The 72,089-nt window shown below is 30.9% G+C and overlaps 1 protein-coding gene and 1 long non-coding RNA gene across 2 annotated transcripts; both read right to left on the reverse strand.

The window, feature by feature from the left end:
- Positions 1 to 20,780: 20,780 nt before the first annotated feature.
- On the reverse strand, positions 20,781 to 23,648 carry LOC127251037 (uncharacterized). The gene is made up of 3 exons (XR_007838828.1): positions 23,288 to 23,648; positions 22,936 to 23,031; positions 20,781 to 22,847 (listed from the first exon to the last, which is right to left on the reverse strand). It is a non-coding gene; the product is annotated as an uncharacterized LOC127251037 (long non-coding RNA).
- Positions 23,649 to 28,286: 4,638 nt separating this feature from the next.
- On the reverse strand, positions 28,287 to 32,409 carry LOC127250804 (purple acid phosphatase 22-like). Its single transcript, XM_051274228.1, has 5 exons — positions 32,115 to 32,409; positions 31,755 to 32,046; positions 31,061 to 31,629; positions 29,409 to 29,497; positions 28,287 to 28,731 (listed from the first exon to the last, which is right to left on the reverse strand). Exons 1-5 carry the CDS (start codon positions 32,238 to 32,240, stop codon positions 28,518 to 28,520), a joined length of 1,290 nt encoding a protein of 429 aa, XP_051130185.1. The 5' UTR covers positions 32,241 to 32,409; the 3' UTR covers positions 28,287 to 28,517.
- Between the last annotated feature and the right edge of the window lie 39,680 nt (positions 32,410 to 72,089).

The following is a 72,089-nucleotide window of genomic DNA, read 5'->3' on the forward strand; positions in this document are numbered from 1 at the left end:
GACACATCAGGATTGGTCGCTTGTGGTTTTGAACATTTCTTAATCAATATTATTATATGCACTGGTGGCCTAGTTGACATGATCATTGAACTATTCCACCTTGGTGTGGATCTTAGTCAATAATATTGATATATTGCTATCACAACCTCATTTTGTTTTCACATTTTGATATGTTTTGGCCATGAATCACATCTTTGGATTCATAAGTGTTTCATTTAAAGTGGCATTAACTTCATACTTATATATGTAATCCTATCTTAAAGTATCCGGCTCTATTTTTAGGATTATTAAGAGTCAATGATTCAACCTTACCATTTTGCACACTGTAACACTCGTAGCCTTTTCAAGAATGGTGATCGAGTGTTCCTATGAGTGTTCGTGCCAAACGATTACAACTTAGTTTTCCCATTGAACCAAAACTTGGGATCTCTGAGTGATTTTGGTTGGGTTATTTCTGTAATTGTCTCTTAACTTGTAGATTTCAAACTCATTCCCTTTAGCAGTTTAAACATTTGATCACTTTGTAACCCTTTGGTTAGCGGATCTGCAAGGTTTTCTATTGACCTTACAAAGTCAACAGTTATAATCTCACTAGTGATCAATTGTCTCACATTATTGTTCTGCGTTGGATATGTCTGGATTTACCATTGTAAATTTTATTCTTAGCATTTTTTATAGTAGTTTGGCTATCGCAATGTATCAAAACTAGAGGCACTGATTTTGTCCAAAGTGGAATATAATCCAGAAAATTTCTAAGCCATTTGGCTTCTTTATCGGCTTTATCCAAAGCAATGAATTCTGATTCCATGGTGGACCAAGTTATACAAGTTTATTTCGTAGACTTCCACGAAATTGCTTCTTCTTTAATCGTAAAAACATATCCGCTCATCGACAACAAGTCTTTTGTGTCAGATATCCAATTGGCATCATAATACCCTTCAAGTACTGAAGGATATCTTGTGTAATGTATGCCAAAGTCAAGAGTATATTTTAAGTAACTCAAGACTCTTAGTAACGCTTTCCAATGTTCATGATTTGGATTGCTAGTGTAGCGGCTCAGCTTATTTATTGGACAAGCTAAATCGGGCCTTGTAAAATTAGTTAGGTACTTAAGGCTCGCAAGTATTTTGTGCATACTTTTCTTGAGAAGTAAGATCACCTTGGTTTTTGCTCAGATGAACACTTAGGTCCATAGGAGTTTTAGTAGGAGTATTGTCGAAAGCATTAAAATTTCTCATTACTTTTTCAACATAGTGAGACTCAATTAGCGCAGTTCCTTTGTCGTTTCTCAGAATTCACATTCCAAAAATCACATCAGCGACTCTCATATCTTTCATGTTAAAGTTCCTATGTAACATGTGTTTAACTTCTACAATTAAACGAATTTCTTTCAAATTTCATATAACAGAATTACATGTCTGCATGTTTTCAAATTTCAAATGAAATTTTATTTATATTTAAAATATACATATACAAACATGCTTTTGCATTTCCAAATTAATTTCTAAATGCATTAAATACATAACACATTTAAGCCATGCATGCACGCATGCAAAGTTCATGCACAAAAAATTTATGCACTCCATATTTAATTTCATACATCATAACATATTTATTATCTACATTGGGCTATATTTTGGTCAAATTAACTCTTGGGTTTTGGTTCGAAAAAATATATTTGTCATTTTGATTAAGCTGCGGAGAAAAATGGATTACATTAATCCAACTATTTATAAAATCCAAGTCCAATGCCACAACCATTTATCTAGTGAGGGCAAGCGGCGCGCGCCTGTAGTTTTCCGGCATTTAAATGCCTAAACGATATATTTTTAACCATTATATAGTCCATATGTATTTCAATTCACAAACAATTGGTTTCGAAAATTATAAATTTATTTATAAATTAAATTTCATCGATTAAATAAATAATCGATTAATCAATTATCCAACAGTTTCGAATCTCACCGGAAAGTCTCTCTACCTCACCGGAACACTCCATTTCCTCACTCGGATGGTCTCTCACACACAAAAATGAGACTCACACCCTAGAAAAACTAACTCACTAACTCTTTTTAACTTTATCTCTTAAAAAATATTACCCTAAGACTACTAACACATGGTTATAACAAATGGGTATAGGGTTAAAAGGTTTGAATTTGGACTTTGGGTTTGGATTAAAGGGTTAGGGCCTAGTTTAGTGAGTCGGGCTAAGAAGTGAATCAACTGTTGTGAAATTATATACGAATCGAACACTTGTAATTCACTCAAAGACATTCAACAATTAAACGAACCTAAAGAATCTTTTATTATATCAAAATCAAAGAAGCTCGAACTCAGTTATACCCAAATATATCAATCGAACTAACGCAAACACTCAACCTCGACCCAAACCACAAACGACATCCACGAAAACGTACAATTATGTTAACCAAACCACAATCTATGGAAACACTAACATTCTAGGTCTAATTTCATCACGGACAATCAATATACACCGCGAACAACCAAAACAGACCCAAATCAAGAAAGCAAACCGATGGAAAGGTTTAGAACACGTCAAACATTAAAGTGCACTATCGAAGCTCACGATTCGCCGGTCAGATCACCGGAAAGCACACCAGGAAGATCGATCGAAGAGCGCCGTCGCGAGGGTAGGGTTTTTAGAGAGAGACAGATCGCGAGGAGAGGAACAAACCAAACCCGGTTCAAGAGAAGAGCCAATATATATAAGGCTTAAGATTAGATCCAACGGCCCAGATCAATTCCCTCAATCCAACGGCTGCCTTCACATCTCAACATAATCGGGTTGGGTCACGGGTATTGGATCCGGGTTTCAGATGGGCGGGTCGGGTTGGAGTGTTCCGGGCCTCCAATTGTCAAAGGCCTAAAATCATCACAAATCTCCACCTTTTTGGGCTGGAGACTGTACCAAACACGGGTGTTATCACAGTCCGAGCATTCAATGATTTCAGTCTTTTAACCTGCAGACTCATTAACGTGATTAGTATTCACAAATTTTAATCACCGAAAAAAAAGAAGTTTATAGCAGTAACAGAAAAGAAAAATAAAAAGAAAAACAGTGTGTTTGGCAACTTAAAACACAGAATTTTAAGTTCTACAATTTTTACAAAATTCTAATCAAAAGTATCGATATACACTGTTTTCTTACACAAATTGAATTTTGTTACCGACAAAACCTTTGTTCCCATGTCCGCAGGGTTGTATTCAGAAGGAATTTTTTCAAGTTTTAAAAGACCTTTAGACACAACATCTCGAATAAAATGAAATCTAACATTTATGTGTTTGGTGCAATCATGAAAAACTGGATTTTTACAAAGTTGAATCCCCGATTGACTATCCGAAAACATTGTTACTTCATTGTTCAAGTATTTTAGTTCATTTAAAAGTCCTTTTAGCCACAGTGCTTCTTTTAAAGCTTCGGTAATTGCAACATATTCCGACTCCGTCGTAGAAAGAGCCACAATATGTTGTAATTGCAACTTCCAACTAATGCAAGAACCACATAAAGTAAACAAGTAAGATGTAGTAGACCTCCTAGTGTCCCTATCGTTCGCATAATTTGAATCAACACAGCCAATCAAGTTAATATCAATCACATGTCTACCAAACACCAAACCTATGTCTAAAGTACCCACAAAATACCCAAAAACACACTTAAGAGCATTCCAATGTTCTACACCCGGGTTAGCCATGTATCGACTCAAACAACTAATAGCATATGCTAAATCAGGTCTAGTACACACCATCAAATACATGATAGAGCCTATGACATTAAAGGAACATTTTTTATATAAACCACATCATTTTCAGATTTAGGGCATTGCTCTTTTGAAAAAATGAAGTTAGATGTGAGAGGGACATATGAGGGTTTTGCATCACACATAGAAAACTTTTTCAGAATTTTTCTAATATAAGTGGACTGATTTAAAAACAGTAAGTTTTCTTTCCTATTCATCATTATATTCATGCCAAGAATTACTTTTGCATCTCCTAAATATTTCATATCAAATTTCTTGCTTAAGCAATCTTTCACATAATTTATTATTTCCAAAATATGACCCATTAACAACATATATCAACATATAACAGCAAGAAAACCGGATGCTTACATGCTATTTTAAAATACAAATAATGGTCAAATTTACTTATATTGAATTCCAAAGATTTCATACATTCATCAAATTTAAGATTCTATTGTCTAGGAGATTGTTTTAACCCATAAAGTGATTTCTTTAAAAGACAAATATGATTTATTTTATTTTTATCAAGATAACCCTCCGGTTGTCTCATATATATTTTTTCAAACAAATCACCATGTAAAAATGCTATTTTTATATCTAATTTTTTCAACTCCCAATTAAAATAAGCAACCAAAGCAAGCATGACACGTATAGTGGTATATTTAACAACATGAGCAAAAATCACATTGTAATCTATCCCCTCCTTTTGAGTATAACCTTTTGCAACTAATCTTGCCTTAAACCTAACTCCATTTTCATCTTGTTTTACCTTGTAAAGCCATTTACAATCAACTATAGACCCGTTAGGCAACCTAGGAACTAACTCCCACGTGTTATTGTCCCTTAGAGACTTAATCTCTTCATTCATTGCATTAACCCATTCCTCTTTATGTTTTGATTTTATTGCCTCATTATATGACTTTGGTTCATTTCCATCTAATGAATCAAACACATTATAAGAAAATTGATCAATATCAAAATCATTAAACCTAGGGGCTGTCTAATATTCCTTATACTTCTATCCTTAGCAAGCTGATAATTTTCCAGATTTTGATTATCAATTTCAGCATTTTCATAATCAATTTCAACATTTTCAGAATCTGAATTACCATCCAGATTCTGCCTTTCAGGATTAGTCCCCATGGACTTATCTGAAAATTCAGAAACAGCTGAATCTACCGGTTCAACTCCGGCAAAAACAGTCTACTCACCCACTCCAGTTTCATTACTATTTAGTTCATAGCGATGATGTTCCACCTCATTTTGAATGTTGCTAGGAGGACTGTTAATAGCAACTTCCTCATTTAAGGAGTGTTTTGTTGTTAAACAAGGCATGTCATGTTCATTGAATATGACATCCCTACTTACAAAAGTTTTAAAACCTGGTTTAGAAGTTACACATAGCCTATATCCCTTACCTCCATCAGGATAACCTAAAAATACATATTTCTCAGCTCTAGGCTCTAACTTGTCATTGAAAACAAGCAAAAAGCTGAACAGCCAAACACTTTTAAGTTTGATAAATCCACCCTCTTCCCACTCCACCTAAACACGGGAAAATCACTCTTTAAAGGTACCGATGGAGACCTATTTATCAAATAAGCAGTTGTTTTAATGGCCTCATCCCAAAAGCATTTTGATAAACCCGAGGAAGCTAACAAGCTTTGAACTCTTTCCAATAGAGTTTGGTTCAACCGCTCGGCCACCCCATTTTGTTGGGGTGTGTAAGGGGCTGTTTTATGACCCCTAAAATCCATTTTCAACACAAAAGCTATCAAACAAAGTATTACAATATTCTAAACCATTATCCGTCCTTAAACATTTTATCTTTTTGCCCATTTGATTTTTAATCAAAATCTTCCAATTTTTAAAGGTTTCAAAAACATCAGATTTTTGTTTTAACAAAAATACCCAAACTTTCCTTGAAAAATCATCAATTATTGACAAGAAATATTTACTCCCACCATGTGTGGGTTCACTAGAAGGGCCCCACACATCGGAGTGTAAATATTCCAAGACATCTCTTGAAAGAATTTTATTTTCAGCGGTAATCCTAGGAAAGGAAACTCTATGATGTTTTCCATAAATGCAATTTTCACAAAAAGGCATAGCTGAAACTTTTTCATCACCAAAATAACCGGATTTTTGCAAAATCTCTAATCCTCTATTACTCAAGTGACCTAGTCTTTTATGCCACAACTCAGTTTTGTCAAGGACAACATTTACCACATGCTTAGATTTTAAAACAGGTACAACAGTCACTATGTAAAGGTTATTTCTCATTTCAACTTTAAAAACAACCAAATAGCCCTTTATAATTTTCATATAATTCCCTCCCCACTTCCTCTCTAATCCTAGGGGAGATAAACCCGCACAAGAAAGCAAATTACTTGACAAATCAGGCATATGACGCACATTTGACAGTTTTACTACAAATCCGGAACTGAATTTTAAAGAAACAATCCCTATTCCCTCAACTCTACAAATTCTATTATCCACCATAGAAACATTGCAATTTGTAATAGTTTTATAATCCGAAAATAATTCTTTAAAAGGTGTCATGTGATAAGTGCATGCTGAATCTAATAACCATTCAATTTTGTTAAAAACAGTCATTTTATAACATTCAACAGTAATGACAAAGACATCACCCAAATAATTCTCTTGTAAAATCAAATTTGCTTGTTCATTTGAATTATTATTTGGGGCTGCTGAAACATTGCTTACATTGTTACTATTGTTATTGGAGTTTCTATTCTTTCTAGGGCAATTCCTAATGAAGTGTGAAGGATCCCCATAATTAAAGCAACGTTTAATATACTTAGAAAGGGTTTGTGACCTATTTTTAGACTTACTTCTAGACTTCTTCTTATGTTGACTATTATAGGAGTTACTCCATTGCTTATTGTTATTGGAAGAAGAGCCATTCTTATTTTGTCTAAAGGGAGACCTACCCCTAATATGCATGAATTCACAATGTGACTGTTTGTTAGCTTTATAAAGTTGCAAATCCACTTCTTTACTTTTTAGAATATTTATGACCACATCAAGAATGATAACATATCCTACCATATTTTATTGCTGATTTTACATCTGAATATGAACTAGGAATGACATTTAACAAGACAATAGAGTTGTAATCATCTATGTTTTTATCTCCTGTGAGTTTTATATCTTGTATTAATTTGGTAAAAACATCTAAATTTTCATCTATTGTCTTAGAAATGTCTAATTTAAAGTTAAAGAACTTTTCCAAAAGGTGTATTCTATTTGGAAGAGAAGTTTCAGTAAACATATTATTTAGTTTGTCCCACAAATTCTTAGTCGATTCATAAACCCCTATTTTTCTAATCACATGATCAGCTAGGTTGAAAATAATGCACGATGACGCAAGTTCATCCAACTCATTCCTCTTTGCAGCAGGAATTTCAGCTTCAGGATCAAGTTCAACGGCTCTTATTAATCTTTGAGTTACAAGGACACTTCTCATTTTTTGTTTCCAAATAGCAAAATCAAATTTTCCATCAAAAGTTTGTATATTAAAATATGCTTGGCTTACCATTTTGACAAGAAAAATGACCCAACTAGCACAAAAATTACTCAATTTCAAACAGGCATATTTGTTTTTTTTTTTTTAAAAAAATAAAAAACAGATATTGTTTTCTAATACAAAAATGACACCAATCAAATATGCAAAAAACACACAACAGGTTTGCAACTTATCCACCACAAAATTTTCAGAATTCCCAACAGGCCACACAAACAGATTTATTTAGGAATAACAATATAGCAGTTTGCTAACCCAATTAATCACCAACAAATACAATTTTAAGTAAACACTTCACAATGCCTAACTGACTGTGAGTTAGTTTCTTTAGAAACAAACTTACAGGCAGTTACTTAACAAAAGCAGATTTACAGTTACTGTAAATCACTCACAACCTCAATCAATTCACAGAAAAATCCCACAAAGTAAGCACAACACACTGGTTTGAACAATAAACCGAAATTTTATCCAACTTCAAGCTCCGCAACAATTCTTTGGCTTTCTTTTTGTAATCCAACGAACTCCTGTTAAAACTTGTTCACTGCACACTCAAAACACAGATTAGTAATGTTTGGATGCTTCAATTAAGAAACTTATACAAATTCAGCCGCTATGGTTGAATTCCAATATCAAACTCCTTTGAAACCAACTATGTCTCTTTTCAAGGAGTTACTCACGATCCAGTATAAGAGAGAAACCAATAAAAGAAGGATATCTTCTTCAACTAGATCAAACACTAATCTAGGGCATATACCAGGCAGCGAGAACAAGGAGTTCCCAAGATATCAAAGGTTTCAAAAAATCCAGTGAATGGAAAAACAAGCCCTACGGCTCTGATACCACTTATTGTGAAATTATATACGAATCGAACACTTGTAATTCACTAAAAGACATTCAGCAATTAAACGAACCTAAAGAATCTTTTATTATATCGAAATCAAAGAAGCTCGGACTCAATTATACCCAAATATATCAACCGAACCAACGCAAACACTCAACCTCGACCCAAACCACAAACGACATCCACGGAAACGCACAATCACACTAACCAAACCACAATCTATGGAAACGCTAACATTCTAGGTCTAATTTCATCACGGAAAATCAATATACACCGCGAACAACCAAAACAGACCCGAATCAAGAAAGCAAACCGATGGAAAGCTTTAGAACACGTCGAACGTCAAAGCGCACTATCGAAGCTCAAGATTCGCCGGTCAAATCACCGGAAAGCACACCAGGAAGATCGATCGATGAGCGCCATCGTGAGGGTAGGGTTTTTAGAGAGAGACAGATCGCGATGAGAGGAACAGACCTAACCCGGTTCAAGAGAAGAGCCAATATATATAAGGCTTAAGATCAGATCCAACGGCCCAGATCAATTCTCTCAATCCAACGGGTGCCTTCACATCTCAACATAATCGGGTCGGGTCACGGGTACTGGATCCAGGTTTCGGATAGACGGGTTGGGTTGGAGTGTTCCGGGCCTCCAATTGTCACAGGCCCAAAATCATCATATCAACTATTATAATATCGAGGGACGACCAAAATTTCAAACATTAAATAAAAGAAGCAAATTAAAGATGAAATCATGACGTGAATCGCAAATGAATTGCTCGTGGTAATTAAAATATGGGTAAACTGTTTTTTTAGTCCAGTAACTAGACCCCCTTATCATTTTAGTCCCGTAAGTGGAGCCTGTTGCAAACTAGTCCCATAAGTGAAAAATTTTCCCTGTTTTAGTCCTCCGGCGCCGGAGATGCCCGCGTGGCTCGCCGGATGTGACGTGTCCGCCAGGTGTCGCTGACCTGGCGGACACGTGGATTTTTTATTTATTTTTTCATTTTTTAAAATTGTTTTTAAAACTTATTTTTAATTTATTTTAAATTTTATTTGTATTTTTTTATTTTTTTTATTTGATCCAATTTAAAAATAAAAATAAAAATAAAAATAAATAAATAAATCCACGAGTCCGCCAGGTGTCGCTGACCTGGCGGGACACCTGGCGGACATGTCACCTCCGGCGAGCTACGCGGGCATCTCCGGCGCCGGAGGACTAAAACAACGAAAATTTTTCACTTATAGAACTAGTTTGCGACAGGCTCTATTTACAGGACTAAAATGATAAAGGGATCCAGTTACGGGACTAAAAAACCAGTTTACCCTTAAAATATAATGTGGTTGCGAAGGAACGTTTACGATTCGTGAGGGATCCAGTTACGGGACTAAAAAACCAGTTTACCCTTAAAATATAATGTGGTGGCGAAGGAACGTTTACGATTCGTGAGTGAGGTGAAAATGGTAAGTAGTTGAAGTCATATTTTACTATGGCAAAAACTGGGAAGACATGCGAAGCAGGTAAAACACATGATGTATGTATATCTTCGTTGTAGACAAAAAAAAAATGTGTTATATTTTTTTATAAACACAAAATCGTACAAATTACATTTAATTTAATATATGCGGGTCCTATTCTCTATTTGGATCCTTTGATTCTCTCTCCGGGTTGATCCATTTTTTAATTTGGATTTGGGTGGCTTCTTTGATCCGAAGGGACTTTGGTCTTCGGTTTGACTTCGTCGGTTTTTAGGAAACTTTGGTATCCGTGTTGGCGATTTTGATCGTCGACTTTGGATCGATGCCTCCTTTGGATGATCCGACGGAATTTGATCTTTGAGGGAGGGATTTGGTGCTCCATAACGCTTTTGGCGCTGTGTCCCTTTGACTTTTGGATCGAAGAGGGCCTGGTTTGCGCCTTTTATAAAGAACGCGACGAACATCTTCAAGCTTTGGGAGCGACTTTGGAGGCTCTTCCTTGGCTTTGATGGATTCCTCGATAGCTTTGAGAGATTTGATCCTTCATCCGGCTCGGACATACGACGAAGAACGTTAACTTCATCAATTCGTCAACCAATATTGGATCATTTGTCCAAATCGGTGACTTTTCGACGAAGAACGCTTCGAAGGACACGAAGAACAATGAAGAACATTGCAGAGAGTCTAGAGAGACTTACCCTTGCGCGAGTCTTCAAATGAACTTCGGTGTGTAAATGAATTGGCCAAGGCTCCTATTTATAGGGGAGGGTGGCCTTGGCTTCCTTTTCGGATAGTGCCACGTGGATGAAAAGATTTTATAATCTTTCCTTTTTCATCGGATGCCGTTTTCCATTTTTTTACGGATTTGATTATGCACCTTCCTTTTTCGCCAAAATCTTTATATCATTGCCTTTTTTGGAAGATATTAATTTATATACTTCCTTTATTGACAAGATCTTTTTATCATTGCCTTGTTTAGAAGATATTAATTTATATACTTCCTTTATTGACAAGATTAATTTATTTTGCCGCCAAATTTATTATGACTCTATTTATGCATGTAATATTTGTACGATATCTTCCATTTTAAGCAGATTTTGCATTAATGGTTGATATTTATTGTACAAAAATTAACATATGTACATAATTAAATACCATATATTTATTTTATTGGAATTTTATTTTCTTCCAAAATACATGATATTTAATTGATTTTAGACATATATTTTTAGTGTCTACATTCGTATATAAAAATATTGTGTGAAAGTAATCACTTATAATTTCTATTTTAAGGACTGCCTCGTCATTATTATTATTATTATTATTATTATTATTATTATGCCTAAAGATTTACTCCGAGTGGCAACGAATACTCAGGTATTGACCTAACATGTTATTTTTGTCAATATTATTAGGTGTTCACCGAGTGATTAGTCCAGTTTATATCTTTATACTTAATATTATAAGTTTATTGGATATTAACAACATCTCTAATCTCCAATATATATATATATATATATATATTTTTGCATTAGTTATAGTATATTTTTCTAATTTTGCACGATTTGCTACAATAACTCATCTCCGATCATACATTTTATTTTTACGGAATTAAAAAATATTCTCAATATATTTTATTTTATATAACTTCTTACATTTATAAATAACACCCAATATTTTACTATTCTTACACATAATAATACTTTTCATTAACATTTTAAATATTATATTGGTAAACTATATTTGTTATTTATATTGTTTGATCATAAAAATTAATATTCCATACGTCCCACTCGAATGTACCATTTTAAAGTTTTGTAGTAAATTAAGAAATAATAATATTTTATTTGTTAGTGAAAGTGTATAAAAAAGTTTTGATATTTTTGGCTTTTGATTTTATGCACAAAGTAATTGTATGTGTTTTAAATAAAAATAAAGAGTATTTTGATATTAATTTATGATTATATTTTTTCTAAAAAAATAGGAAATGAATATTTTTGAGTGGGACAAATAAAAATGATAAAATTAATACTTTGAGTTGGGACGGAGAGAATATATATTTAAATTAAATAAATTAAAATTTTAATATTGTTAAAAATATTTATATGAATATTGATAATATTATTTGATTAAACATAATTGGTATAGAATAACTAATCGGTAGATAATGTCATTTTTTATTTATAATACTACCCTCGTCCCATAAGAAGAGTACAATGAGCGTTTTGAGTATTGATATTTGAATATTAATTATTATATCAATATATAGTACAAATAAAAAAAATGACAAAAATACCTCAAATTATTCACTTATAATACAAATACAATGACATTTTTAGAGTATATTATACAAATATAAAAATATTTTTAACGTTAAATGCAATAATGAAAAAAACAAATGATGCTCCTCTTATGAGACGAAAATAGTAGTACTATTTATAAATATTATAAAAATTGAAATTTAATACTATAAGTAATTTATAATTATTTTATCATGATTAATTAACTATAAGCATTAAATAAATATGTCTTTGGGTTAATCAACAGCCTTATAAATTACATAAATATATATGAAACTATTTATTGCTAATTAAATTCACCTTAAAGAAAATATGTCCAAACAATACTAAATGCAACGGAATTACACAAAGAAAAATATGTCACCCAAAGAGACTATAAATTTGATATGCTAAATAATTGTAGTCGAATTTGCACAAATACATACTGTAAATATATATATATGTATATATACATGCTAATGAATCCCAAAATTAATTGGACTATCAAACAAATAATAATGAATATTCGTATATTCACAAACTCATATATGAAAATACATAAGAAATATGGCATGACAAGTTATCAATTAATTGAGTATGACCATTCCATAAATTATTCCAATAAGAATAAACAAATAATAGTCAATTAGTTCGCAATTGCCCATCAATGCAATCGACTGCAGTCAAATATATAAATAAATAAGCACCCGATTTATCTTGGTGTCAACAAAATTCACATGCATCTAATTTCAATTGCAAAATAAACGCATGATCAACTCAAATTAGTGCAGCAACATGCTTCAATTAAAATAAATAAATAAAATAATTGCATAAGGCAACATTATCCATAATTCAAATTCTATCCAAAATATCAATACAAGGGAGTGGGAACTGATTTGAAGCATACAACTGCAAATAATAATAATTGAATTCCACGAAGAAAGCAGAATCAGTACAAGTGTCATTTTTTTTAATCGAGATACACTTCTTATATATTCCAACGCACGGGCATCGAGGTATAAGATTCGCTCAGACGCGAAGACGTGATCATACAATCAATTGAACATATGCATTAAACATGGATAGTCACATATGTTCTACTAATGGGCGACTTAATTTCGATTAAACATAAATGGATTTAATAAAATATCTCAATAATTCAACACGGAAAATTTTCCTCAAGGTAATTAATTGCGCATATAAGTTAACACAGATATTAAGTGCACAAAAGACATTACAGAAGAATTTGGACACTCCATCGAAATACAACATAGGAAAAATTCAGATATTTAATATTTTGCATAAATTAATTTCAAAATAAAATTCACAATTTTCCTCAAAAACATTATAGAATTTTCTCAAATTGTAGGATCAGATCTTGATCAAAAAATATCGCAAAGCAATTGTTGAAAATAAAAAAAAACCAAAATATTTCCAAATAAGAAATTAAAGTTGATCAATAATTTGACGAGAAGAAAATTCAAAGCAATGCAGAGGCAAAAACCTGCTCTGATACCAAATGTTAGAAAATAAACATCTAATCAAATATGTTAGTGGAAGCGAATAGCGAAATTTAAACAAACCTACAGCCATTGATAAAAATTAAATTTGTTCTTAAGATCTTCTTCTTCAAGAACAGTAAATTCGAACCGTGTGAAGATGGTGTTGCCAAACTCTGGAACCCTTGGGAGGATGTTGTCAAACTTTGGAACCCTACGAAGATGTTGCGAGATCCTGTAACCCTAGTATGACGTTGCCAAACCCTAGCTCTCAAACAGCGATGGTGTATTCTAATTTTTTGAGAGTAGGTTTAGTAACCCGTATGTGAGAGTATTTATAATTAAAAAGAAAAATCGTCCATCACTATTTTTTTGCAACTTCTCACGTATATTTTGAATGTGATGGATTTAATGGGAAAAAAGTGAGCCACAATTTAAAGTTAATTTGATTATATAAGATAATTAAAAAATAATCAAAATTTAAAAATAAATAAATAATTAATTAATTAAACTAACAAGTTTGTGAGAATGAATCAAGGGGACGGGGTGGGGTGTTAGAATGACTCATCTAACAAATTAATTGAGCATTTACGATGGTTTTTAAAAATTAATTTTTCTTTATTCTTTTATTTTATTTTAAATTATATTTAGCCCATAATTGAATTAAAAGTCTAAGAAAGTGAGCATTCCATGAATGAAGAAGAAGTTTGAACTTCGAACGGCTAAGTCTCCACTTGAGCATTTTCGAAAAGTTAAAGAAGTTCATTGAGGTTTGCTTTTGATTTTGAAGGCAAATTATTTTTCCTTACGATACATTTTATTTTTATGTAGTTTATTGTGTTTATTAAAAGTTATTTTACATATTCATAGTTTTGTGAAAGTTATTGATCGAGAAACATGTATGGGTTAAAAATAGAAGGGTTAAAAAATATTACTCATTTTGTCCCATTTATCAGTATCCATCTTTCTATCTTCGGCTGTCTCACTTATTCTGTCATTTTCGAAAAAATATTATACACTTTAGTCTCATTTTTAATATTTTAATTTTTAATTTTTAATTTAAATTATATTGATTACTTATCTTAATTTTAATTTAAAATTATTTTTATTAAATAATAATTATTTTTACCAATATATTTTTAATTATTTATTAATTATATCCCTTTTAAATTTCCGTGTCTACGTATGAGACACTATATCCAATTCGGAGGAAGTATAACGTAGAAACAGTGTATGCGTTGCAATGTATTTCCTACATTAAAGGGGGAAAAAATACTTACCTGAAACTAGAACATATATAATGAATACATTTTAGATGCTATTTATTCATGTGCATGCCCTTGTTCTTTTAAAAAAAATTCATTCACACACGTCACATACATTCGGAGGCCAAACTATGGAGACTTCTTAGATAAAGGAAGTATCCTACTAGATTCAGTTAGTTGTTTGTACTAAAGTGTTTGATAAAATAATAATTTTGTATTAATTGTTTATATATAAAAGGACAATATGATATTTTTTATTTTATTTTAAAAATATCTAGTTGAGTTTTTTCGATGGCTAAGCTTTTCTGGAATTTTATTATTAATTTTAAAATTTTAAAAAAATTTCAAGATATTTATTTTTATTATTTTTTAAAATATTTTGTAAAAAATTAATGCAAATTTATCGAAAAATATATATATTTTCATTATAAATAGTATAAATATATTAAAAAAAAAACAAAAATCATTAGTATACGTATTTCTATTAAATTAATTTTTAATTAATATATATTTACGTTAAATTTATAATTTTGAATCAATACATTCATTTTTAATAAAAATATTTTATGTAATAAAAAATACTATATAAATAAATTAATAATAGTAATATTTTTATATTATTTTTATTTAAAAAAAATTACAAATTTTATAAATAAAATAATCAACATATAAAAAAATAATTATATTAAATTTATAAACATGAATTTATAAGTTATTAGAAGGTAATATATTCAAATAATTAATAAATAGTGTAATAAAAATGTATTAATATATGTAAAAGAATTAATTAATTTTAAGGGCAAATAAGGAATAAGAAAAATTAAAATGAAAAAGCTAATTTGAAATGTTGGGATATACAGTTTTTTCAAAATTATCTTTTTGAACCCCATAAATTAATTGAAAACGCTAATTTATCAAACATAAAAAATTAACTGATTTACTGGTCAAACAAATAAAAATTCTTTAATAAACTAAAAGCTTTTGAAAAAGTTGTTTACCGAACACTCTCATAAACCTGGTGCAAACGAGGCAATGTCGAGGTTGGTGGAAGGATTTTTATGAGGCCATTGAATGACTTTTTTCTATACTTTTTAAATTTAAATGTGTTAGAAGATATGTCATATATATATTGTGGACAAAATATTGTGCTATTTTTCATAAATACAAAAATTATACAAATTATATTTAATTTAGATTTAAAGCGGGTCATATTCTCTATTTGGGTTTCTTGATTCTTTTTTCTGGTCGATTTGTATTTCAACTTGGATTTGGATGGCTTCTTTGATCCAAAGGGATTTGGTCTTCGGTTTGACTTTGTCGGACTTTATAGGGTTTTGGTCTTCATGCGAGCGATTTTGATCTTTGACTTTGGCTTTGAAGAATCCTTTCGATGGATATGGGGCCTTGATATTTGTGGAGGTGGATTTGGTACTCTAGTTTGGCTTTGCCGAACTTTGAAGGGCTTTGTTCTCTGTACGGAAAATTTAATAATTGGCTTTGACTTTGATGTCTTCTTTGGACGATACGAAGAAATTTGGTCTTCGGTTTGGTTTTTCTGGTTTTCTGAGGGCTTTGGTCTTCGTGTACGAGATTTGATCATCAACTTTGGCTTTGATGTATTCTTTGGACGATCCGAAGCTTTAATCTTTGGTTTGGCTTTTCCGGCTTTTGGAGGGCTTTAGTCTCCGTGTGGGCAATTTGATCGTCTGCTTTGGGTTTGATGTCCTCGTTCGATGATCCGAGGCTTTGATCTTTGATTTGGCTTTGCCGGCTTTTGAAGGGCTTTGGTCTCCGTATGGGTGATTTGATTGTCAGCTTTGGATTTGATATCTTCTTTGAACGAACCGAGGTTTTAATCTTTGGTTTGGCTTTGCCGGGTTTTGGAGGGCTTTGGTCTCCGTGTGGACAATTTGATCATCAGCTTTGGATTTGATGTCATCTTTGGACGATCCGAGACTTTGAACCTTGGTTTGGCTTTGCTGGCTTTTGGAGGACTTTGGTCTCCGTATGGGTGATTTGATCGTCGGTTTTGGATTTGATGTCTTCTTTGGATGATCCGAGGCTTTAATCTTTGGTTTGGCTTTGCCGGCTTTTGGAGGGCTTTGGTTTTCCGTGTGGTCGGTTTGATCGTCGGCTTTGGCTTTGAAGAATCCTTTTAATAGATTTGGGGCTTTGATATTTGTGGAGATGGATTTGGTACTCCAGTTAAGTTTTTTGAACTTTTAAGGGTTTTGGTCTCCGTGGGGGCAATTTGATCACCAGATTTGACTTTGTTGTCTTCTTTGGACAATCCGAAGGAATTTGGTCTTCGGTTTGACTTTTCCGGCTTTTGGAGGGCTTTGGTTTCCGTGTTGGAAATTTGATCGTCGGCTTTGACTTTGGTGTCTTCTTTGGACGATCCAAAGGAATTTGGTCTTCGGTTTGACTTTGCCAACTTTTGGAGGGATTTGGTCTCTGTGTCAGCGATTTGATCGTCTGTTTTGGATTTGATATCTTCTTTGGACAATTCAAAACTTTGATATTTGGTTTGGCTTTGCCGGCTTTTAGAGGGCTTTGGTCTCCATGTTGACAATTTGATCATCGGCTTTTGGATTTGATGTCTTTTATGGACGATCCGAGGCTTTGATTTTTGGTTTGGCTTGCCAGCTTTTGGAGAGTTTTGGTCTCCATGTGGGCGATTTGATCGTCAACTGATAGCTAGAAATCACATGCGTTTTTATGTTCATATCATATGCGATATTTGAGTGATTTTGATTGGATTCTACCTAATTTATATACGTATTGTTTATTTGTTGTGTGCAAAGGGTAAATATCAAATTTGGCGTAATTGGCAGAAAAAGTAAATAAAAATTTAGATTTGCACCACCTAGTTAATCATGACCATGACCAACAATACCCTCTTGACATAGGAATTTAATTAAAGGCCCAAAAGCCCATGTACAAAATAATTAGGGCAAAAATTAAATAAAATGAGAGGATCACACGCAGAAAGAGATGAGAGAACGGCCAGAGCAGATACGCACAGGAGCAGGAGACTGATAGACTCATAGATCGCATAGGAGCAAATCGACATAGAAGATTTGCCCTCCCGCTATGACTTTATCTTTCTCTATTGTTCTTTATTATTTGATTATGGAGTAGATACTTTTCTGGTTTGAGGGATGATAATGTTTTGGTTCCTTTGTTTTGGAGATTCTTAATTTTCTTTATAAAAGTTCTTTTTGATTATCAATATTTGTCTAATTTTGAGAATAACGTTTGTGATTGTTAGATTGATTGAATATTTTGGTGCCGATATTTGAATTAATCTGATAATCTAAAGTCAATTCAGGTAGGATATCCGTAATTGTATTCGCACTTGATATGTGACAACCGGGTTGAATAGTTCCTTCTTGGGGGTTAGAAAATCAAACCTAATTGCTCCTCTTAGGTAGTAATTGTTTTGAATTGGGTTTTTCTAGATTAGAATGCGATTAGGCAATATTTCTTATTGGCGCACCTAGGTTTATTTGCTTAATCAGGGGTAGTTAACGGTCGTACCTTAATTACCTACACTGTAAGGAAAAATTGGTTGTCAGAGCTTGTTAATAACTATAACCAATTTATTGATATTTTAATAAGAATTAACTTTATTGAATTAATGATAAAATACAAGTGTCGTAACTGCATCATCCCTTGAGACAAGCATCCCCTTGATAGCTAGTTCCCTGTCGATTTAATTGTTTTGTTATTTTGTCTTCATTAGATAATAAAAGAAAATTCTCCCCTTTTATTTACTGCATTAGAACGCGAAAGAGTAAATCACGCAATCCCTGTGGAGACTATCTCTTCCCATGTATTACATTGAATTGTAATAACGGAATAGGTGAATTATTTGATTGACCGCGCGATAGGTCAATTTTTGGCGCCATTGCCGGGGATTGGCGTTTTGTTATACTCTTTCGTGTTATTTTAATTTATCATCTTGTTTATGCCCCGTTCTTCTCGTACAGGTGAACTGATATTTAATTTTGAGATCGAGAAGGTTGAGCGAAAGCTGCGAAAGGAAGCCAAGCAATGAAAACTGCTCAGGTTGCGAAGCTGGAAGAATCTTTAAACCACCTCAAAATCTCTAGCTCTAAAGACTCTAAAAGTGATCAAGAAACTGTCATGGCTGAGGATACCCGCATTCTAAGGGAGTGGGCTGCTCCCGACTTGGCGCAGCAGCCCTTATGCATTAACTTTCCAACATTCAATAACGCCGTTGCTTTTGAACTGAAATCTGGTTTAATTCATTTATTGTCTTCTTTTCATGGACATGCAGGTGAAGAACCTCACAAACACTTGCAAGAGTTCGACGTTGTGTGCTCCAGGAATTAAATATGGGAGTTGAGAGAGTGCAGAAATAAATGCAGAGCTGAGGGAGTCTGACATTAAATGCAGCCGCTGATCCAACGGCAATAAATGCAGTGAGAATTAATGCAGCCGCCGCTCATGGAGTCCGCACCAGCCGCCGATCAAATTCCGCACCAGCTGCCGCTTCGCTCACTTCCACGCATGGCCTTCCGCTCCGCTCACATTTCCGTGTCAGCCGCCGCTTGCCTTCCGTGCTAGCCGCCATCGCTTCGCTCACTTCAACGCCAAAGTTTCCGTGCAGCCGTCGCTTGTTTCCGTGCAGCCGTCGCTTACCTTCCGCGTCAGCGGCTGCTTGCCTTCCACGCTCATAAATACAGCCGCCGCTCGCCTTCCGCGCTCGCTTGCCTTCCGCGTTCGCGCTAGCCGCCGCTTACTTTCCGCAGAAGCCACCGCTTGAATTCCGTGCAACGGTTAACTTTGACTTTTGCGCATTGACTTTTCTGCGTTGACCGTTGACTTTTGTTGATTTTCGCACCGGTGACTATTTTTTCGCTTCTAAAGCTATTTTTTCGCTTTTTAAGGCCATTTTTGGACTCCCATATCAGTTTTCAAGTATTATTTCACCTATATAAATAATAAACACTTATAAATATTTATTTAAATAAATAATACTTATTATATAAAATTAATTTAGCCAAAACTAAATACTTAAATAGCACATAAATAATGCCTAAAAATATAATTTAAGAAACACATCAATTAATTTAATTTATACACCAAATAATTATAAATTACACTTAAAAACTAATAAATTAACATTGTACAAACAAGATGAAATATATACAATTGTTAGAGTAAATTAACATAAATAATACCAAAATTCGACATAAATAAATAATTAATTGAATAAATATAAGCTATAAAATATGACAAAATCAAAAGTTATCAAACTTCTTACACTTAACCTTTATTCGTCCTCGAATATTTTCTAAATAAGGACTCAATATTGTCGGCAATATCAACGGTGGTGTGTAAACGAAACTTAGCTAAAATTCAGGTCCTTAAGCCATTTACGCGATATTGCTCATCTGCAAAGATTCGAAATTATGTCTCCCGAAATATTTTCAAACTTAAGTGTTCGGAGTAGCTTCTAAAAATGATGCGACGACTCAAAGCTTTAAATAAACCGCCATAATAAACCATAAATTAATAAACAAGGCGGCCCGGTAGACATTGCTACCGATAAATTAATTTCGACATTTTTCGCATCGATTTTTTTTTTTGCCAAGTCAAGTCGCATATAAAGATAATCGGCATCTTCCTCACACTATTCGTTCGTCAATCTCATTTTTAAGGAAACTTAATTCATCATCTCCGCTAACAAGCGCAGCTAAATAGACGAAAGTTCTAAAAATTAGACTATGTATGGAATAAATGAAACGAATGAGATATCAACCAATTTTATCAAAACCCCAATTTATACTCATACTCAAAAGAATTTCAATTATTGAATAGATTCAATTTCAAACTCAAATTAAGCACAATGAAAATCGATTGACTCGAGAAAATAACATATTTCACGGCTAATTTTATTTTAAATAAAAATAAATATATAAAATAATTTAATTCAACATAAATTAGACAACAATAAATTAAACAAAATAAATTCAAAATAGATATGAATAATTTAAGCCAAAATAAATTAATTAGCTCATATTATTTATTACGGCTGAGAATACACATTATTATAAAATTAAAACTAGAATTAAACTACGGCTAAACAAAAGCATACAAATAATCAACATCCTAAACTAATGCTCTGAAGAAAGATAGACTACAACCTAGTCTCTTAAAATTAAGTCAAACAAGTACTCAAATAAATATCCATTGAACAACCCTATTACTAAGACTAAGTTACGTAGACTATGAACAGAACTTAGAACTAACCGATCTGTCTACACAACAAGCTAAATTATGCTATCATTACTTCTAAACCAATCTGAAAATTAAACTGCTGCAATTATATTACGATTATTAATTTATCTACGTAACACATATTCTACTATCTAACAAGTTAGCAGTCAAAAAATTAGCAAGCTAAAATATTCTATCAATAAGGCAAACAAACTTCCTTGATTTTGCAGGTCTTGCACCCTTAACTTTTTCAAAATTTTTGGTGTTGCCGATCCAAATTCCCGCAACTCCTCACATTTGAATTGTTATTCGCTCTTGAACAACTTGATTAGCTCGTGAGAGGGACTGCAATCAAACCAAATAACAATTCAAAAATAGCACGGTTCATATAGATGTAATCAATTAAAACATGATGTTATGAAACTCCCTTTTCGATTTCTTCGCTGCTCGGAAATCTTCAAAACAGACGCCTCACACTTATTTCAAAATAAATGTCAAATCAGTATGGAATAAATCTGAAACTTTCAGATTATGGAACCAGCAGCAGCATGTTCGGAGGGTTTTTATTGAATATTCATCTAAACAGCAAGACCTCTTTCCTTCGATCAAAAACACGATCAATCAAGCAACCAGCCGAGCCTAGACGAGGTTTTGAGACAATCAATCCAATGTTTACATAATTAATCAATAAGCTAGTAAAATGAATTGAATAGCATCATACCAGCCAAAAGCTAATGAAGGGTACATTTAGCAAACACACACTTTCTAATACGAGACTAAAGAATGCCCTATCTGAACTACTTCCAATTAATTAATTATGTGCTAACTTCTAATCACACCACTAATCCTTAAACTAAAGAAGAAGAAAAGTATAACTTAACAATTATCCCATCAATAATACTCAGCAGCAGAAGATTTCTAAGACTATCTAGTAAGCTAGCCTAATGCAATCAACAAGTATGCATCAACTAAACTAAACATGCAGCACTAAATCTAACAAAACTTAAAGTGAGCAACATATTGTATAAGGCTAAAAACTATAGCAGAACACCCAACTAAAAATACAAAAGAGAAAATATATAACTAGTTAAGCTAACTAATTCTACGCTACCGCAACTAAAGCCAACTAAACTAGCCTAAAATGGTACAGTTAGGATCAAGGATGAACCAAAACAACTAAGTAACAGTAAGCTAAAAAATGTACAACTGCTCTCAAAATTAATCTAATCAACTATATTACAACTATTAATTTATCTAAGAAGCAATTATTCTACAAAACAACAAATTAGCAATCAATAAATAAGCCGGCATAAATAATCGATAAGGGAATCAAGAACTTCCCTGATTCATGTCTTGTGCAACTAGATTCTTTCAAAATTTTTGGTGGTGCTGATGACTTCTCTCCTCACACTTGAATTGTTGTTCGTCCTCGAACAACCTTGAGTAAGCTCGGTAGGGATTTTTCAACATCATGGAAGTATCTTCGTGGTTTAGGAACTTTCCAAACATCGACATCCTTACACTTATTGCAAACTAAGTGTCAAATCTATTTCTCAACATTCTGAAAATTCCAGAATACGCGCACAGCAACAGCTTGTTATATGCAGATTTTCCATCGAATGCCTTAAATTACTCAAATCGAATCAATTCAACACAATCTGCAATCAGCCCTTGGAGGCTGTTCGTGCCTTGTCTAAATTATCGATTAATCCTAAAATCATCATAAGAAAATAAAAAAAAATCTCCTAGACAGTCTGCAATTCACCAATCATATACCAACTATGTATATAAATTCGACAACTAAATCCAATCTAAACCAAATCCATATTCCAACATAATTTAATTCTAATCAAAACTAAATCCTAAATTAAATATCATAAGGAGTATAATTAACATAATTACAAGAGGTACAATCCATCCCATAGCAGCCCCTGCAAATTTTCAGATTATTAGTATTATGTTCGAAATTAAGAAATTCGATGAAAATAGGCAAGAGAAGGTGAAATTGAATAATACAACCTTTCTTCCGATGTTTACCGGTGGATTCGTAGGCAGCTAGAATTGGAGCAAGTGGTGTGGTTGGCTTCATCGTCGTCGGTGGGAGAAAAGAGGTTACTGTAAAGAAATTGGGGGAATTGCGGTAAGAGAATTAGGGCTTGACGAAATTGAAAGAAAATTGGGTGTGAAATTCAGATTTTTTTCTCAAAATTAGGTGATGAAGATGACGGAAGCAAGGAAGAGATTGAAGGCGTAAGTAGCTAGGGCTTACTGAAACGGCGAAAATTTTAGGGAAGAAAGTACTGGGTGAACGATGGAAAATGGAGAGAAATAATTTGGGGAAGAAAGAATATACAAATGAAAATCTTCTTACCTGGAATTACCGACTATTGATTCGAAATCTGAAATTTCTCTAGCCCAAGACTATGATTTGGGAATTTTTTTAGTAGGCGCCGTCGAACAAAATGAACTTTTGCCCAAAATAAAGAAGAATAAATTCATCGCTTCGCTTGCAGGAGGGGCTGGTCTGCGCCGCTTCGCTGCACTTGCCTGAAATTGGCTTCGCTTGCAGACCCGCTCACATCTCCCGCATGTTTTCGCCGCTTGGCTGATGAAAGAATCGGGAGAACTCGCGCAACCGGCGCTCCCATGACTTCAGCGGTGGCTTCCAACGGCAAGGAGAAGACATCGGCCTTCACATCTTTAGCAGCAACGGTGTAGAGAGCGCTTCGAGTCACCGCTTGCGCACGGAGTTCACAAGGACAGACATCCGCTTAAATTTATATCACACAAGAGGGACGAGCGGATCATCTGTCCTGAATGAACAAAAAAAAAAAAAAAAAAAAAAAAAATTATTATTAATATTATTTATTATTACCGTTATTATTATTATACTAATATTATTTATTTATTTTTTATTATTATATATAGAAACGAAATAACACAGGGCAGTGGCAAAGGTCCAGGCGCTGCTGCAGATTTTTTTTTTTCGAAAGATAAATGCCGTGCAAGTTTGATCCTCAAGCATTCTTGAAACCTACAAAGCATACCGCCAATGGATTAAATGTTCAAAATAAAATAGAATTCAATATTAAAATTAAATTAGCAAGAAACTCAATATTTTTCAATTAAAACAAAGATACTAGGCATATTCCCCGGCAACGGCGCCAAAATTTGATCGAAGATTTTTGGAGAAAAAATGGAGTATATGGAATGTATATAATTGTGTATATATGGTGTGTATATATGTATGTATGGTACAATTAGAGGGGATATTTATAGGGAAAAAAGAAGCTTCGCGATTACAACCATCCATGAATAACTACTTCTAAAAATAACTACTAACTACCTCTAAAAATAGCTACTAACTACCTCTAAAAATAACCATAAATAACTATCTCTAAAAATAGCTACTAACTACCTCTAAAAATAACCATAAATATCTACCTATTTTCTAGAAGGTTCTAGAATAAATATTACACAAAAATAGCCAAAAATTGGCTAAAAAGTAGTGCAAGAATTAAATATGGGAGCTGAGAGAGTGCAGAAATAAATACAGAGCTGAGGGAGTCTGGGCATTAAATGCAGCCGCTGACCCAGCGGCAATAAATGTAGCCGCAGCTCATAGAGTCCACGCTAGCCGCCTCTTCGCTCAAATTCCGCACCAGCTGCCTCTTCGCTCACATTTCCGTGTCAGCTGCCGCTTGCCTTCCGTGCCATCCGCCATCGCTTCGCTCACTTCAACGCCAAAGTTTCCGTGCAGCCGTCGCTTGTTTCCGTGCAGCCGTCGCTTGCCTTCCGCGTCAGCCGCCGCTTGCCTTCCGCGCTCATAAATACAGCCGCCGCTTGAATTCCGCGCAGCGATTGACTTTGACTTTCGCGCGTAGACTTTTCTGTGTTGACCGTTGAGTTTTGTTGATTTGTACACCGGTGACTGATTTTTCGCTTCTGAAGCCATTTTTTCACTTTTTAAGGCTAGTTTTGGACTCCCATATCAGTTTTCAAGTATTATTTCACCTATATAAATAATAAACACCTTATAAATATTTATTTAAATAAATAATACTTATTAAATAAAATTAATTTAGCTAAAACTAAATACTTAAATAGCACATAAATAATGCCTAAAAATATAATTTAAGAAACACATCAATTAATTTAATTTATACACCAAAATAATTATAAATTACACGTAAAAACTAATAAATTAATAGTATACAAACAAGATGAAATAAATACAATTATTAGAGTAAATTAACATAAATAATACCTAAATTCGACATAAATAAATAATTAATTAAATAAATATAAGCTATAAAATATGACAAAATCAAGAGTTATCAGCCACCCTATGGATGCATGCCCGACCCTCCAAGAAGGCTATGCAGCGGATGTAAACGCTACAAACTATGGTGTGAATGGACCTCCAGTGTACAACCCGTACTCCAACAACTACAATCCAGGCTGGAGAGATCATTCGAACCTACACTATAGAAACGCACGGCAGAGTAATATTCTTCACCCATTCGGAGCTACGTAGCAGATACAACAACCTCGATTCTATGAGAAACAGCCGCCCCAAGCACCCACAAGCAACTTCAGTCCGTCTTTGGAAGACTTCGTGAAGTCTATGGCTACCACTACCTTGCAGTTCCAACAAGAGATGAAAATGTTCCAACAAGAGATGAGATCAACATTTGACAAATTACAAGGTCAGATCAATCAAGTGTCAGATGAGGTAAGACAACTACGTGAAAGAGAAAAGTGGCCCGCTCAGCCTGAGCCAAATCCAACAAATGTCAGCGCCATCACTATCTGCAGTGATACGATGGTTGAATGTCCTTCCCGACCTAATCAAAAGAATACGAGTGCTATAACCCTTCGTAGCGGAAAGGAATTGGAAGGTCTACCTCCTATCTCAAAGGAACAGAATGAGGATCAGATTGAGATGGAGATTGAAAAAGAAGCTAAAATTCACAAAAAGCTACCTCCTAACTCTGTTCCTCCTACTGAAGCTAAATCAGCTCATTTTCCTGACAGGTTGAAGAAACTACAAAAGGCAAACAAACGAAAAGAGATGATGGAAATATTCAAGAAGGTGAAACTTAATATCTCGCTCCTGGAAGCTATCAACCAAATCCCCAAGTATACAAAATTTTTGAAAGAACTGTGCACCAACAAGAGAAAATTTCGAGGGGATAAGTAAATTATAGCGGGTGAGAACGTTTCTGTTGTTTTCAAAATAAAGGTACCGCCTAAAACAGGTGATCCAGGTATGTTTTCTATCCCTTATAAGATTGAAAAAACTGAGCTAACTGAGGCTATGCTAGATCTAGGAGCTGCTATAAATGTCACGCCTCGATCAATATACGACTCTTTAAATCTTGGGCCTCTAAAAGAAACAGGAATTATTATTCAACTTGCTAATCGAACTAATGTTTATCTTGATGGTATGATAGAAGATGTACTAGTTCAAGTTAATGACTTAATTTTTCCTGTTGATTTTTATATTCTTGATATGCATGATGCACACTGCTTTAATCCACCACCTCTTTTGTTAGGAAGACCTTTTATGTGCACTGCAGGAACAAAAATAGATGTTAAAAAGGGCACAGTCAACTTGGAGTTTGATGGGAAAGAATTTCATTTCAATATTTTTAATCCCATCGAATTTCCTGTTGAATCTGAATCGTTATATGCAATTAATGTTCTTAATTTTGTGGTGCAGGAAACTTATGAAGTTGGTAATGAGAATAAACAAAGAACTGTGTTGACGAAACAGTTAGAGAAAAGACCAACTGACGAGATGACAAAGAGTAAGAGAAAAAAAAAGGATTGTCGAAAAGTGTAGATGGATTCCCAAGGGATCACCATTGCTAGCAGCGAGAAAGTGTCATAAGGAGAATCAAAATTTTAAGCCGAAGAAAAAGTGTGGCCAATAGACATCGCTTCAAATTACACCACGAGGACCCTCACTTGAACCTTGAGGAAGTGGACTTGAAACTCCATAACACTTTTGGCGTCGTGTCCTTTTTTGACTTTTGGATCGAAGAGGGCCTGGTTTATACTTTTGACGAAGAAGACGACGAAAGCCTTGAAGTTTTGGGATGAACTTTGGAGGTTCTTTCTTGGCTTTGACAGATCCTTCAACAGCTATTGAAACTTTAATCCTCCCTCCAATTTGGGCATACGACAAAGAACGTTAACTTCATCGATTCGTCAACCAATATTGGATCATTTGTCCAAATCAATGACTTTCAACGAAGAACATTTCGAAGGATACAAAGAACATGAAGAACAATACATAGAGAGTCGAAAGACTTACCCCTTTGCTTGAATCCTCGATGTAACTTCGGTGTCAAATGAATTGGCTATGACTCCTATTTATAAAAGATGGGTGGTTTCAGCTTCATTTTTAATGATGTCACGTGGCGTATTTTGACTGACTAACAGAAAAATTTTATAATCTTTCTTTTTTTATCGGATGTTGTTTTCCACATTTAAAAGATTTGATCGTGCGTCTTCCTATCTTGTCAAGATCTTTATATCTTTATTATTTATAACTGCTCCCTTATCATGTTAATCCCGTAATTAAAACTTGTATTGAAATAGTTCCGTAAATAAAATTTGTTGGTACATTTAAGGGTGTGTTTGTTTGGGGGTTTGGATTTTGGATTGGGATTTGAATAGTAAAAATTTTGAATTTGAATAGTTGTATGATGTGATATAAATAGGGTTTGATGTGATGTTTTGAATGTAAAATTGATTTTTAGTATAATATAAAAAATGAAAAATAGGTGTTTGATTTGATATTTTTTGGGGGAAAAAATTGGATTAATAGTGGAAATCCTCCAAAATCCTTCAAACAAACACACCCTATTCAACACCGGAGATATCTGCATGACACCCGCGTGGCATGTCGTAAAACACGTGTCCGTCAGGTAAGTAGTAGTACCTACCGGACACGTAGAAAACTATTTTTTAAAAAAATATATATATACAAAAATATCAAAATACATCAATTTAAAAAATATAAATAATTTTTTCACATGTCCTTCGGCTTATTATGTGAGTGCGACACAGGCATCTCCGGCATTGAAGACCAAATGTGTCAAAAATTGTTACTTACGGGACAATTTCAATACAAGCGCTAGTAACGGAACTAAAATGAAAATGGACAGTTTATCCATTTTTTTTATACAAAATAATGGATTTGATAGGAATTTTTCTAGAGCACACTCAAAAAAATTGCATCTACATGTTCCTACGTAAGAAAATAAATAAATTAAAAATACATCCACATAATATATTTTCAGTATTTAAATAAATTTGAGAAATATTTTTGATATTTTAAAAATAATTATAAGATTGAATAGAAAATAATGTCTCTAATTTGAAGAAATAAGTTTAATACAGCACAAGTAACAAACCATAATCAGACTATCATTCCAGCACAATATATATAAGTAAATCAACATTGAAGCTTCTCTTCACCCTACCTAAACTTCCAATCTTTTTAATCAAATGTATCAATCCAATAAATATATATGATCAATCTGTCCACACAAATCTCGATCAAACTTCAATTCTATCAACAACACTGCCTATAGCTCGTCGTTCCGAGACTTCGACGAGGGTTTGGTACCAAGACAAGAAGAGCTCAAGTTTTCGAGCCATACTTGATCTGCCACAGCTGCATTAGTCTCGTTGTTCCGGTGCCACGACCACAGCGCATGAGTCGCATTAAACACTCTCAGTCGCCCGTGTCCGAAGCTTGGCTCCCGATACAGTGAAATCGATGGACTTGGATCGTCGAACCTTACATTAAAACACCAAAATAAAAAAATTTCTACAACCATGTTGAAGAACACTACTAAGTACATAATAACAATTATATCCAACACTTAAGTCTATATTTACTTTGATGTTTTTCTTTTTTTTTTTCCCTTCACCTTCTTTATCATGCAAAATCATACTTTTTTAAAAAAATATATATTAATTTTATATTTAAAATATCACGTTCAATAATAATTTACACAAAATCAAACCACAAATATATATATATATATAATAACACAAAGTAAACAAACCCCTATTTTTTAATGATATGATTTCTGTATTTCTTTCAAAGTTTAGATTTAATCTCCCATTATTCTTTCAATTTTTTTTAAACATTATTGAATAAAATACTTATTTTTATTTAATATATAAATAAATAAATTTTCATTCAAAATATAATATTAAACACATATTTATATAATCATATAACCACAATATTTCTATTTAAAATTTTAATTTACAAATCTCAAATCCAAATCTAAATTCTAAATAAAAATAACCTTTATCTTTTCTTTTCTTTTCTTTTCTTCAAGAATTATTAGAGAAAGTTTTTATTTATATATATTTAAAAATACCATATATGATTATTATTTTACTATAAAGATATCAAATATATAAAAATAAAATAGAGATAAATAAATAAACAAGCAACTTACGATGAGGCTAGACCTTCTCTGTTCCCACCATCACCAATGGTTATATGCACTGGACCACACTTATCTGCCTTGTTGTCATAAACCCTACCCTGCAATCAAAACACATATATATATATACATAGCAAATATTAATATATATATATATATATATATTAAACGATATTATTCAGTATCCTGCTGACAGAGCATAAAGTATATACACAGTATATGAACAATAACAACCGATAATAATCCACACAATACATATTACTATTGATTTTAAAATAAAAGATATTTTCATGTGATTTGCAAGGCAATATTACAATCATGTGTGCATGTGTATTTATATAGATAGAGCCAAAATTGCAATTTTATTCAAAAATGATGCTTCAGTTATTTTAGGGTGTGTTTGTTTGGGGGTTTGGATTTTGAGTTGGGATTTGAATAGTAAAAATTTTGAATTTGAATAGTTGTATGATGTGATGATATAAATAGGTGTTGATGTGATATTTTGAATGTAAAATTGATTTTTAGTATAATATAAAAAATGAAAAATAGGTGTTTGATTTGATATTTTTGGGGGAAAAAAATTTGAATGAATAGTGTAAATCCAATCCAATCCCCCGAACAAAACTTTTATCCATTTCTTTACTATTTTAAAAAATATACACTATTATGTCTTATAGAACATCAAATTAATATGCAAGTGTAAAACATATACACAAACCAAACATACTTTTAAGGTAATGTTTAATTGGATATATTTTGAAAGACTCAGTCAGTTTGATTTCAATTTTTTCTTAACTACAAATCCTCATAGTTCTCTATAAAAATATACCATTTTTTATTAAAACATATCATATTCAAACTACTATTTAAACTAAAATTCGTAATCAAATTCAAAATAAACTCCAAAAGACTAAAATTAAAGCTTCTATTTAAATGCATGCCTTTGGAAGTTTTAATACTAATATTTATTAACGCTATTCTTTTCAAAAAAAATAAAAATAAAATATTACATTAATATATATTATATCGTATAAAATATTATATCAAATATTTAATTTTTTACTAATTTTTAAATTCACCAAAAAAAAAAAAACAAACATCTAAAGTTTTTTTTAAGTTAGTTTTGGATTACTAAAGAGTGATAAAAAAAATAAAAGATAGAAATTATGTTTTGAATAAAATAATGTTTATTATAAAGTTTTGTGAGAAGAGATATTTTTTCCTCGAAAAATGTAAAATTTAAATAGCCAAAATTCATACATAAAAACTAAAAAAGAACATATTCATATGCTTATATAAATATTTTTGAAACATTTGCACTATTTATCAAACTTTAACTTTAAAAAATAAAAATAAAAATAAAATAAAATAAAAAAACTTAGATTTATTTTATCTATTAATAAATATTATATCAAATATTTTTTAAAAATAATTATTATAATTAAACTCCAAATTGTGTATTTACCCGGGAACTAAAATGAAATTGATAATAATTCAGAAAGAAAAAAAAAAAGTAAAAATTGTAGGACTCCGTTTACACGAGAGTTTGGGAAGTTTGGAGTTTTAAAATTTTGAGAATAATAAAATATTACTAATTAATTTGATATTTTATTAAAAAATATAAAATATTATAATATTTAAAAAAGAAAAATTAAAAAACTCACAAATCTTTCGTAGGCATGAACATGTCCGGCGAAGACGAGGTCGACTTTGGCCTTATAGAGCGTCTCCTCCAAGGCCTTCCTCATGCTCTCTCCCTCCCCTCTATGGGCGCGATTCGAATTATACCAGGGAGCGTGGATCAGCGCCAAGATCCAGGGAGTCCGGCTCCTGTTCACCCTCCCCAAGTCCTCCTGCACCCAACCGTACTGCGCGGACCCGGACTCGAAGTCCGTGTACGACCCCAGCATCATCACGTGCACGCCCGCCACCTCAAATGAGTAGTAGAGGTTCGACTTCGACCCGCTCTCCTCGTACGGCATCACCCACCTGGCGTTGTAGGCCCGGAACCCCTCAGGATACACGATTGGGAACCTCTCAATCTCGTGGTTTCCCTCTGTAACCATCCAGGGCCGGGACCTCGCGTACGGCTCCACCAGCAGCCCGTACGAGTCCCAAAGATGCTGCTGCGTGTCGGCGTACGATAAATCGCCCGGGAGCAGGAAGACGTCGTAGTCCTGGCCCCCGATGTGGGATAGCGTCGATTCTGTCCACTCTGTCTGACCCAAATCGCCTGCAATTAAATTTTAATAAAATCATTTACAAAAAGGGCGTTGCTTGCAAGTCTCAATTCAACCAACTTGAAACGGTGGAACAAATCGGAAGGTCCTGGGATCTGGGGTCCAGGGGCATACTCACCGGCGACGGCGAACTCTACCGGAAAACCTGACGGCGGAGTCCGGAAACTGAACTCGCCGCCCTGAGCGCCGCATCTGTAATAATACGTCGTGCTCGGCTGCAAAGGCCCGATCTTGACGTGGTGAATTTTCCCCGATTTGTACAGGAAGTAACGGTAGCTTGTGCCGTCGCCGGTCGCCGTTGCCGTGTACTTTCCCGGCGACGTGCCGTAATCTACAACAGATTTCACTTTATCATCCTTCGTAATCCACGAAATCCTCATCCCATCTTTCCCCACCAACGAAATATGCACCTGAAATCAATTAATCATATCCCAAATACCCTAAATTGAATTAAATCAAATCGATTAATTTCGCAGACCTGCTGGGGATCGGAATCGGAGCCGTCGTAGCGGCGGGTGACGAGGGCGCGGGGGCTGGGGCGGGTATATTCCGGCGAGGCTGCGGCGGTGGTGATCAGGTAGAAGATGAGGAGAAATGTCTCCATTTTGATTCAGAATGATTTAATCAATCGATCAAACGTCGTCGTTTTCGGTGGTAAGATTGAAAATGAAGAAACTAGTAATAAATTTGGGTTGCAGATTTGGGAAGCATAGTCGTAAGGTGTTTTGGTAATTGGCAGTGTAGTGTTAAATACGCGGGACGACGATGAATAGAACGCAACGTGCCTGTTTGCTTACGTGTACATTTTCTGGGTTTTCATTGGCTGCCCATTTCTCAGATTCCGAATTTTGACTTTCTTTGTTTCCATGGCATATTCCCATTAAACCATTTTCCCTCCCTTATTTAATGTTTGAAGTTTCGATAACAATTATCCATTTTCGGTAACATTACAAATATATTTTTAATTTATAATACTCATTCCGTCCCAAGAGTAAGTATTATTTGCTTTTTTACACGTAATTTTAGAAATATTAATATTATATTAGGATTAATACGTGTGATATAAAAGTAATGATATTTGTGTAATATATTGTAAGTTGCAAGGGTATTTGTGATGTTAGGTAGACAGTACAATTACTAAAAAAAAATTGGATACTTTGTTATGGGAGAGAATAAAATAAAAAATATATACTTTGTTATGGGACGGAGGGAGTATATTACAAAAATATCATTTTTATATTATACAACACAAAGTTAATTTATTTTTTTGTACATTTATTTTTACTCTATCACAGTATAATATTAATAATTTTAAAATTTCTTTCAAAAAATAAATTGATAGATAAATATGAGATGAAGGGAGCAGTAAATATTAGTCGGTTAATAATACTGGATTATAATATTATTTTTTTATACGAGTAATATTGTTGATAACATAAAAATAAAAAATAATTTATATAAATAGAATTTTTTAAAATATATATTTTTAAGTATTTTGAAAATTATAGTATATCAATAAAATATATACAAAAAATATTTACATATAATTAACATAAAGTAATTTTATAAAAAATTTAAAGATACATAAAAAATATTAATTATTGAAGAAAAAAATTAAAAAAAAATAAAATTGAATGAATAATTGAAATATTCCCTCCGTTTGCTTCGAAAGTTTACAACTTTTCCGTGTTAATCTTTAAATAATAATATGTTATTTTCATCTGTCTCTAAGACTTTCATTTACTTTGCTGCGTGTTGATCTTTTAATATTAATTATTATATCAAAACGTAATACAAATTAAGAAAAAATTGCAAAAATATTTACATAAATGTCTTATAATATTAATAGAATGATATTTTTATATAAAATTATATAAATATAAAAATATTTTTAATATTAAGTATAATGACACAAAAGATATATGTGACTCTTAGAGAGGCGTGACCAATGAAAGTATTTTTAATATTACATAAATAACATAAAGAATAAAACCTTAATATTGAATTAAAAAAATAATATTTAAATAAAGATTAAAAAAAAAATAAAAATAAAAGAAAAAAGCTCAAATCAAAGCCAAACACGCCGACGACTTACATGGACGATATATAGTACATTATTTATTCACTTATTATTATTATAATGAATTATGATTTTCTTACCTTATTATTAATTACAGTATATTGTAACGACACAAATCCTATCATTAAACTCAACATTTATAATATGAACCCTAAAATAGAATACTTTTAAATGCTATATACAAATTTTAAATTCTAATTTTCAAACTTAATTATTACATACTTATATTGAAATTGTGTATTCTTTTAATGAAACAATTTTTCACTCTATACTATCATAACAAATTTCATGTAAATATACATTATTTAAAATTCTAAAATAACACATAGAAACATTGAACTGAAACTTTAAACACTAAACACTAAAATTTAAAATCTTATTTTTGTATTAACATTTTATTTGTTGCGAATTTCAAACTCAAATTTCACTATTAGTCCGCAAAATTTTTAATAAAAATAAAAAAATTTCTCATTAAACATTATACCAAAATAGTGCTTCTTTGTTCACTAAAACTATGTTTATTTTAGTAAATAAGTACCATTTCTCTTTAAATTTTTATTCATTATTTTTACATTTATTTACACATATGTTATTACATTTTTTATTTTCAATCTTCGTTAATGAGAAACAAGAATATAAAAATAATATTTTCCTCTTTAAAATATTATTTTTTATTTACATTAATTTATTTTTACGAAAAAATAAATTATATCTTTATTTTTTTTCAACAAGAATATAAAAATAATATTTTTCTAAATCTTCGTATTCAAAAATTTTTTAACTACAGTTATTCAGTTGATGAAGGAAACGAACAAAGTGTTTAAACTTAAAAATAAATAAAAATGAAAAATCCAACTCAAACCGAAACCAACCAAACCCGGGCTATTATTTGTCCATCCGAAAGATATATATTTATTTTTATGCAGAAATATAAAATTATTTAAATGATACTTAGTTTGTATTTTTATTTATGTAAAAACTTTTTGCACTTATATTTTAATTTAATAGGATATTCTTATAATGGGTGCTGGTAGGGTCGTTCTTGACTTTTGAAGAATCCGGGGCGAAACAAAAGTTTGAGGCCCTTAAATATATATATATATATAATATTTTTTACTTATAATAAAATATGAATTAAAAAAATATATATATTTTTGCTAGCATAAATTTAGTTTCGAAACTTAGCATAAATTTTTCATATAGTTTACAAATTGCGTAACGCTCCTTTATATTTTAACAAACGCTATATGAAACCCCCGTTATACAAAAAGTACACAAAAAAAATATAAAAATGAGTTTCATTGAACGTTTTTTAAAGTATAACGGGGTTCATGTCATTTTTAAAGTATATAGAGAATTTATATTGAATTTCGAAATCATAAAGGAGTTATTGATAATTTTTCCTACTAATAATAATAAAAAGTTTATCTAATATTTATTATTTTTTTAGTGCAAAAAAAATAATTAAAACAAAATAAAAGACCACTTAATATATATAGAAATAATCTACTTCGATTTTTTTTACCTATTATAGAATATAAATTATTAAATAAAATATTTTTTTAGATTTTTTAAATAAAATATCAATAATAGTATTAATATTAACAATCTTAAAACAAAAGTTAGGGGCCCCTAAATATGTATAAATAATATATTTTTTATCTATAATAAAATATAAATAATTAAATAATATAAATTTCCTAATATTTTATATGCAAAATATAATAATAATAGAACTTAACCATCAAACCAAACTATTGTATTAATACATTAATGTCAAATAACTTGTATATATAAATGATTTACATATAACTTAAATAAATAATGGACCCCAATTTAGATTGGACCCTGGGCGGATGCCCCTTTCGCCCGGGCCCAGGAACAGTCCTGGTGCTGGGTAAGGGTCAACAAAAGAATCGAATAGAATGTTGAACCGAACTGAATTTTTGGTTAATCAAGCAACTTCGGTTGAAATACAAATATTTAATATTATTTGGTGTATGTTTAGTTGGATTTGGTTTCAATTTTTTATTTTTATTTTTTGGTTGATCGAAACCGAACCAAATATATTTATATATGTATAATTCATTCAGTTTCAGTTCAGTTCATAATTATATTATATCCCTATTTAAATGTGACAAATGAAAGGTGAAACTATAAATCATATTTATAAAAATAAAAAAATAAAAAATTAGAGCATGTTAAGAAATGAAAATAGATATTTTGGATAAATTAAGGTTATTACTTATATTTTCAATTTATTTTATATTTTTAATTTGCTATTAGTTATTTAATTGATAGTTTTTGCTAGATTTTATTTGAATATTAGTTTGAATATATATTTTATGGAGAAATAATATATATATTCATAAAAAATAATAAATATAATTAAAAAAACAATTATAATTCACGCACCCAAAGTACAACTACTAATAAAGGTAGTACGACCGTTAAACTTCACGTGTTGAGGTGAGCATGATCAAACAATACAAGAGACTGTACGATTATCGTACTACTACAGTGTACAAGTACAACTTATGGAGCAGTTGTATTTGGGTGCGTAAATTGCAATCGTCATTAAGTACTAACGAGAGGATTTTTTTTTATACAATTGGAACAACGAATAGGTAATAATATGATTTTTTTATATACAGAGCTTTTCAGCAAATTTTGAAAACCAAATTGAAGTATTATGCTATTTTTTCTATTATTTATGAAATAATTGTAATATTTATCTAAATAAATCATTTTTTATTTTAGTCTACACTATTTTATATATTTTCTTACAACAGTCATCTCTTCCATTTTAAAAATAATACTCAAAATTAGGAATGTCTAAAGCGATATTTTAAAATTATGATTCCTATTAAGCACATGTAATATGTGTTCATCTATGACAGGTAATTATGGTGTTTATTTGGGTTTGCTATGTGAAAATTTGGTTTAGAGTTTTTGTATTTAAATAATATTTAATAAAATATTATAAGAAAAAAAAAATAGTTGTCGGTTCTAAAAAATGAATTTTCGCGTGTCTCCAACGTATATTTTTTCGAAAGCGGGCTCTGAATCTTTTCTGAATATGATGCGCCCTGAATCAAGCGGTGTGAGTTATGGTAGCACTTCACAAAGTCTGTACGTTGTCGTATCGGGAAACGGCTCAAGCGGTGGAGCCGTTGTACTACTTCGAGCCTTAACAGCTGAATTTGAGAAATTTGACTAAAATCTACTGCTATTCGGATATAACAAGCATGAAAACGTAAATTAACATAAACTATGCTGAAATAAACAAAATATAATGGAAATTAGGAAATAATTGGATAAAACCAAGAATTTATGTATAAACTACTAGGAAATTGAAATAATAACATGTAAGTTTGGATAGACTTTTTCCAAACCTAAGGCTTTGGGACACTAGGCCTCCTCTTGACCGTCTATTGTCTTGCCTCCTGTACATTCGAGCCAGAACCTTTACCAAATGTTATCCTTGTCAAAAACAGTCTTTTTGACCGTTGTCTCTAGTCCTAAACGACCATAAATCGAAGGCCTCGATGACTACTTGCCAAGTCTGTCTCTCACGTTTTTGGCCGACAAAGTCTTAACGGCGGGAGCAAACCCTTGGGTCGTTCTCAAAGCCGGACACAAATAAGTCTTTCTTTTTGCTAATTTTGTGGTCAAAGCCTCTGCCTCAGCGGAGCCCTCTTCGTTAGAAGTAGCCAAGACCTTTGCCCTTACAGAGCCCTCTTCGTTTGGAGCCGCCAGAGCCTCTGAAGATTCTGCCTGTACAAACTCCTTTTCATCTGGAGCTGTCGGGGTCTTTAGAGCCTCTGCTCCTGCAGACTTCATCTAGTCTGGAGCCGTTAGGACCCCTGAAGCCTCTGCCTCTGCAGACTCATTTTCGTCTGGAGCTGCTAGGGCCTCTGGAGCCTCTGTCCCTTTAGTTTTTTTTTTTTTTTTTTTTTTTGAGCCGTCAGGACCCCTGAAGCCTCTGCCTTTATAGACTCCTTTTTCGTATGGAGCTGCTAGGGCTTCTGGCTCCTCAAAAGTTTCTTTGTCTAAACCTGAATTTTCTACATCCAAAATATTACTAGGTTTTTCTTCAAATCTTCTTGAAAATGCCCCTTTCTAATGCAATTTGTGAGGACATCAATGTCTATCAAAGGCTTGGCCTCTTGTTGATTTTGGGGTCAGCGACTGCACTCCAGCTGCCTTCTGATGGAAGATTGACGGTTGCATCTTTGTGGCTTGCCCTCATTGTCTCTACGTTTGGACGGTCCTCATCCATTAGAAATTAGCCACATACCGACCAAAATATCCCCATGATGGTGTCGGTGCATTCCACATAGGTCAACCGTTGAATTGCCCTGGCAGAATCAGTCCAAATACTGAAAATTCACCTGCCTATGGTAGAGGCTCGGCGCTGCTCTCCAAGCCTCTAGCAGCCTGGTGGCTCTAGCTTGGTCCTGTCTGCCCCTGCCCTAAGGTCTGAAGCATAGGATATTCTTCGAAAATTCCACAGCTTTCTTCGAGCAGTACAAATAAACCTCATGTAAGCCCTAACATCGTCGCTCATAAAATCTGACATTCGTCCCACTGGGCGCGCCAATTGTTGGTTCCGAAAAATGAATTTTGAGGTGGCTCAAACGTAGATTTTCCAAAATGGGGCTCTGAGCCATTTATAAATATGATGCGTCCTGAATCAGGTGGTGTGAGTCCTGACAGCACTCCATAAAGCCTATCCATCGTTGGATTGCGAAGCGGCTCCGATGGTGAAGCCGTTGTACTACTTCGAGCATTAATAGCTAAATTTGAGGAATTTGACTAAAATCTACTGAAATTCGGATAGAACAAATATGATAACGTAAATTAACAAAAACTATGTTGAAATTAACAAAAGACAATGAAAATTAAGAAATGATTGGATAAAACTAATAATCTATAGATAAACTACTAGGAAATTGAATTAATAACGTGTAAGTTTGGATAGGCTTGTGTTGTGTGTGTTGTGAATTTTACTAAATATAACCCTAAGAATAGGTAATATCAACTCCTAAATTCTAAGAAGTGGGTAGTTATTCTTTCAAACTATTCTCTCCAAGTAGTTTTGTACATTGCCTTCAACTGTTTTTCCCATGTGTCATGTCCCTTAACCATATTTGACTTTCTCAAACTCCCCTTTGTGGTTGGAGAAACCTGACAGTAGGCAGCTCCATGAACCATGAGACTTCCACCCCGGACGGTTCAGCAAACTGGGAGGCTTCACCTTCGAACGGCTCTGGCCTGCTGGGGCATTTTGAAGCTTCTTTTTGTTTATATTTCTAGCCAAGCCTTCTTCATGTTCAGACTTTTTGGACCTATGTCTAACACTAGTATATATATTTTTAAAAAAACCTAGAATTTAAATAATAAAATTAAAAAAATTTAATATAGAAGCACACCCATAATCGCGAGATTTCATATTTTATTATTTTTTTTTCTCCTAAAACTATTAAATCGGTTGTCATTTTTTATTTTATTTTATTTTATATTAAAAACTTAACAATACGGATTAGGTGATATGTTTTTTAGCATTGACTAGTTAAAAACTTAATTATCTTAATTATGTTTGTAGACACTAAAAATATATGTCTAAAATCAATTAAATATCATGTATTTTGGAAGAAAATAAAATTTCAATAAAATAAATATACGGTATTTAATATGCACATATGTTAATTTTTGTACAATAAATATCAACCATTAATGCAAAAATCTGCTTAAAATGGAAGATATTGTACAAATATTACATGCATAAATAGAGCCATAACAAATTTGGCAGCAAAATAAATTAATCTTATCATAAACGAAGTATATAAATTAATATCTTCCGAAAAAGGGTAATGATATAAAGATCTTTGCGACAAAGGAAAGTGCACAATCAAATCCGTCGAGAATAGAAAGGGGCATCTGATGGAAAAGGAAAGATTATAAAATTTTCCTATTGGCCAATCAAAATGCGCCACGTAACCCTAAACCCTAAACCCTAAAATGCACCGCATAAAAAAACTTAAGCGCTGCAACAAATGTTGGAATGACAACGAGAAGGATGACCAAAAGAGCATTGTTGTCCTCTGAAGACACTCCTCCGAAAATCACAGAGCAAATTCCACTCTATGAAGAAGATGACAACTTCAAGAGCACTGGCGCACTGTTCACCCCTCAACAAACTGCAAGTCATTCAACCGCATTAAGCTCTGCTCCGGTGATAACTATCAACGCTTCAAATAATGAGGACCCAAAGATTGTGGACCGAAGTCTGCTCTGCAAGGAAGAAAAAAGCTTCAAAGGCACTTTCATGTCACCTACTCATCGGCCAATTTCAAGTCATTCAACCGCATCAAACTCTACTCTCGTGATGACTATCAATGCTTCAAATATAGAAGACCAACTTGCAGCATTGGCCAAAATCATTGAAGGGATGTCTCAACACATGCAACAACTAGACGCCTTTATCGAAAAACTTCTCATAAAGCTGGATAAGCCTAAAGAATCCAGTCATGCCATCGAAAAACAACCATCTTCCCCAGCAGTCCAAAATAAAACGGAAACATATGTGGAGCAACGTCATGGCAAAGAAAAAGTGGCGGAACCAAATCCATTTCAAAGATCATCCAACTCCTTCATTCATATATCTCAACTTGTCAAATACATCAATGGAGCAATCAAAAGAGAATTCGAAGAGAGTTCAAGGCCGACGCACACTTACGCCAAGCCTTACACTGCAAGGGTTGATGCCCTCAAAATGCCAACGGGCTATCAACTACCAAAGTTTCAACAATTTGACGGAAAAGGCAACCCAAAGCAACATATAACACACTTTGTCGAGACATGCAACGATGCTGGAACATATGGAGATCTCCTAGTCAAACAATTTGTGTGGTCACTAAACGGAAACGCCTTCGATTGGTACATTGACTTAGAGGTTGGTTCCATCGACAATTGAGAACAACTAAAGCACGAGTTCTTGAATCGGTTCTATAGCACAAGAAGAACCGTCAGCATGACCAAACTCACCAACAACGCTAATGGAAAGATGAGCCAATAATTGACTACATCAACCGCTGGAGAAGTCTAAGACTCAACTGCAAAGACCGTCTGTCCGAGGCTTCCGGCATAGAAATGTGCATTCAAGGGATGCAATGGGGCTTGAAATACATCCTACAAGGGATCCGACCCCATACTTTTAAAGAACTCGCCATTTGCGTTCATGATATAGAATTGAGCATGATGTCCAGTGGAATGTATGGACCACCTACTGAAGATTTCTCAGAAGATGAGAAATACAAGACTTCAAACAGTGGGGGTAGTCATACCTTCACCACTCTTGGAAATGATAATAAACTTTATGCAATATCCTGGAAACGAGAATAAACTTTCTATAATATCCTAGAAAAGAGAATAAACTTTCTACAACCTCCTGGAAACGAGGATAAACTTTATGGAATCTCCTGGAAACGAGGATAAACTTTCTTCAATCTCCTGTGAATGAGGATAAACTTTCTAACAAGACTCTTTAACACGAGAATAAACTGTTTAAAAAAAACAAACAGATTCAATTTGTTTTGAATTACGTTATGACTTGATTCCTTCACCGGATACGTAGGCAACTTGGAACATAACTTCGAGTTCAGTCAATTATGCCAAAAAAAAAAAAAAGAAAAGAAAAGCCCTAAAACATAAATTGGGCAAAAAAAACAGAAAGAAAAAAAGAGAAAAAAATATTCGCTAAAAAAAAAATCAAAAAATGATAGCCACAAAAAAAAAAAAATCAGTCAAAAAATAAATTGACTTATGTTTCGAGACTCATTCACGCCTTAAACGCTTTGCGTCAGCTTAAAAGAGTCTCGAGTGGGCATTTTGTAGACACTAAAAATATATGTCTAAAATCAATAAAATATCATGTATTTTGGAAGAAAATAAAATTTCAATAAAATAAATATATGGTATTTAATTACGCAAATATGTTAATTTTTGTACAATAAATATCAACCATTAATACAAAAATCTGCTTAAAATGGAAGATATCGTACAAATATTACATGCATAAATAGAGCCACAACAAATTTGGCAGCAAAATAAATTAATCTTGTTAATAAAGGAAGTGTATAAATTAATATCTTCCGAAAAAGGGTAATGATATAAAATTCTTGGCGAAAAAGGAAGGTGCACAATCAAATCCGTCGAGAATGGAAAAGGGCATCTGATGGAAAAAGAAAGATTATAAAATCATCCTATTGGCCAATCAAAACACGCCATGTGGCACCATTATAAAAGGAAGCCGAAGCCACCCATCCCCTATAAATAGGAGTCATGGCCAGTTCATTTAAGACACCGAAGTTGCATCGATGATTCAAGCAAAGGGGCAAGTCTTTAGACTTTCTCTGTATTGTTCTTCATGTTCTTCGTGTCCTTCGAAGCGTTCTTCGTCGAAAGTCACTGATTTGGAGAAATGATCCAATATTGGTTGATGAATCGATGAAGTTAACGCTCTTCGTCGTATGCCCGAGCCGAAGGAAGGATCAAAGCTCTCAAAGCCGTTGAGGAATTCGTCAAAGCCAAGGGAAGGTCTCCAAAGTTCCTCTCAAAGCTTCAAGATGTTCATCGTTCTTCAACAAAGCTTAACTAGGCCCTCTTCGATCCAAGAGTCAAAGGGCCACGCCGTCAAAAGTGTTATGGAGCTCCAAATCTACCTCTTCAAGGATCAAAGTTCCAAAAGCTATTAAAGAATCCATCAAAGCAAAGGAAGAGCATCCAAAGTTCATCCCAAAGTTTCGAGGTATTCATCGCGTTCTTCACCAAAGCAACAACTCGGCCCTCTTTGATCCAAAAGTCAAAAGGACACGCCGCCAAAAGTGTTATGGAGCACCAAATCCACCTCCTCAAATATCAAAGTTATGGATCGTCCAAAGAAGACATCAAATCCAAAGCCAATGATCAAACCGCTCACACAGAGACCAAAGCCCTCCGAACAGTGGCAAAGCTAAACCAAAGATCAGAGCCGCGGATCGTCCAAAGAAGACATCAAATCAAAAGCCGACGATCGAATCGCTCACACGGAGACCGAAGCTTTCCAAAATGCGGAAAAGACAAACCAAAGATCAAAGTCGCGGATCGTCCAAAGAAGACATCAAATCCAAAGCCGACGATCGAATCGCCCACACGGAAACCGAAGCTCTTCAAAAGACGGAAAAGGCAAACCTAAGATCAAAGCCGCGGATCGTCCAAAGAAGACATCGAATCCAAAGCTGACGACCGAATCGCTCACATGGAGACCGAAGCTCTCCAAAAGGCGGCAAAGGCAAACCAAAGATCAAAGCCGCAGATCGTCAAAAAAAGACACCAAATCCAAATCAGATGATCAAATCGCTCACACGGAGACCAAAGCTCTCCAAAAGACGGCAAAGGCAAACCAAAGATCAAAGCCGCGGATCGTCCAAAGAAGACATCAAATCCAAAGCTAATGATAAAATCGCCTACACGGAGACCAAAGTCCTCCAAAAGGCGGCAAAGCCAAATCAAATATCAAAGCCACGGATCGTCCAAAAAGGACATCAAATCCAAAGCCGACGATCAAATCGCCTGCACAGAGACCAAAGCTTTCCAAAAGCCGGCAAAGTCAAACCGAAGACCAAACCTCTTTGGATCAAAGAAGCCATAGAAAACCAAGTTGGAAAACAAATCGACCGAGAAGGAGAATCAAATGACCCATTTAAAGAATAGGACCCGCTTTAAATTCAAATCAAATATAATTTGTACAAATTTTATGTTTATTAAAAATAACACAATTTTTTGTCTACCATGTTAATAATATAATTAAATAAGATAAATTAATATAAATATTTTTTAAAATATCCGGTTTGAGGGCTGAATTTTTAAGTCAGCTCCTAATCTATGACCAAAAATTAATTGTAGATTCAAAATATTGTATTAATGCTTATTTATATTCTATTTATATCAATACATTATCTATAACATTGTTTCGCTTTCATGTATTCTTAATTAAATATTTTATAAATGTTGATTTTAATAGCATTTTGATGTGATTTTGTTGAGAGAAAATAATGGATTTGTTCACTTACATTTTTAGGTGGAATAATTTTTCATAAATATTACTACCTCAATCCCACATATCGTGTCTGCTATACCGTAGACACAGTATTTTAGTAGAGGTGTAATTAGTAGATAATTAAGAATGTATTAGTGAAAATAATTATCCTATAATATAAATAATTATAAATTAAGATTAAGATAACTAATTAGTTTAATTAAAATTTAAAAAAAATTAAAAATTTTAAAATGAGATTAAAGTATGTAATCATTTTTCAAAAAAGGAAAGTGACATGGTATGTGGGAAGGACATAAACGGCAACATGGACATGGTATGTGAGACGGAAGGAGTATTAAAAAATATAATGTTTTAAAAATAAATTATGAAAACTCAGAAATTGCATTGTTATTCATTACCAAAATAAAGGCCTATAAATAGGCATAATATATAGACTCGATAGAGTCAAATCTAAATAAAATAAGACCAAATCTAAATCTAAAATTGAATATCTAAAATATTTCAAAATCCCTTCAAACTCAAGTGGTATAACATAAATCAACTTGAGTTTTATAAAAAGGTTTAATATAGACGCAAAAAACGCAAAAAATAGTTGTTTGTCTGCCGTTGCCGCCGCCGCTCCACCGTGTCAAAGCCAAAAACAATGCTCTCAACTGAACTAGAGTTGAAAATAATAGAACTCACAACGGAGCCGAAAACGACATGACTCTCTACCGGAGCCGAAAACGACACGACTCTTTACTGGAGTTAACAACGGCACGACTCTCCACTGGAACCGAAAACGACATAACTCTTCACCGGAGCCGAAAACAACATGACTCTCCACCGGTGTCGAAAACGACATGACTCTCTACCTGAGCCGGACTCTCTACTGGAGTCGAAAACGACATGACTCTCTACTGGAGCCGAAAACGACGAAAGTACTATCCACAAAGTCGGAAATAATGTGACTCTCAATGCAATAAAAAACATGACTCTGGAGAAACGCAACAGACAGATCGCAGAATCGCAGACAAATGCGCAAACATAGGTTCAAATGTAGACAAAATTAGGACTAAAGACAAAATCAAAATAAAAAAAAAATTGCTAGAAACTATAGGAAAAATCTCAAAATTGGGAGACCTCCAGTACATCCCAAATTGAATGTATCCCGAGAAATGTGTGTTGGTAGACTATATATATGGCTTAAAAAAAGTATGCTCTGATACAATGTTAGAAATAAATTATGAAAACTCAGAAATTGCATTGTTATTCATCACCAAATAGAGACCTATAAATAAACATAATATAGAGACTCGATAGACTCATAATATTATCTATATTATCATCTCATAAAAAATCAATAATTAAATATAAAATATTATTTTTTATATTATTAATACAAGTCTCCGTATCGAATGTAAAAAAATACTTACATCTATAAATACAAAGTGAATAAATCCAAAATATTTTTATTATAAATCATGGAGATTGAATGAGTCAATTTGGCCGAGACCAAATTTGAAATTAAGATTCCAAAAATTATAATAAACATACAAAATATTTTTTACAAAAATTAAAAAGTTAAAAAGTTTATATATTTGCTAAAAAAACAAATATTTAATTTAAAATAGTATATTTTATATTTTTGTCACAATTTTTCATACCACGTATTAAAAATCAAATAATCCATTTAAAAACATTATATGAACATAGCAAATATTGTTGATTTGAATTTAAAATGATAAAAAGACTAACATTAGCGCTTATTTTGCATTTTTAAATTTGAAAAATAAATCTAAAATATATCTAAATGAACCCTAAAACTTTTACTTTATTTTACACTATTTATTTATTTTGTATATTTTCTTGAAACTTTTAGCCTTTTACAATTTTATAAAAAATACTCGAAAATAGGAAAGTGTAAAGAGATGTTTTTTAAAATATGACTCCATGTTCACATGTAATAAAACGTGTTCCTCTATTACAAGTAATTTAGGGGGTGTGTTTGTCGGTGCTATTCTATCCCTTCATCCCGATCCCCGTTGAAATATAATATATTTGGTTAGAGATACAATTTAATAAGTTAATTATTATAGTTATAATATTATTTTATTATTTTTATATAAATAATATTATTGATATTTTTAAATAAAAATTAATATATAATTAAATAATAGAAATATGTATTTAAATATTATATTTCAATTGGATATATATAATATATATCATTTTTTTATATTAAAATTTTATACTTTAATACAATAAATAGAAACCGTATATTTATTTATTCATAATAAATATAAATTAATTTATAAAAATGGATATTTTTAAATAAAGATAAATATTTATTTGTTGAAAAAAATAAAAAATAAAAGAGTTTCGTATATAAGAAATTTGAAAATTAATTATTATATTTATTAAATATATTTAAAATTGTTAAATATACCAAAACAAAAATGAACTATCTACCGGAGACAGATTAAAAAAAAAAAAAAAAACCATTTGTACTATTTTTTCCTTAAAAAAAAATTTAATTTAATCGAATTTTATTTAAAATATTATATTAATATTTATTCTATCTCATATTAAACTATTATTTTAATTTAAATATTTGATTACTCTCAATCCCTCAAACACACTTTTGGACCATCTTTCAACAATAAGAGGGGAAGAAAATGCCCTTTCAATGTACCATCTATTTTTGTCAATTTCATCCTCTTGGATAAAATGATGCTACAGTATTACTCTCATTCGAAAGGATAACCCTTTCTATTATTTTATTTTATATTTAAAAATTAATCAAAATTTATTTAAAAAATTATTTTGCTTATTTATTTTATTTTATTTTATTTTTAATTTTGTTTAATATTATTTATAATTATTTTTGTGTATTTATATTTTAATTTTATAATTAATATTAATTTTTATGTTGTATTTATTATATTTAATCAAATGATACTATATAATTTTATTTATATTTTGTATAAATATTATTTAGTAATCTTAAAATTTTAACTTATTTAATTTACGAAATATTTATACTCCACTTTTTACGATCATTTGATAAAAATATTAATATAATTTATCGATATAATATTTAAACTATTTTTATAAATTAAAATATATAAAATTAATAGAATATTTGGTATTATTTATAGATCTTTTTAAAAAAAATAAATTTAATACTTTTCCGTCTCATAATAAAGTATCTATTTTTCCATTTTAGTCCGTCCCATAACAAAGTATTCATTTCTGTACTATCTACCTAACATTACAAACTTACAATTTACAATATATTACACAAATATCATTACATTTATATCACACATACTAATAAGGTTATTTTAGTCATTTCTACTTTATTCCTACTATATCTCAATATAATACTAATATTTCTAAAACTACGTGCAAAAAGAAAATGGATACTTACTTATAGGATAGAGGGAATATATAAAATAAAATATAGTGAGAATATTTATTGGTCCTGTGAAAATAAACAATATTGGAGATAGTCAGTGTAACAGTTTTTGCAAAAAATATATATATTGAGTTCAAAATAGAGAAATATACTGTACTTCGTATCGTTCCCGCATCTCTTGTTCAAATTGTTATTTTAGTTCATTTCACATTTCACTTATGATTTATTTTTATTTTTTTTTGAAAAAGTAAGTTTAAATTTTTTAATCTTTAGTTTTTTAATCTTAATTAGAATGTATTGTTCTTAATTATTTACCTTAGGGTGTGTTTGCTTGGGTTTAAATTTTGAGTTGGGATTTGAATAGTAAAAATTTTGAATTTGAATAGTCATATGATGTAATATAAATAGACGTTGATGTGATGTTTTGAATGTACAATTGATTTTTAGTATAATATAAAAAATAAAAAAATATATTTTTTATTTGATATTTTTGAAAAAAAAAATAGGATAAATAGTATATTTAAAATCCAATCCCACTGACAAACACACCCTAATTATATCAACTTTAAAATTTCATCTCTACTGTGTACAAGACCCATTACTTGCAACCGAGGGAGTAGTGGTTTAATACTAATATTTCATAAGATGAACTAATTTATTTTTATCAGAAATTGTGTTAAATTGGGGTTGTTTTGCCAATATATTTTTTTTTACAAGATTCTCAATATGTATAATATATTTAACAAAAATATTATTATTTTACTTGCCTCCACAATTCTTCGTATCTCAAATAAAAAAATATTTCAAACTAAAATACTAAACAAATAAATTTCATTTTATTGAAAATAATATAATTTCAAAACAAACACAATTTTACTATGCTTATAAATGTTTTTTTTTTTTTTTTAAAAAAAAAGTTTCAAAATTACTCACATACTTTATAGTTTATACATCTTTTAAAGTAACATTTATTTTTTTAGAAAAAGTTTATCATCACTAAAAGGCACAGAAACTGAATATGGGTTTAAAACGGAATGCCAATCTGTACATTATATTGTTTTTATTCCCAAAAAAGGAGTAACGACATTTTTGTTTGAGAAGTAATTATAATGTTGCTTTTGGATGGCTTTTAGAATATATATATATATATATTTTTTAAATCCAAATATAAATATAACCCAAACATTTATAATATTATATTGAAATATTGAATTCAAAATCTATTCTATCTATTTATTTATATTTAAAAACAAAAACAATCTATCATCTTAAGGTTCAAATCAATTATCACCTTAATACAAAAATAAACCTATAGCTTAAAAAAATTACTTCTTAAATAAAAAATCAATATTCTATGTCATTATAAAATATGCTCATACTTTTGAGTACAATTTTTTAGTATAAAATAAAAATAAAAAACAAAATAAGTATAATTTTTTATTAGGAAACACTTTTTTTTTTATGATGATAAAAAAAAAAAGAAAAAAAAAAGTGAATGATTGAGAAAATATCTAATACTATAAAATTATTTTCACGATCGTTTCAAAAATATTAGTAAGGCTTTAAGAAAAAATAGATACATTTCATGATTTGAGGTCATATAATATTACAAAGATATGTATTTCGATAAAAGTATTAAAATATATATTTTAAAAAATATAAATGATAAATTTAAAATGTGATTAAAATAATTATATTTTCAAAAAAGAAAATGATAAACTATGTGGAACAGATCAAAATAAAAAGAATGGACAAATTATGTGAGACAGATCAAAATAAAAAGAATGAATAAATTATATGGAACGGAGAGAATATATTTTATTAGATTTGAGCTTTTACAATCTAATAATATTATAATTTTTACCGCGATAGTTAGAGTACTGTATTATATATATATATATTTGATAAAATCAGCACCATGTTAAATTTGATCAAATCAACACACTAACCTATAAGAATCAATATTTAAGCACAAGGCAGACAATCATAATATTGTGTTATAAGAAGTATATGTTGTGCAATATATATATATATTGTGTTGAAAATTAATAATATATATTGTAAGAGTATATTATACTCCCTCCGTCCCGTGAAATTAGTCGCGTTTCTTTTTTGCACGAAGTTTAATAAAATTTAATTTATATAGTTAATTAATGTGATTAGTTAATGTAATATATGTAATAAAATGTTATTTTAACTATTTTAATTTAATATAATATTGAAATAAAAGTTGAAATATTTTTTTATTTTATTTAAATTTAATGTTTTATTTATTGAAATTTTTTATTTTAAAAAAATATTATTATATTGATTGTAAATTATGCAATTATATAAATAAATTAATTGTAATAATTTAAATATAAAAATAACAGCCGTAATACTTCCTCCGTCCGTTAGAAGGGTGACGTTTGCTTTTTGCACGTAGATTTTTGAATATTAGTATTATATTGGATTGTAGTAAAAAACACAAAAGTACCCCTATTGGTATGGTGTAATATAAAAGTAATGACATTTGTGTAATATATTGTAAGTTGAAAGGGTATTTATTATGTTAAGTAGGTAGTACAATTACTAAATTAGGAAAACGTAACCTTATTTTTGGACAGACGAAAATAAAAAATGGTAACTTTTCAATTGGACGGAGGGAGTACTAAAATTTTTAATATAAACAAAACATCATTTTTTATTTTTTATTTTTAATTTGATTGTTGATAGGAATAGTTCGACATTACATACCAAAATTTATAATGCATATTTTATTTATCATACCAAAAATTTTAGTATGCTATTTTATCATAATGAGATATTGTACCAATAATTTGGTGTACCAAATTTATAGATGAAAAAATATTGAATTACAGAAATAACACATACCGTATTAGAAAATACCGAAAATGTTAAATTTCAGTATACCGAACTTTTTTTGTATGGTATCAATATTTTTTTTTAATATACCAAAAAATTCAGTGTGGTATACAATATGGTTCGGTATTATTTGAATATAGTATCGAGTCATTTCTAATCGAATTACATGTATGATATCAGAATATAATATTTTACGCTGAAATATAAAAATTAAAAATACTTTTACAATTTTAAAAATATATTAGAAAATTAATTATTTTAGTATCAATATACTAAATTATTGATATAGACCGATATATCATCAAATACTAAACATTAAGCTGTATTGATATTTTCGGTATATATTATACTAACAATACTAACACTATATGCAATTGTCGTACTGAAAATGTTCAGTACAGTATCATACAATATAAAAATTTACGATATACAATAATTTTGACACTTTAGTATTTTTTCATACGATGCCTGCATTATTTGAGCAAACTCAGGCATTGGTCATGGCCTAAAAGACATTTTAGAAGCCCATAAAGGTCTGATATTTTTCACTTTAATAATAGTGATAAATGAATTTTTTTAATGAAATATAAAAATCAAATTCTAAATCAAATCCCATTATTAACTCATTTTCAATCGTAAAATATCAAATTAAATATTTTTTTATATTATAGTAAAAATTAATTAAAAATTTTAGACATCAGATAAACACTTATTTATATCATATTGAATATTTATTAATTTTTATTATTCAAAATTCTAGCCATACTTTTACATTTACAATAAAACAAATAATAAAAGTTACGGATATTAGTAATTGAATAAAATATAGTAAAATTTGTAGTTGTAATTAGTATTTACTAATTATTACTATATTAGGAAATATGACTAATTTTGCGGGACGGCCAAAAGAGGAAAGGTGGACTAATTTCACGGGACGAAAAGAGTATTATCATGTGCTTTTACAATACGTACGACTCCATCGGTCCCAAATAAGGTGCAACATTTGATGTAGGCACGAAATTTTATGTGAGTATTATTAAGTAGGATAATTTAGAAATTAGGTTATGTGGTGAAGAAAGAAGTGTATATTTTATATTTTTGTTTGTATCTGATGATATGATAGGATAAAATGTATGGTAGGAATTAAATATAATTAATTATTTCTTATTTTGGAAATATTGCACAGTATTTGAGACATACAAAAAAGGAAATATTACAAGGTGTTTAAGACGGAAGAACATTACTGTTTTTCAATATATACTCTCTCCGTCCCATAACTATGTATTCATTTATTTTTTACACGAGATTTTAGAAATATTAGTATTATATTGGGATGTAGTAGGAATAAAGTAGAAATGACTAAAATAATCTTATTAATATTGTGTGATATAAAGGTAATAACATTTGTGTAATATATTGTAAGTTGTAAGGGTATTTGTAATGTTAGGTAGATAGTACAATTACTAAAAAAAATGAAATGGATACTTTGTTATGAGATGGATTAAAATAGAAAAAATAGATACGTTATTATGGGACGGAGGGAGTATATATTTGTGCTTACTAGATCAAATTAATTCAACGAAATTTTTACATATTTATACTCCATTTGTCCACTTAATAAGTTTACATTTATCTTTTGCGTCATTATACTTAACATTAAAAATATCCTTATATTTGTATATTTTTTTTTGTATAAAAGTCATTCTACTAGTATTATAAGACACTAATAGAAGAATTTTTGCCCATTTTTCTTGATTTGTACTACGTTTTGATGTAATAATTAATATTAAAAATTTAACACATAAAAAACATATGCAAACTTTTAAGGTGGACGAATGAAGTATTATTTAGTGTGTTTCTTTTAATGAGTTTGAAAAAATTGGTTTGAGTTTGGTATGAAAATAATGTTTGGTGAGATATTTTATGAGAGAAAAAAAATATTTTTTTCGAAAAACGCAGAGTTCAAATAATAAAATTTAAAAAAATATAACTAAAAAAAATTACACTTATGCAATGCAAAAATTAGTTAAAAATAAGGACAGTCTCACAAACTACAAACATATTACTAGATCAAGAATATTAGCATATTCATGGAATCAACAATTATTATTATTATTATGATTATTATTATTAAGTGACAATATTACGTGCCAGCTGTTTTACGTCTTTAAAACATCTTTGACTTAATTAAGCAACCTGTTGTTGCTTGTTACTGTTAAATTTATTTTAAAATTATGTTTATTCTTAGACTATATGGGCATGTAACATGTTCGGTGGATACAGAGAAATGAGAACTTTTGTTTGATTAGAGAGAATTAAGACTTAAAAGAAATAAATCATTTGTCATATTTTATTTCTTTGTTATACATACAAAAATTCAAAAAATTGTATATTGATGCAGTATATTTATATTTATTGTTTATTATTTAATTTAATTTTATAAAATATCATATTTAATTTATTATTCAAATATTTATTTTCTTATTATTTTTTTTAAAAATTACACTAAAATTTGATTTCAGAAAACAACATATCTAATTTATTATTTAAACAAAAAATCACAAAACATATTTTTCAATGAATTCTCACTCATTTAATTTTTTTTCCTCCTTCTTAATAATTTATTCTTGATCAATCTATCTAAATAGTTGTATTTTTTTCCGATTAAATTCTCTATTTTACTAAAAAAAAAAATTAATTCTCATTTTCTACTAAATTTTTTCTTTACAATTTTATTTTCTATTCTCATTTATTACTAAATTTTTTCTTTACAATTTTATTTTCTATTCTCATTTATTTGTAATTTCATTCTCTATATCAATATTGTGTATGTAAATATCTTATATAAAAAAATATTTGATATGATATACTCCCTACGTCAAGCTAGAAAGTATACATATTTCTATTTTGGGACGTCCAATTACAAAGTAAATATTTTATTAAATACCTTATTTTTTTCCACAAATACCCCTACTTTACATCACATCATTACTTTTACACCAAAAAATAAGGGCAAAAATGTCATTACACTACTTTTAACTATCCACTATAATTAAAATACTATTATTTCTTAAACACCGCGTCAAAATAATTATATACTTTTTTTGTGGACAGAGGGAGTACTGTATATTATTTAAATTACTGTTATAACTAGTGTTCATATGAATGCAGAGTGTGTTTATTTTTTATTTTTTATTTGAGATATTTATTTATTTATTTTAGGCATGAAGAAATATTTTATATTGTAACATTGACTTTTTGTAAGTGTGTAGAAAATATATGATCATTTCGTTCCACTTACTATATTTATTTTTTATTTATATTTGTCCCATTTATTTTGTTAATTTTTCTTTTTTGAAAAGAATTATACACTTTATTAACATATTAAATTTTTTAATTTATAATTTTAAAATTTTAATTAGACTAATTGGTTATCTTAATTTTAATCTAAAATTATTTTTATTATATGATAATTATTTTTATTAATACATTCTTAATTATTTACTAATTATACTCCTTTTAAATTCTCGTGTCTACAGTAAACGGGACACGATAGCCGGGACAACGGGAATATTATATTATACATGTGAATGTATATATATATATAATATTATATTCTTTTCGTCCCAATTCAAATGATCTTCTTGGAGTTTTGTAGTAAATTAAAAAATAATTACATTTTATTGGTTAAGAGTGTGTAAGAAGTTTTAATATTTTTGTCATTTTGACTAAAGTAATTGTATACTAAATGATATATTTATAATTTAAGTAAAAATTAAAGGTATTTTAATATTAATGTATAATTTTATTTTTTTTATAAAATAGGAGAAAAAATATTTTTGAAAATGACAGGCAAATAAAAAAAATATTTTGAGTTGGAACGAAAAGAGTCTTTTATAATACAAACATGGAAAAAAGAACATGAAAAATCTTTTGATAGAGTGAACACACCTATAATTTTTCAGAAAGACATTGCAAATGCTAGTATTATATTTTGAAATATCATCTTATAAATTTGTTATATTTTCTTTAAAGTGAAATATTTCCTCCATCCGAGTCATATAATCATTATGCGACTTTCAACTCAAATATATGTGTCCTCTTTTAGTAAAAATATCTATTTTACACAATATTACAAACAATGTCATTAAAAAATAAAAGGTAAATTGTATTTTTAGTCCCGTAACTGGACCCTTATCATTTTAGTCCCGTAAGTGGAGTCTGTCGCAAACTAGTCTCGTAAGTGGAAAATTTTCACTATTTTAGTCGTCCGGCGCCGGAGACGCCCGCGTGGCTCGCCGGAGGCCAGGTGTCCTGCCAGGTCAGCGACATCTGGCGGACACGTGGATTTATTTATTTTTTAAAATTTTCTTTTTAATTGATCCAAATAAAAAAAATAAAAAAATGCAAATAAAATTAAAAATAAATTAAAAATAAGTTTTAAAAAAAAACTTAAAAAAAAAAAAAAAAAATCCACGTGTCCGCCAGGTGTCGCTGACCTGGCGGACACGTCACCTCCGGCAAGCTACGCGGGCGTCTCCGGCGCCGGAGGACTAAAACAGCGAAATTTTTTCACTTATGGGACTAGTTTGCGACATGCTTCACTTACGGGATTAAAATGATAAATGAGTCCAGTTACGAGACTAAAAAAATAGTTTACCCAAAAATAAAATCATTTAAGGACACAAAATTATCTTTTTGTCTTTCTATTGAAGTTTCTTTTGCGTCAAATTTCCAATTTTTACTATTTAGACTCTGTCGTTATTTTGAAAAAAAAATTATATTTTTTTCTCACAAATCATTCTTTTATATATTATATTAATAACAAATTCAAATAAAAAATTTCAAACTAAAAAAAAAAAAAACACAAACATACAAAAATTGACATTCGAAACACAAATGAAGATATATAACTTGGAATATATTCCTTATCTTATATTCTAATCTCTTTTAATAATAAATACGTAAATATATTAACTTTCAAATTTTCTTTTATAAAATGTAGTATGTTAATTAGAACTAGAGTGTGTTTTTTTGATATAGGTTTTGAAAAATTTTGGTTTAAATTTGATATTAAAATAATGTATAATAAAATATTTTGTGAAAGAAAAAATATATAGTCCGTATATTTTTTTTTTAAAAAAAACTTAAAATTCAAATAATAAAAATTTTAAGTGTAACTGTTAAAAGAAACACACCCATTTAAATATTATACCAAATTTTATTTTATTTTTATAAAATAGTATCTATATAAGTATATTTTGATTGATGTACAATTTTTTAAATATTTTAGCAATATGTAATCAAACTACTATATTATATCCCAAAACTCCTGTCAAACACCGTCTCCTTCATCCAATCTAGAAAATTTCCAAAACAAAAATGTTGGGAAGTAACTTATAGAACAAAACAAATTCGAACATGGACAATTCACAGTTAAAACAACACCTTAACAACAAAATATAATGCAAAACTGAAAACAAACAATGAGACAAGATATTTGTTGACCCGGTTTAGTTATTAACCAATCTACAACCGGGGATACCAATTCAGGAGAGATTCCACTGATCAATACTGATTATAGAATATAAACAATTACAACTCCTTCAATCCAAAAGGCTATCATGGTTTACCTTGAAAACTATTTCCACAAGTTCATGTTGTCTCAAACGCGTACTGACAACGAACATATAGCAGAGCAGCTCAGAGTTTGATCGTCTTCTTCGATTAGAACTCCATTAACTCCGATCACTGTCGACCTTTCCAGTAGATTTCAGTGTAAAATATTCCGTCAGAATGAAGAAAATCGATATGGGTGGAGAGTGAGAGCTTCACACCTATTTTCTCTCTCTAAAGCATGCTCTCAAACTCAGTCACAACCAACGTTTTTGTCTTATTTGGTTTTATATTCCATGCAACATTGAAATGAACAAATCTCTCATTAATTTTTCTTTGTATGAAATGAGATGGTGTGAGCTTCCATACGTTGGAAGAGATTTGACATTTCCTAAAATATGCATTTATCTTTTGTAAGCATTTAATGGATTGGACAATTTGCACGAAATGAGATGGTGTGTTTGTTTGAAGGATTTAGAGGGATTTACACTATTCATACAAAATTCACCAAAAAAAAATATCAAATCAAACACTTTTTTTCATTTTTTATATTATACTAATAATCAATTTTACATCCAAAATATCATATTAATACTTATTTATTATCATACCACTATTCTAATTTAATATTTTTACTATTTAAATCCTAACAAAAAAAACTCCAAACCCCCGTACAAACACACCCGAAATGAAAAGACTTTGTTGCAGGGATAAGAAAAGCATAATGGTACATATGCCAAAATTAACTTAGTGTTAAAAAAAAAAAAAAAAACAATCCAAATTCCAATTTGTTAAAAAAAAAAAAACAATCCAAATTCCAAAACCCATTCAAATAAAACCTATATATTGCTTAATAATATATATTTATATAAATAAATCCAAAGAATATACAAAATATACTAAATCATATCATATGGTTAATATGTTGTATTTAAGTTGTTATTGAGTTGAACCAATTTTTTTTCATTTAAGTATTTTTGTTTGTTGGTTAGTATTTGCGAGAAAAACTTTTGCCATTAATTAAGTATTCGAACTCAATTCGTCAAAGAATTTTTATTGTTAAAGTTCATGTTCGACTCAATAATTGATTTATGATTGAGAGAAGAGACAGTGGATGAAGCTTGTTTGGCCTCGTTTGAGTCATTCAAACTCGTAATTGGATATGTATGATATTTTATTTAATTTTTTAATTCACATATTCATAATATTTTATTTATTTATTTTGAGTAAATAATTTAATCTATATATATTGATGAACATTCGCAAATGAGACTCGGACTCGTTCATTAATAAAACGATTTTATTTTTGTTGTTCGACCCGACTTGTTTACTTTCACGAATAAACATAAATCAAGTTGAACTTAGCTAAATCGAGCAAAGTAATTGATATATTGTTAAATGTAAGCCAGAAAAGTTATTCTAACCAAATTATGTATGATAAAAATCGACCAAAAATACTTAGCCCAATTTGCATTAACCTTGAATCATATTTTAAATATATCAAAAGCTTATGTATTGGATGACACAATAAATTACTAACATTATGATTAAAATATTTTTAAAAATCATACAAAAAATTAAAAAATAAAATACATGTTAAATCTTATTTAACATTATCGAATATTGTAATCCGTCACAAATATTCAGATAATTATTTTCACACACTTCACATGGGATGCCTAATCAGCATTAATTTGACTGTTGACATGTTTAATTTAATAACATCATATTATTCTTTCTACTTCTTGTGAATTTGCACGTTACTTGTAATAAATAGCAACGCATTGATTTGATTTAATTTAATTTATTTTTATGTTAATTAACTAAATTATATATATTTAATGATGGCTTAATGTAATCGAGCCACCTATCTCATAATCTTATTTTCGATCTAAAGTCAATGCTATTATTTAGATTAATTCTTAATCTTTATTTCAAAGAAGAATTTTCCTTCTTATTGTATACGTGGATTTGAATCGGAAATACGGATGATGCGACGAGTGTTATATTTTTTAGTTTACGTGGTGTTCTGTAAAATTAAATAATTTTTTATATAATATTGAGCAATTACGGTATCTTTACTTGTATTTGTTTAATTTACTAAGGGTGTGTTTGTTTGGGGGTTTGGATTTTGAGTTAGGATTTGAATAGTAAAAATTTTGAATTTGAATAGTTGTATGATGTGATATAAATAGGGGTTGATGTGATGTTTTGAATGTAAAATTAATTTTTAGTATAATATAAAAAATGAAAAATAGGTATTTGATTTGATGTTTTTTGGGGGGAAAAAATTGGATGAATAGTAAGAATTTTACAAAATCTCGCAAACGAACACACCCTAACTATATCAATTTTAAAAAATGCAGTAATATAAAGAAAAAATCTATACCAGTGTGTTAAGGCAGAAATTATGTGTGGTAGGTCTCAATACGCCATCTTTATACTATTGGCATATTAAGAAAAATAAAGCAAAATAAATCTAACCTTATTCCATTAGTATAGTCGAATTCGGATCTGCAAACAATGGAGGGTTTTGTGTTCTTCAAGTCTATGGCGCAACCCTTAATGAGAAAACCGCTAGGGTTTCTGCCGTTACTCCCACAATGAGATATGAAACGTAATGGATATTGCGTCTAGACCTGGGATCACAACCCTATTTATATCCCTTATTATTAATTGGCCTCATTACCCAATTAATAAATTATTGGGTTTCTGTACATTGGAGGCCCGTACTTACTAAACACATTTAAGCCCAATAAATTTATAGATCACTTAATATAGGTTAAATCTGACTGATAGCCCAAATAGTTACATTTAACCCACAATTGGATTTTTAATCCAACAATTCCGGCAACGGACAAAATGTCCCGATTCCGAACAACTCTAGGCAGCTCCGATCTTTTTGATTCTTTCTCCAATCTTTCTTCCTTCTTTCAACACCGCGAAAGGACGATGAACTAAGACTCAGATTTAGGTGTGAGAATAGCCCGAGGTAACCACGCACTACAAGAAAATATCATTTTTGTAACGAGGTTTTTTTTATCACTAAATCTATTTTTTTCTGTTACTAATGATATTAGAGATGAAATTAGGGATGAAATTATGTTAGCTACGTAAACTTTAGGAACGGAATTCCGTTATAAATATACTATTTTTTTGTAGTGACGCCTCAAGGTTGACCTCGACACCCACTGAAATCGGCACTCAAAAGGGTTTTATACTCACCGAAGTACAACTCATCGGAACTCACCGGAACACCATTCGGGGTTCCCTCTCTTTCCCTCTCCCTCGCTCTCTCTATCTATCTCTCTCTATAAAACCGATACACACCAAAACTCATTTCTTTCATCTAATTAAACTATTCCAAAACTAATAACCAACTAATGGGCTTAGGGTTGAAGGATTAATGAGTTTAGACTTTGGTTAAAGGGATTGGGCTGATCCGGTGGGCCGAATTATGGAGTGGGCCAACTTCTTTTATTTATCGAGGATTCATTGGGTTAGGCACCGAACGGTCTAAATTTCCAATATATACTAACTATTAATGTGCTATTTTAAACGTAATAATATGCTAGTTTTATAATTTGCTTATTGTGTACTGAAATGTGCTAATTACAGTCTAAGTATTTGCTATTTGAAAATAAGTATATGCTAAAATTCAAATGTTCTATTTTAAATATAATAATATGCTAATTTACAATGTGTTTGCGTTGTTCTGAAATGTGTTCATTATCATGTAATTGATTACTATTTAAATATAAAATATGTGCTAAATTATAAATGTGTTATTTTAAATGTAATATTATGTTAATTTTGTAATTTGTTTGTTGTGTGCTGAAATATGTTCATTATAATGTAAATGTTTGCTATTTAAATGTAATATGTGGTAAACTAAAAATGTGCTATTAATAGGCTAATTTTGTAATGTGCTTGTGTGATAAAATGTGCTCATTATAATATAAATATTTTATATCTAAAAATAAATATGTACTGAACTACAAATATTCTATTTTAAACATATAATTTTGGTATCTTCCTGATGTTGATTAAAATTCAGAAGCATCCTGAATGTTTTTAATCCGTTGGATCAATTTTACTGACAATCCAATGATTGAATTTGATTGAGAGTATTTTGGTAATTCAAAAATTAATTAAGATATCTAATTAAAAAAATCAATTAGAAAAAATTATCATAACTATCTCCGATAATTTCAGGATTAAGTTTTTTTTAAACAAAATAAAAACGTTTGCAAATAATTACATTTAAAATTGTATAAATTTAAATTGTAAAGATGTATACAGTATCACAAATGCATTATATATTTTACTTAAATAATGTCCAGTAAATGCATTATGATACATTCTATCAACTCCCTGACAATGATTTAAATAAATTAAATATTAACCCTTTGACCATCCCACTCCATCTTATTTACTAAGCCCTAAATTCACCACGCAGATACCCCTTTCCCGTTGCGCTGCCTCCGTCTACAACACAGTCCACCACTGACCTCTTCAGCCATGCCCGCTGTCGCCGCCGACCTCTACAGCCATGCCCGCCGCCGCCATCGATTCCTTCTCTATATGCACATCCGCACTTGACGGAAGTCGACGACGACGCGCAATTCCTCTTATATTTAGAAGTTCACATTTGACGAATCTTCCAATGACGGATTCAATTAAACGAGATCTCAAGGCTTCTATTAAACCCAAAACGAAGATAACAAAATACATTCAAGTACCATATGTGCCAAGAAAGATAGCAGATTTTAATATCATATTATATATTTACAAGTAGAACAATATATTCTAATTTAAACACAATAACACAATAAAAAAATTACACAACGCAACACAATATATAAGCCACACAATAATGTTAATATATTATATAACATATTATATAATTTCATAGAGCATAATATATACTGATTTCAATACAATATATAACTCAAACAACACATATTTTTATATAATACAAATTATGTTATCTGTCTTGTCATAAAAAAACTAATTGCTCTAAATTAGTGTACTAATTTGATCAAATCAGTACATTAACGATTTTAACCACCACAGCTATATTATATACTCTCTGTGCCATAATAATAAGAAGAAAAAAGCCTGTTTTATTTTTAGTAAAAATCTACATTATTTAAAGTATATTTTCTATATTTTTTTATTACGAAAGACAACAAAATATGCATCATATTAAAATTTATGTCCAAACCAAACGAGTCCATTTTTATAGGATTGAAAGAGTATAATATTAGATTCTGTGTATATATTACACTCACCCAATTTAAAGTACTATTTTTACTATTTTTATCTGTCACATTTCAAAGTATCACTTTCTTATTTTAGAAAAAGTAATTATACATTAATACCAAAATACTCGTAACTTTTACTTAATTATAAATATACTATTACATGTATAATTACTTTATATATTAAGTCAAAGGACAAGATGTCAAAAATTTTTACAAACTTCCACTAACTAATAAAATACTATTATTTTTTAATGTACTATAGAACTCTAAAGAACCCATTTGATTAGGGACGAAAAGAGTAATATTTATCGAAAATCATATCACTAAAAAATTGTAAAATATGAACACACACTATCAAAAATATTTTTACCCATCGACGAGGACATAAATTAATTAAGTTTTTTTTCTATCATTAAATTATTATTATTTTTTTTCAATTTCTAAATTACCCAATGAATATGAACTATCAATAAACCAATGGCTAACAATAAGCCAATATGGTGCCGAGCTGCAAAAGTAGACTGAAACACCATATGAGACGCCAACACATACACAAATACTATTGATCAAGAAATAATTTTTATAAATTACAATTCATATATATATACATGTTTAACTACAAGACATGACACTTTAGTTTGATGGATCTTCTGATCCCTCCAAATATATATATATATTTTTTATATTTACCCTAAAAAATAATAAATATACTCAAAAATAGTTATTTTTCTTAGATTTTAAGAGTTTATTTTTACTATTTTTTTAGGCTAAATATATAAAAAAAAGTTTATTTTTACTATTTTTTTTAGGCTACATATATAAAAAATAAATATTTTTGTAGTTTTAGGGGTCTAGAAATTGAGATTCTAAAATTTATTCGCAGTTTGAACGCATTTAGGTCAAATACCGTTAAATAAGGACCGATGAGGGGGTTAGACACAAAGTTTATGAAACCACGAGGGAGTTTGACTCAGTTTTAGAAGTATAGGGGATTTGGTGCAATTTCATGAAATCACGGGTAGATTTTGTGCAATTTAGCCTATTTTGTATGTAATATTTGCTCTCATTTGATTTTACAATGTAATATATGAAGTTGATGTAATTATTCCATATTATTTCTGTTACGTATGAAATTTATAATTAGGTTAAAAAGCCAAAGTTAGAAGAAGATATGGGCCTATAATTGAGTATGTTAGATTGATCAAGGAGTGTTTCGAGATAATCAGGTGAAACTAGACGTATTTCTAAGGAAATAGGTGGATCGGATAGTCCGCAGGTCGGATGGCCCGCAGGTCGGATGGTCCGCAGGTTGGAAAGTTCGTAGGTCGGATGGTCTGCGAGTCGGACAGTTTACAGGTCGGAAGGTCTGCAGGTCGGATGGTCCATAGGGCGAAAAATTTGCGAGTCGGACAGTCTACAGGTCGGACGGTCTGGAGGTCGGTTGGTCAGCGGGTCGGATGGTATGCAAGTCGGAAGGTCTGCGGTCGGACCAACAAGTCGGAAGGTCTGTGGTCGGACCAACAAGTCGGATGGTCTGCAAGTCGGAAGGTTTGCGGGTGGACCAACAAGTCGGATGGTCTGCAAGTCGGGAGGTTTGCGGCTGGATCAACAAGTCGGAAGGTCTGTGGTCGGGCCAACAAGTCGGTTGGTTTGTGGTCGGATAGGCAAGTCGGTTGATCCACAGTTGGATGAGCGAATTGTTGGTTGTTGTGGAGGTCGGATGCCGCGGAAAACAAGTGAGAATAATAGCTTGGTTGGCTGAGAACACGTGTCAGCAAAAGAGAAGTTAGCGAACGGTTGAGAGGAGGCGTTGTAACCGTTTAGGGGACGGTTCCAAGTACCGTTTCTGAAGAATATTTAAGGATTGAGATCTGCAACTGACAAAGAATCTTCAATCATCTTCAAACGACAGCAAAGTCAGTGATTCGGGGATCATCATTTAAATTTCAGTCTTTTATTTTCCAGTTTATTTTCTGTACCGTACAGTGTTTAGAGATTCTTAATCTCAGGCACTAATTATATCAAATTCGAAGATAATTTTCTATTTTCGAATTTTACTTTTTATTGTTGAAAAAATACATCAACAATTTCATATTTCCAGTGATGTAATATTTAATATTTATTTAGTAATATATTTATTATAATATAAATATTTATATTTGATTTATAATTTACAAAATAGCATGAAATATAAACTCTAAATTTAAAATATCAAATATAAAAAAAAAATGTGGCAAAAATGTGAAAAAAAACCTTCTAAAAATAAAAAAGTGTTTATTCTTTAAAATTTTAATTATATTTTGGCTCTACAAATATATTGTATTCATATTTAAAAGTGAGGCTTCATGAATGCAAATTCACCTAGATAGTGGCAAAGAGAACTAACATATGAAGAGGCAAAGAGAAGTTGCAAGTATAAAGTCAGAGAAAGTTATAATTAATTCCGTGTAATACTTTTGGAGTTGGATCGGTGGTAGGCGAACTTCGGTAGATAAGCTGGTGTCAAATTATTTGAGATTGAATTAAATTAAATGAATTCAATAAATTACTTAAATCAACAATGTGCACATTTCTTTTTGGGAACTAAAAGGATGCTTTATAATAATTTGAGGATGAATGACCCCGAAATTGAGTGAGGACAGAAGCTTTCTGGAAGGACTCGCATTGACTTGTAGAACCAGTCTATGATCTCGAGACACTCAACTCTGCGTGGCTTGTGGTCGAGGTGTCACACCCAGACAAAGAACTTTGCCTTGGCTTGCAGTCGAAATTTTTATTAGCTTCACATTTGTAATTGTAACGGGGATTGCAAGGCAACAATAATCTTAGTTCATCAACCTTTATATATATATATAGTTTAATAATTATGCTACCACAAAAAAATTGCAATGTCTTTGTTTAAAATTTAAAATAACATCATTATCCAAAATATTTAGGTGGATTATTTAAAATTTAAATTCCAAAATGCCAAAATATTAAAATTTAATCCAATTAAAATAATTAATTTAAATTTTAATAATATAAATATAGTAAAATAATATTATATTTATATATATTTTTAATAAATTGAGTCTTTTAATTTATCTATTATTTAAATTTATATGGTGTGACAGTAAAATCTTATTCTAGATCCGCCGCTCCCACCGAGTCGCTTTGCCTTGTGGCCATATGCTATTGTTCGCGATGTAATGACAGATGTAACCTTACAAACACTTGCAGCTTGATAGGGTTAAAGTAAATACTTTGTTTGGATAAAGAGTATGAAGCTGACCGGTCGCATAGTCCATCAAATATTTCACCTATTATGTGATCACAATTTAATGTAATACAGGGGAAGAGATCGTCTCCACAGAGATTGTGTGATTCACTCTTTCGTGTTCTAATGCTGTAAATAAAGGGGGGGGGGAACTTCTTTTATTATCTAATGAAGATAAAATAACAAAACGATTAAATTAACAGAGAACTAGCTATTAAGGGGATGTCTGACTCAGGGGATGATGCAGTTATGACACTTGTATTTTATCATCAATTCAATAAAGTTAATTGTTATTAGACCATCAATAAATTCGTTATAGTTATTAACAAGCTCTGACAACCAATTTTTTCTTACAGTGGAGGTAGTTAAAGTACGACCGTTAACTATCTCTAATTAAGCTAATAAACCTAGGTATGCCCATAGGAAATATTGCCTAATCGCATTCTAATCTAGAAAAACCCAATTTAAAATAATTCCTACCTTAGAGGAACAATTAGATTTGATTGTCTAACCTCCGGGAAGGAACTATTGAACCCGGTTGTCACCTATTCAAGTGCGAATACAATTACGGATATCCTACCTGAATTGACTTTAGATATTCAAATTATTTAAATATCGGTACAAAAATATTCAATCAATCTAACAATCACAAACATTATTCTCAGGATTAGGCAAATATTGATAATCAAGATGAACTTTTATAAAGAAAGTCAAGAATCTCCAAAACACAAGAACCAAAACATTATCATCCCTTAAACCAGACTAATATTTACTCCATAATCCAAACAACATAGAACACAAAAGAAAGATAAAGTCATAGTCTAAGGGAAATCTTCTATGTCTATTTGCTCTTACGCGATCTATGAATCTGTCAGTCTTCTGCTTTTGTGCGTATCTGCTTCTGGCCGTTCTTTTCTCCTTTGCGTGTGACTCCACCCCTCTTTATTTAATTTTTGCCCTAATTATTTTTTAGCTGGGTTTTGGGCCTTTAATTAAGTTCCCATGTCAATAGGGAGGAGTTAGTCATGGTCATGACTAACTCGGGGGCGCAAATCTGAATTTTTTTTTTACTTTTTCTTCCAATTACGCCAATTTTTTTTTCTTTCTGCATGTCGGAAATAAACAATACGCATAGAAATTATGTAGAATCCAATCAAAATCAATCAAATATCGTATATGATATGAACATAAAACACATGTTATTTCGGTATATCAATTCTCCCCACACCTAGATCATGTTTGCCCTCAAGCATAGATTCGAAATAAGCCAAAGAAATCGCAGACGACTCAATATGACAAGAGGATCTAACACAACCAATTCAATCCGAAATTCAACACATCAAGCCAAGTTAACCTTACAAGATAAAGTGTATTCGCACATGCTCTCTGAAGAAATTAAGTGTATAATTGGCTCAACACTCAGGTAGTGCAACAAAAGATTATCCTATAGGCTTGAGTAAAAATCAAATCTTCATTACTTAAGATATTTGAATCTAACATAAAGAATCAAAGTGACTTTCAGTAAGGGTTGTAGCTGGGCTTATGGCCAAAGGTAGGAAAAAGGATATACAAAGACTAAAATATGTCAGAAAAGAACACAATAAGAACATGATGCTAGCACATGAAAAGCAAATCGACATAAACAATGAAATCCTTATGGTATTCACTACCCAAAATTCAATAATATAATTATATAATAATACTTCATCAAGATAATCAACCTTTTTTTCCTTTTTATATTTTTTTTCTTCTTTTTCTATATAATTTTTTTTTGTATTTTTTTTGGCTTTTGCCTTTATATAAATATACTTTCACTACCCATAATTATTCCTGCATACTATGACTTATTTGTACCCAAATTTTATTTCTAACTAGTGCCGAATAAATAAAGTGCATCATAATATTAACTTAAAGTAATTCTTTCTAACATAGAGTTCAAATCTGAGAAGATTTAATCAAAAGAAGGGTATGAGGCTAAAAGACGGTTTATTATAAAAGAAAAAATAAGCTAAGAAGGTTCTAATGGGCTAACTAGAGGAATATATTGTGCTGCGTAATAAAGAAAGGCTTAATGAGGTTACCTAATGCCTTTATCATTTTCAAAACGTAAGAATCGATAGTTTCAAGTTCAACATGCATAATTACTCAAGTTCTAGGTAATCTAATTACGCACTACAAATCACACATGAAAGAAATTCCAAAAGTTTGAATATTAAGTTTATTTTCTAATGTAACTTTTGGAACATAGACTCAAATTCTCACAGGGTTCAAATGTCAACTTGGCTCAACATATTTCAAATCCAATGTCATCAATCATGTCAGATTAACATATCACATAAGCCACATTTGACTCATTTAAGACAAATCTAAAAAACATGCGAAAACACAACAAATCAGGCATAAAAGTAGCAGGAAATGAAAAATTTTGCCCAAAAATTTTGCATTACTCTCCCCACACCTTAAGCATACATTGTCTTTAATGTAAAAAAGAGTAAAATAAGAGAGGGATTTCCCTAGAGTCCGTAGGGGATGTAAAGCTGCATTGTGTTGCTTCCTTTCCAACGCCTCTTTATTTGGTCATGCGCCAGCTTTAGAAGAGACTTGAAATTTATCCTTGCAAAACGATTAGCCAAACGCAAGAATGTATCCAAAAAAAGTAATTCACTCAAGTGACTAAACCCAATTGCACCAAAAAATCCGTTAACTCAGAAAGTTATTGCTGTATCGATTGGCTAGAATGGTCATTACTATTTTCACTCGTCTGTCCAACATCCCTCGAACCAAACTGCTGCGTGTTCTCAGCCATCCGAGCAATAAGATCCCAGGCCTATGCTAGCGTCTTATTTACTGAAGTTCCACCACTTGCAGCATCGATGATGTTCCTGTCCATCAATGAAAAACCATCATAGAAGTATTGAATCAATAATTGTGGAGGAATTTGATGTTCTGGACATTTAATGATAAGCTTATTAAATCGTTCCCAATATTCATGGAGCGTTTCACCTGATTGTAGTTTGATGCCACATATTTTCTTCCTCAGAATCGCAGCTCTGGAAGTTGGAAAGTACTTCTCCAAAAATTTCTTCTTCATGTCATTCCATGTGTCGATGCTTCCAGGTAGGAGATAGTAGAGCCAATCCTTTGCAGCATCTTTAAGTGAGAATGGGAAGGCTCTGTGTTTGATCTGTTCGTCAGTAACACCTGGTGGTGTCATAATGGAGCAAACCACGTCGAACTCTTGCAAGTGTTTGTGAGATTTTTCACCTACAAGTCCATGAAAAGAAGACAATAAGTGAACTAAGTCAGATTTCAGTTAAAATGCAATAGTGTTATTTAAAGTTGAAAAATTAATGCATAAGGGCTACTGCGTCAAGTTGGGAAGAACCAACTCCTTTAGAGTGTGGGTATCCTCAGCCATAACGGTTTCTTGGTTACTTTCAAAGTTACTAGAGCTAGAGATTTTGAGGTGGTTTAAAGAATCGGCCAGCTTTGAAACTTTAGCAGCTTTTTGTTGTTTGGCTTCCTTTCGCAGCTTTCGCTCAACCTTCTCGATCTCAAGATTAAATATCAGTTCGTGCGTACGAGACTAACGGGGCATAAACAAGAGAATATATGAAAATAAGACAAATAAATAGCACAAAAAGAGTAAAACAAAGCATCAATCCCCGGCAATGGCGCCAAAAATTGACCGGTTGCATGGTCAATCAAATATTTCACCTATTCTATAATCACAATTTAATATAATACATTGGAAGGGATCGTCTCCACAGGGATTGTGTGATTCACTCTTTCGTATTCTAATGCAGCAAATAAAAGGGAGAATTTTCTTTTATTATCTAATGAAGATAAAATAACAAAGAAATTAAATTAACGGATAACTAGCTATTAAGGAGATGCTTGACTCAAGGGATGATGCAATTATGAAACTTGTGTTTTTATTATCAATTCAATAAAGTTAATAGTTACCAGACCATCAATAAATTGGTTATAGTTATCAACAAGCTCTGACAATCAATTTTTTCTTACAGTGTAGGTAGTTAAGGTACGACCTTTAACTATCTCTAAATAAGCTAATAAACTTAGGTATTCCTATAGGAAATATTGCCTATTCGCATTCTAATCTCGAAAAATCCAATTCAAAACAATTACTACCTAAGAGGAGCACTTAGATTTGATTGTCTAACCCACGGAAAAAAAACTATTCAACTCGGTTGTCAGCTATTCAAGTGTGAATTCAATTACGGATATCCTACCTGAATTGACTTTAGATTGTCAGACCAATTTAAATATTGATACCAAAATATCCAATCAATCTAACAATCACAAACATTATTCTCCGGATAAGGCAAATCTTGATAATCAAGAAGAACTTTTATAAATAAAGTCAAGAATCTCCAAAACACAATAACCAAAACATTATGAGCCATCAAATCATAAAAATAATTTTACTCCATAATCAAACAACAAAGAACAAAAAAGAAAAATAAAGTCATAGTCTAAGGGAAATCTTCTATGTCGATTTGCTACTGTGCGATCTATGAATATGTCAGTTTTCTGCTCTTGTGGGTATCTGCTTCTAACCGTTCTCCTCTCCTTTGCGTGTGACTCCACCCCCTTTTATTTAATTTTTGCTCTAATTATTTTGTAGCTGAGCTTTTGGTTTTTTTAATTAAATTCCCAAATCTGAATTTTTCTTTACTTTTTCTTCCAATTACGCAAAATTGGCTTTTTCTCTCCTGCATGTTGGAACTAAACAATACACATAGAAATTAGGTAGAATCCAATAAAAATAAATCAAATATCGCATATGATATGAACATAAAAAGCATGAGATAATTTTGGATAAAAAGCAAATACTTCGGTTGGATAAAAAATATGTAGCATTCATCGAAGCCTATACAGTTGTCTTTATTTTTGCATCCAATTCCATTTTTATTTACAAATACCATTTTGTTTTAAATTCTTCCAATAATCTCTATTTTCAAATAATTCCAAATTATGGTAAAATTAAAAGTACAGATTTCTTTAATTTACATATGATATATATACATATAACTTAAACTATGATATATATACATATATATATATATATAATTGTTAAAAAATCATGTACGCATATTCAATTATCACTATTTTCTTTTAATTATCACCCTAAAAAAATATACTTTGTATGCATTAATAATTTCCCTATTTTAGTATTGATAGGACATACACATAATTTCTATATCACTTGCAGTGGCCACTCTCACTTACACTTCATGGACATCCTAGTAAAACATATATTTTAGACATGCCACAATTTTGCTAAAATTATCCCGTATATATTTTATATTATACTTCCTTTGTCCCATTTAATTTGTCTCATCTTTCTATTTTCGTCCGTCCCACATAATTTGTCATTTTTTTTAGAAATATATATAATTATACACTTTAATCACATTTTAAAATTCATAATTTATAATTTTTTATTTCAATTAAACTATTTAGTCATCTTAATCTTAATCTAAAATTATTTTTATTAAATTCTAATTATTTTTACTAATACACTTTTTAATTACTTACTAATTACACAATACCTAAAACTCCGTGCCTAAAGTAAATGAGACAATTAAGCTGGGACGGAGGAAGTATAATATTGCGCCACGTGTCATTCAATAACAACAACGCGTGGATTTGTCAAGCACTTAAACTCATGTCCAAGTTATTGAAATAAAAAAATTGTGATAATAAGAGTGAGCGATAATCAGGTACATATACATGATATAGTTTATACTCCCTCTGTTTCATCTTAATTGACACATTTTTTATTTTGTCCCTCTATAACAATGTACACATTTTTATTTTGAGTAAAATTTGCTAAATTAAAACATATTTAACAAATACAAATCAACTTAATTAACTATATAATTTGAATTTTGATATCCTCCTGATGTTATATAAAATTCAGGAGCATCCTGATTTTTTATAAATCCATTGGATCGTTTTGGTTAACAATATAAGTTTTATTGGAGCGTTTTGGTAATTTTAAAAATAAATTATGGATATTTAATAAAGGAAAAATCAATTAAAAAGAATTATCTCAACTACTTTCAATATATTTTAGGATTAAGTTAATACCAAACAAATTTAAAAGTCGTCTGCAAATAATTAATTTCTAAATTCGTACACATTTAAAATATAATGATGTTTATAGTATCACAAATGATGTCTCTATAATTTTATTACAATATTTTATTGTAAAATGCCCTCGATATATATTATACTCAAAGTCCAAAACAAATGCATTATGATGCATTATCTTAACTAGCAAATTATTTATTATAAAGTGATCAATTTGGCTGTATGTTTTCTACAATAGAAGATTTCCTCCCCAACCAAATTTATTTACCAACCCTAATTTTACCATACAGAGACTCCATTCATACTCTCATTGCCCTGCCTCCGTCTTGATTGATAACTTGATTTTTAAATCTCTCCTTTTCAAGTTCTATTTGTTGGGTATTTGCATTTTCACTCTAAAAAAGATTGGAAACAAATAAATTTAATTATATAGAAATAAAATAGGAAAATTACGTTGTTGTGATTATGATTTAAGGATTGATTATATTTACCAAATCATATGTCGCTCGGAAAATGGTGTCGGCAAATCGTGCTTTCAGTGTTGCAGCGCGTAAAGCCTTCCTCGGTGGCGATGGGGGCAAAATACAAGAATCCACGTAGCACCTTGTATCTGATTATGAGTGCACTTCCTTAAATAATCAATTAATGACATGTGTATATATCTATATATATATATATATATATATGGGATTTCTAAAATTAATTAATTGATTATACCTCCAACAAGTGTGGAAGTAGTAGTAGTTGAACGTTGTGGAAGAGGAGGTGGGCTATTGCCGTTTCTGACTATCCCTTCTTCATCCTAACACAATAAATTTATATTGATGTTACTAACTATATATATATATATAATATAAAATATGGTTTGGTCGCTACTCACCTTAAGTTTTGCAATGTCAGTAGGTTTATTATTATTATTATTATTATTATGATTATTACTGTCTCTCTGTCTGGATCCTATTTTTGTAGAGCTGTTGTTGTCACTTGAAATTTCTGTAATTAGTGTATCAAATTTAATACAGCGTAGGTACACATGATAGTTGTTTATATCTATCGAAACCAGGATGTCATGTTAATGTATGGACATACCTTTGCCTTTCCGGAGAGGTGCTTTTGTTTTCGTCTATGTGGATGCATTCAATTCAGCCGCTCATCACCAATCATAATTATTACTAATTTAATGCATGAATTTGAAATGTTTGCATGAATGATGGATTAAATTTCGATTCTGATGAATTCTTTGTTTACACACACGTTCAAAACATACACTCAATTAATGTTCATCAGTCTTGCTAGCATCCCTCTGGATCGAATGCTATTGAATTGTATTATTTCCAAAATGTTGCAAAATACACAATATATAAATTTACATCGAGATCAATCACTATATACGCATTAATTAATATATCAAAAGTATGAAATATATGGTTTGATCACTACTCGCCATATGTTTAGGAATATAACACCGCTTAATACTATTATCATTATTTTGTCTCTGTGCTTATCCTACTTTTGCAGGCTTGTTGTTGTCACCTGAAATACCGAAAGAAGTCACAACATGATTGTGCGCTGCATACTAAAAAATAAAAAAAAATAAAAATCATTCCGCCCTTGAAACAAAGACATATTTATATATATGTATATCATGTTAACGTAGATACGTACATTTGTCTTTCCGGAGATTTTTCGTCGTCTTCATTTTTGTTGTTTTTGTTTTCGTCTTTGTTGTTGTATTTAGCCGTTCGAT

Source organism: Andrographis paniculata, unplaced genomic scaffold (genome assembly GCF_009805555.1).
Source record: "Andrographis paniculata isolate CXL003 unplaced genomic scaffold, ASM980555v1 Contig38END, whole genome shotgun sequence".
Classification (NCBI taxonomy): Eukaryota; Viridiplantae; Streptophyta; class Magnoliopsida; order Lamiales; family Acanthaceae; genus Andrographis; species Andrographis paniculata.

Excerpts from the sequence above, each read along its gene's own strand:
- LOC127250804 (XM_051274228.1), bottom strand. The coding sequence starts at position 32,240 with ATGGAGACATTTCTCCTCATCTTCTACCTGATCACCACCGCCGCAGCC. Across the intron at positions 29,498-31,060 it reads TTCATGCCTACGAAAGATTT|GGTAGGGTTTATGACAACAA; the intron begins GTGAGTTTTTTA and ends TTTTGATTGCAG. Across the intron at positions 28,732-29,408 it reads AGAGAAGGTCTAGCCTCATC|GTTCGACGATCCAAGTCCAT; the intron begins GTAAGTTGCTTG and ends TTTTAATGTAAG.